We start from the raw sequence: 71486 nt of genomic DNA, 5'->3' as shown, positions 1-71486 counted from the left end.
CGAAATTATGTATGATTATATATGTAGTTTACAAGGATCTCCATCTAGTAAGAAATCATTGTAAGATTTTTCGAAGTATATATAGCAACCCTTTTGGTGTTGTCATAGTAATAAGACATCTCTGTAGTTGCACTTGTATATGTTACTAATTTTGCTCTCCAAATTTTGTGCCTCTATAACTAAATTCTACTGCAAATTTGTAAAAATGTACACAATGTGACACCATATCATTTATATATCAATATATAGTAGAGTTTTTTTGGAATAAAAGAGCAATACTATTCAATATGCATGATTGACGTTTAATACATCCTTTTGATAATCATAGGCCATTGGATCCGATAAAGTAGCTAGAGCATTTAGTCTATCAAGTTCATAGAAAATTAATACAATTCGGGGAGGGGTGCTCAAAATACATAATGTATGTGTTTGAACCATTGGTTTTCCCCTTAGCATTTTTGCTATACTATCTGCAAGCTTGTTCGCTCCTCTTCCTTCATAGTGTAGCCTAGTTCCTTCTTAATCTTGGAGCAACTCCCTCGCACAATTTTAATAGATCTGACTCATGTCAATTTAGATTTATATCATTCGAGATGACCAATTTTGCACGAAAGCACTCTATTTCAACTGTGACATTTGCACAATTTTCTTCTTTTATTCACTGCAAGGCCGTAAGAATGGCTTTGATTTCAGCTTCAAAAGCATTGTTTGCGTAGGTAAATAACGTAGGCAAAATTTGGTTATCACTAATCTCCTAAAATCAAACAAAACCTAAACAGCTAACCTAAGTAAAGTGACAAGCAAGGGTCATTCTTCCACAAGGACTAAGGAACATCACATGTGAATAAATCAACAAGCTAGGTCGAAAATGAGGTTGAAGGTATCAACTACCAACTAAAATCTATTATCTGACTATCAAATAACAAATAGGATTATGGAAAGGGATCCAACACCAATCAAATCATGATTTAAGCAATTAGAAGGGTGAAGCATGAAGGAAACAAAACCAAGTAACTAAATGAGATCATTAACTCTAATATCTTAATCTGCTCTAAACCCTCTCTTAAGGATGCATAAAACCACCTAAGTAACATAACTAAGCCACTCACATGGTCTCTAATATGCAAACAAGGGGATAAATACAATGTCAATCCACAAAACCCTCATAAAATATTCTGAGATTCAACATCCAGCAACCTCAACGCTTTCGCGGAGCAACACCAAGAGAGAATAAAGCGAACTAACGCGTCTTAAATACAAAAAATGAAAAACAACTAATTAACGACTAAATATTACATGATTGAGCGACCTCGCTTCGAAATACAAAATACTACTACTACTTGTACTTAAAGTAATCCAAAATCCTCAATGTTAGAGAACTCCAACTCTTGAACCTGCAACAAATAGGACGCTGCCACCCACCATGTGGAAGGCCACAAAAATGACAAAATAAAACGTACACACATCAACAAAGCTGAGTACTAACCTATCAAATAGATTTAAAACATGCTTTGGTGCTCCTTTACTTGAAAACCATTTAATTGCAATAACGACAAAGCAACAACAATAACAATGGTTATAACAATAGCAACATGAGCTACACATGCTTTAAACTTGTCAACCAATACCCTTGGTGACTTAACGGATCCTTAAGGAACAATCTTTACAGCAAACATGTTTTATAGTTGTCATCCAATACCCTTGGAGACTCCACAGTTCCTTATAGAACAATCACAATAGCATCACATGCTTTAGACTTGTCATCCAATACCCTTGGCACGGTTCTCGCGGAACATTCTTTATTCCTTTTGAATCAATTATGTACATACATTCATATTTTTTTCGTTTCTTTAAAACAATTATTTGGCAACAGGAAAGGGAACGACGCAGAGATAACAACACTAGATTGCAGACACATCGCTTATCGGGGAACGTCTTCCCACCAGATATAAGGCCTAGTGTAGTCTTTAGTGTATACACTCCTTAAAGCAACCCACCATAGGTAAGATTCCAAGGCAACTCTCATAACACCCCACCAGAGGGTTTCCCCTTAAGACACTCCACTAGAGAGTCATTCTTAAGGTCCTTTGCCACTTGTTCATAACCTATGAGGGGCCCATCCTCGTCGGCTCCTTCTAACCTTTGTCATTCTTTCACTTTACATGATTAGTTCTTTAATCACTTTTATTTCCATACAATTCAGATAATAACAACCAATATGACAGCAAGTCAACTTACGAATTGAACCATGAACCACAAAACAAATACGAGATCATATTTGATAAAACAAGTTTCATGCTATAACATAACTTGACTTCCAAATTAAAATTATCGATAACGAACTATTCACATATCAAACTCGTAATTACGTGGATCAACTCTACCTCATATCCAATTAGTAAACTACTCAATCAAATAGATGGGGCTTAGCCTCAACTTATACTTGCTTACATATTTAAACTCGTTACTATATTACTTTAGTGAAAACTAATCAACCCGTCAGACTTTATTATACTACTCCATTTAACGATATTAATTTGACATCCCTATTAGACACAACCCCAATAATCCAGCTCCTAATTAGTTAAACTATCTCCAATGCTCTTCATGTTATTGACAATGATTAGCTAATCCTGTTTCTGACTTCATGTGAGCAAACTGACCAAGTTGATTCACTCTTAGAGTCTTAGTCAAATAATTATTCCTCTTAACACCCCTAAACAATTCCATTAAGAATATATGGTCTTTTTAAAGAAAATTCTCAAGTTATCATTAGACCATCATCATATAATTTCCAAATTAATTCTCATATTACAATTATAAGGACTATCACAAAATAAACCACCATTATAAACATATAACTAGATTGCAGGAATCTAAGAAACAAAGATAGGAACTTGATCGCACTCCTACATTAACGTATTCGATATTGCTCTTATCTTTAATTACTAACAATCATCACTTAAACTATAAAGCAACAACACTCCAACTTTAGAGTTTCCATCAATAATTAACGCACCTTGACCTTCATACAAAGAACCAACAATTATCATCCAAACAATTAGTTTTTCGATCTCAAAAACAAGAAGTTAATTGATGGTTAGCACTCAGAGGCGGCTAAGGCCATATGCAGGGTGAGCAACTGCGCAGGGTCCCCGAAACATAATGGTCTAATTCTATTAGTTGTCTGTCCAAAAAAAAAAACCTAAATCTAATTACAAATATAAAGAGATTAATTTCTATTTGGTACTTTTCTTCTTCTTCCCTTATTCTCCAAAAAGCCTCATTTATAACTCTTTTGTCTCTTCTATTCACCAAAAAATTAATTTTAGCACAAACCTCTAATTTTATGAGAGGGCCCTATTACCAGTTACCACTAGCTGCACAAATACACAACTTTAGTGGAATTTATACATAACTACATATAACATATTTTATTCAACTTAGAGATTGAAACGCATATATTAACATAGTTTATTGAACATTAACCACTAATCCAAATTCATTATATTAACCTATTTAGGGACCATATGTCATTACGCCGACTAGAATCAATTTCCAAACATAATAACATTCCCTAATTTACAAATGAGTAATGACTACTTGAGTATAGATCTCCAAGATAAATAAAACTTGATTATATATCAACATTACCTCGAACTCTATAACTACTTTTCTAAAAATTACCCCAAATATAATATAACAAGAAAAAAATTAATATGAATCTGGTGGACACTAATTTAGTGTACAACTTATCCATCTCACGCGAGTTTTAATGATTACAACTTTCCATTTTTGCCTCGTTTAGTCTTCCGCTCTTTTCTCTCTCCTGATAATTTCTCTCTCCTCTGATAACTTCACTCTCCTGATAGTGTATTTTTAAAATAATATAGTGTATTCTGAAATAATATAGCGTATTTTAAAATGATATAGTGTATTTTAAAATCATAGTGTTTTGCTGAGTTTTTTGGCATGATAGCGTTGCATGTTATAGTGTATATTGACATGATATAGTGTATTTTGAAATGATATAGCGTATTTTGACATGATAGTGTTTTGCTGTGTTTTTGACATGACAGTGTTGCATGATATAGTGTGTTTTGACATAATATAGTGTATTTTGAAATGTTATAGTGTAGTTTATTTGTATATTACAAAAAATTATCATAATCGATCTTTATAGTGTTTGACATGATAGTGTAATTTGACATGATATAGTGTATTTTAAAATGATATAGTGTATGTTTGTTCTGAACAACTGTTTTTGTGAAAATTTTAGGGCGAGAGAATTTTATTGAAGAGAGAGAAAATCGCGCGGATCTTGGAAAGCGGGAGTGACTAGTTTGTAGTGGGGCACGTGTCTAGGCCTAGTCCACACTATTATTAATGTGAATCGGGTACACACAAGACGGATTGATACAACAATGATTAAGAGCTATTATTAAGAGTTATTATCGCTAACTATAGTTTCTTAGTTGGAGTGCTTCGATTAATCTCTATTATATAAAGGAAGGGAGGAGCAATGGTGTCTTCTTTTGAAACGCCTTTTTTGCCCCCCTTTCCTTTCTAAATTACAAAAGAAATGTCAAAATCAAAATGGGCACTCAAAAAAAAACTACCGAAAATAAATTTACAACACTCACTCACAAATCACTTAAAAGAAGAAATACAATTCACCCATACAATTGAGAAAATCACGTTATAAAAATCACGCAAATAATCAGAAAACTTTATTAAAACTTAAAATTAACATACAAACTAAAACTAGCTAATAACCTAGAACGTGAATACATACAAAAACATTTACAAAAATTTACTTACAAATCACTATTCTCAAGAATCATTCACAATTAATGGTGGGTCATGATAAAAAATAGAGGTGTACTTTTAGTCAAATCAGAATTTATAATTAGACAAGGAAAAAAATTATTAATTTTTATAGTGTTTCTATATATAATTGAAATTTTACATATATTTGGGCCTATTTGTTTCTATTACATAATAGCGATTAATTATCAAGGTAAAAAGGTTTATGTAAAATATCATTCAAGAATTAAAGTACAACATATCTCTATTATCTCTATTATATAAGGGAAGGGAGGAGCAATGGTGACCTCTTTTGAAACGCCTTTTTTGCCCCCCTTCCCTTTCTAAATTACAAAAGGAATGTCAAAATCAAAATGGGCACTCAAAAAAAAAAACTACTGAAAATAAATTACAACACTCACTCACAAATCACTTAAGAAGAAATACAATTCACCCATACAATTGAGAAAATCATGTTACAAAAATCACGTCAAATAATCAGAAAACTTTATTAAAACTTAAAATTAACATACAAACTAAATAGCTAATAACCTAGAACGTAATACATAAAAAACATTTACAAAAATTTACTTACAAATCACTATTCTCAAGAACATTCACAATTAATGGTGGGTCATGATAAAAAATAGAGGTGTATTTTGTAGTGAAATCAGAATTTAAAGTTAGACAAGGAAAAAAATTATTTATTTTTTATAGTGTTTCTATATATAATGAAATTTTACTATATTTGGACCTATTTTTTCTATTATAATAGCGATTAATTATCAAGGTAAAAAGGTTTATGTAAAATATCATTCAAGAATTAAAGTACAACATATCTCTATTATATAAGGGAAGGGGGAGCTATGGTGTCCCCGAATAAAGAGACCATGTTACCCTTCCCATTCTAAATTACAAATTCACTTACAAATCAAAGGGGGCTTCAAACAAAAAATATAAAAATATAACTATAACAATCACTCACAAGTCAACTAAAATCATAAAATTGCATAATTTACGTTATGCAAATCACTAAAATGAGGAAACTTTACAAAAACTTAAAAATTCACTTACAAACTACAACCTATGAAAAAATTGACTTGAAATCAAAGTGTCTACTTTCTTTACATTTATGAAGTACTGTACTTAATTCAAAAATCAACTAAAAATTATAATATTAGAAATCATAAATAAATTCAATAAAATTTCTATTTTGTTCATAGAATTTAACTTTAAAGTAAAATAAAAAAAAAAAAAAAAAAAGATGGTGAGAGACTTAAGTGACAGAAACTAAACAATCAATCAAATTTTGCAACTAAAAATATTATACTTGTATGTCTAATGTTCAAATTTTGACTCTTATGCCGAAGAAAATCGAATTTCTGTTTCGAAAAAAAAAATTCAAGCACGCATCGCGTGCAAAAAATTCTAGTCTCATATATTAAACGAACTAAACCACCAACTAAGTGAACTCATTAATCATTATAATGCCATTCGCGCAACGCAACAACAGCAGCAACAGGAAGAAAGAGAGAGATGCAAACAGGGGAGGGGAACCACGACGCGCAGCACACTGGCAAGTCACGGTGGCGAGCACCACGACCGGCACGGCAGAGGCGAGACAGAGTCGCAGGTGAGAGAGAAAATTGGATTTGGGTACTTTTGGGTCTTACTCTCCAATTGATTTAGAAAATCAGAAATTGTGATAGGGTTGGGTTTATTTTTGTAAAAGAGGTAGATGAAAACTTCTTGGCATCTTGGGATGAAGCCACGAAGAAAGAGACGATCAAGAAAGAGTTGTTTGGCTCTTGGTGAGGGAGCCATGAAGAAAACAAATGAGGGAAGGAGAGATAATTAAAATTGGTTTCCTCTTGAGTTATAACACCTACCCCAAATACACTCATTTAATTACAACTCAAAAAAAAAATTAACTTTCAAACAAGATAGTAAATCAACATCTAAAGATATTAGGAATCCAAATTACTCAAAAGGATATCAAAAATAAAATAGGATAATTAGCATCAATAAAATAATAGAAGATATTTAGTAAATATAATATTCATATTTCAATTCAAATAAGAGTATTTAATATAGCTTTGGCTAATAATTATAATTAACAATCAATAAGACCGTTTAGAAATTAGGCCTATTACATATGTAGATGGATAAGAGGTCCATCTTAGAACCAACCTTCGTAGCACTTGATTCGACGACTAGTCCATGATCTCTTGGCTCCACTATAGGTTCATCTCCAAAAAACCTGTGCCATCTTCTCTACCCATTTGGCTCTTTCATTTGTAATGAATGATCATTTATCTTCCTCTATGCCATGAAAGGCGAAACAATGATTAAAGCAATCATCATCAAACTCAGCCACCGAAATTGCATATGCCTCGTGATTCATCTTGACTTTTTAAAATGAAAACGTTCACGCTAGTATGACATGGTTATGCCTCCTTAAATAACCAGCCAAATGATTCAACAATTATTTTTGTACTAACTTCTGGGATCGGTTACTAGTTAAGTACGTTTGACCCCTCTCAAAGAAATGTTTTGACTTTTCTTTGATTATCATTTGTTTTAAAATTATCAGTTTATTGATAAATCTAAAACTTTATATATCGTTTTTTAGGTGTTTGTGCCTAAGATTAACTCCTTGAGCTTATTGTTCATTTTATGAACAATAATATTTAAAGTCAACTTTTTTAATGTGATATGGAGATATATTGAAAAAGTAATAATAGGATAAAAATTACTTCATAATGAAATATCTGTTCAAGAGATATTTCTTTAACAAAGTTCGACTAAATCAATAGATACATAGTTTCCTAGGCAGGATCTAAACTAGGTACTATCACTAGAATCACTAAGACATTTAAAATATTGCTTGATATATCAAGCACGGAGATTGGCGGAACTAATAATGATTTGTGGTTCCTCGTCTTCATCAACGTCAGGATCATCATCATCAGAATAATCTTCGCCTGGGAATATAGGGATGCCTCCTCCCAACAAACTCTCATGTCACAATAGGCAAGTACACTTATATTGTATGAGTTTTTTTAAACTCATATTTTCTTCCAATTGGACTACCTTATACTTTCTGTTGAATTCGCCCAAGCTTCCTTCGCAGATTATGGACTTGCAGTATTTCAACGTGAGTTCAGGCGGGGAAAGTACTATTTTACAATGAATTCTCCCCATGGTTTGCAGACGCTCATTAGCTTCAATAACCCACCTTTTTTCCATTTTTGGCTAAAGGTGCAATGCTAGGAAATCCACATCGCTTCCAATGTTAGTAGCATTGGACCCTTGTTCCTTAGCATCTCCAGATTGGACCTTTCGATCCCTTCCAAGGAGTCTTGTAATCTTAGACCGTCATTTCTTCATCTCCTCACCTTTGAATTCCTTCCAGTCCTCTTGTGTTATGTCATATTAAATCGATGCCTCCAACATTGCCTAGGAAATGGCAAAGGAGATATTTGTTGATTAGCCATATTCGAGGATTTTTGGGTTTTGATGGTAAAACAAAATGTTAGGAGTAAAAATCCTCAGAGTTAAAATGATGTATTTATAATACAACCATTATAACTATCATCCCTATTTTTTAGGATACGTGAGGCGTGGGCTGTTATATATCTAAATAATATATTGCATATCTTTTATATGTATTGCATATTTTTATAACTAACATCCACCATTTCAAGTTAAGGCCGTAGTGGGTAAAATGGGTCTGCCCATTAACCCCTCAATGTGTCATTTCACTTCTAGGATTGGCCATTAATGGCGTGTGGAATTTAAAGGTAATTATTAGTTTTTAAACTTTCTCTACCTCATTAATAAATTTTAATAGATTTAGTCTTCCAAGAAACACTCCATCTCTCTTCATTTTAATATAAACCTTTGAGTGTACATTATTTGATTTGAAGGTTTATTATGAAACAACATATTAATTTGAATAATTTTGATTGAACAAAATAATGCAAATGTGGGCTAAAATAATAAAAAAAAAATCGAACAGAGATAGAAAAGTAAATTTCATTCGATAGGAAATATTTTACAACCTAGAATTGAAATTTTTATATCTTACACCCTTAAAAAAGTTGGAAGTTGAGCACTATTCCTTTGAATAGTATTCTGAGTCACAAAAGCATGAAAAACACTATTCCTAAGCCTTGGCAAATCTCAGCCCTCCATCTTTCCTTCCATCTCAACCGCACATTCCTTCCTTTCTTTCCTCTTCTTCACGTTTCTCAGTCTCTCTCCTACCATCCATCCCGTTCCTCTTCGAAACTAAAAAAATCGATGAAACCCTAGGTCGTCACTCTCATTCCACCAATGGCGATTTATCTGTTTCTCTCAGTTTTCATTCGACTATCTAGGGTTTGCTATTATTCATCAATGGCGAAAATCAAAGATACGGTTGAGGGTTTTAATGGTGTTTTTCGCCGACTACAATTAGGTATTTTTTCTCTCTTCCTATTTTTTTTTAAAGATCGACACTCTCCTTCCATAAGCAGATTCTCTACAGTGTAAGACTGTTTCATTGACAATTGCTTCCTTCAGTGTGAATGTTATGAAACCGAATGCTCTACTAGGATGTAATTGGGCTTTGAAGAAACCTCACATAATTCTCATGGATTTCATAAATCGAAACTCGAAATTCCGAAAAATCGAAGGTATGTTTGCGAGTAATTCTTCATACAAGCTTTAAGATTGAATACTTGTATTTTTCACACTAATTTGAGTGAGAAATCGGAATTTAGAAGTTTAGCTTGAAAGGTTATGGAGTCCAACGACATTTTCATCTAATCCACTTTTTGTAAGGAATATTTAGTCTTCCAATTTTTGTTATGGACTCAGTAGTCTTCCAATTTTTGTTCTTTCAAAAATCAAAAACCAACCAAAAACAGGGAAAAGTAAGTGTCCAGAAAACCAAGTTTGAATCTTTAATGATGTATTTTAATTTTTTTCTGGGTGGGATATGATTATCATCTAAAAATCCTTACTCTAATTTCTCAACAAGGAACATGGTTGAAAGTTCAACTACACAATGTCTTAGTGGAAATAATGCTTGGTGGATACCTTGCCCAATAAAGATTTTTCATCGTGTCACTTAATTTTTGACATGGAGATTAAATGCCTATGTATTTATGATGTAAATGAGCCATGTTATGGTATGGTGTTATAAAGGATGATCCGAATTGCTCCCACATACACGATTATCAATTCTTTACATTATAAAGGATGGCTTGATACTCTGCTGCAATTTCAATGTGAATGTGAAAAGGTTGGTCTAGGGGAATAGTGTAGGCCTCTCAACAGTTAAGCACTATCAGGAGAGCAGCATCCAATAGGCTGGACATCAAGGAAGTAGCCTGCAGTCAAGTGCAAGCTTTAGCTATTGGTCTCCAGGAAACCAGATGAACTCTGCGATCTAATCTACTGAGTTAATTTTTTGAAAATTAATCAGCAATATTGATGCTGAGCAAGAGCAAAACAGTATAAGTGCACCTACAAGGCAGCACATCTGATTTTTGCAATAATCTTCTTTTCACAAATCAAAATTCAAAGAAATGTGGTTCTTGGGGGATATTGTTGGGGCCTTTTTGCTTATTTGAATAAATTATTTAGGCTGATATGAGATTTTTTTTTTATTCCCTTTTGACTCCTTAGTTGCATGGTCTGCAACACCTGCTCACATTTTTGTAACATTCTGGACAGTGCATCTGTTGTTGAAGATAGCTTTGAATATCTTGATGCACCTATTGAGAGGATTGCTGGGGCCAATGTACCAATGCCTTACGCATCGAACCTTGAGAAAATGGCTCTACCACAGGTTTGTTTCATCATGTGTCATGTTTCTGTAATTTCATATATACAAATGACTTTCAGCTTTTTTGTTTCTGTTAGTCATTTCAAAAGACATTTACTTAATTTCCTTAGACTATATGTTTCCGGGTATGGATATTGTTTGAGTTTTGACTTCTGTTTTATTTATTGGATTTATCAGATTGAAGACATTGTTCGTGTTGCAAAGCGTGCATGCTATAGAGCAGTACCAATGGTGGCAGCAGCATAAGCTTTATCATATGTTTTGTTTTACTTTGAGGTAGTTTTCTTTGTTTTTTCTTGTAAATCTTTTTTTTTCATAAGTATTTTCCATCCTATATTACGTGGAATCGGGTATATATCCAACTATTTAAGTATCTGACTTGGCCATTTTATATAATAAAGTTCCATGATTTTGGCCCCGAATGAAGTGTGAAGTGTCGGGGATCCCACACAGGTTCTTGAGGTAAGATGAAGAGTTCAAGTAATGTAGCTTCCACCACACCCAAAAATTAGGTGGTTTGGGGAATTTCAGATTATATATTACCTCTGCTTTGATGCAACATTTTATTTTTTTAATCCACTCACCTAATAGGAAAATGTTGCATTTAAAAAAAGATCAAAGTATTGGATATGCTGATTTACATTGAACTCGTTCGATATAGGGTATTGTAAGGAATAATCTGTCTCGGATTTTCTTTGGGACGAGAATACAAGATGAAGAGCCTCTAAATCGCAAGGGTTATGTTAACAGGCCATATACAAGGTGCTCTTTAGATGCTATGTAGTCTTAAATTGCAGAGATTTTGTTCTTTATCTTCTGCAATACTATGTCAGGATATCTTTTGTGGTGCTGGCACAAATATGGTTCAGTTTTAGATTCAGTTATTTCTTTGCTGATGCAATGAGAATTGCTCTTATGATATCTTAACTTGGTTGATCCCTTTGCCATACTTCATTTGCACATTTTAGATTCAGTTATGGTGCACATTTTGGACTCCATTTGCAGCAATTTCGAGCCTTTAATATTCAGGATTCAGGAATTAAAATAGTAGACCACGATTTGGACGAATTCCAGTTTCTAATTCATTTTTTTTTTTTGCAATTTGTGAGTTAGGCTCCTTCTTCTACAACAAGATGCAACAAGATCGACGTACTAAGGTTTTTGTTTCTCTCCTTTCTTTCCGTCTTCATTTCTTTTTTTTTTATTTTCTTTCTCTTCATTTTTGTGTGTCATCTTTTCTGAAATTTGAGTGTTTACGGAAGCTGTTTTTTCTCTCACTATTCTTTTTAGATCAACGCGGTAGTTGGTCAAATTGCCTTCTCCCAATTTCAGGAATATTTAGAGAAACGTTTTATGGGAGAATGAACTCTGTCGACGAGATTGGAACTCGAATTTCCAAAAAATCAAAGGTATGTTTACGAGTAAGTCTTCATACAAGCTTTTAAATTGTCACTTTCACACAAATTTGAGTGAGAAATCAGATTCTTCTTCATCCATTTCTTAAAAAATGTTTTCTAATCCTTCCCTAAAATGATGTAGAAGCGCTGTTCTATTCTTCTCGCAAGTCGCAGCTTTTTCTGCCATGATAGCATTATGCAGGTAAGAAAACCTTGTCGATTTAGATTTTTCAATGGCTTGATATTTCGTCATTAATGGTTCCTTTTCAATTTTAAATTTGATTAATTCCAAAGGCCTGATAATTCATGTTTTAGGGTTTCATTTAAGTTGAAAATGGGTAATTTCATTCTGTATACTTCAGCCTCTCGCACAGCAATCGAGAAAACACCTTCCTTTCATCAATTCATGTCTCCTCCCAAATTTTCACTTCAATGTCTATTGTCGCTTTTGCTTTGTGAACCTAGATAGGGACATCAATACAGAAATCTAACTATACAATCAACTAAGTCAAAAATTGGATTTAGGGTGTTTTATAAATTCATAACTACAAGAGTTAGTAGACATGTTTTGCTTGGATTGGCCTGTTCTTTGCTCCATATTATAATTTTTGCAATTTGGGCTTTACTACACCTCGAGTTTCTGCAGTAAACTGATATATAGTGAAATACAAACAATGTGCTTTGTCACGCAATATTTTTCTGCTCTGGGGCTTTTCTTATATAGTGAAATACAAACAATGTGCTTTGTCACGCAATATTTTTCTGCTCTGGGGCTTTTCTTAAAGGTCTTGAAAGTTTGAATTTTGTTTGAAGTATCATAGAAACCATGAGATATGTCTGGGATATTTGATCTAGACTTTCTATATTGACATGCTATGAAGTCTTGACCTTTCTATAGTGAAACGCTATGTAATATGTGATCAATAACGTAGATCAGGTTATTCTAGAGGAATCATAGGTGTGGCATGCAATATATGCTTGTTTGGCTAAATGGGACAGGAACAATATTTTGGACTCCATTTACTTTGTTATAGGTATTACGAAATGCTTATTTTGCAGTTAGTGATTTCATGGATTATCAAAAATCTGCTATGTTTGCTGTGATGGTGATTTTTTTGGTAAGGTTATGATTATATACTTCCTGCATTAGTTGCAATTGTGTTGGATTTTTGAATTCTTCAATATGAATTTTATGATTATGGTTGTTTCCTAAGGAATAGCATAAAGGAGTATTTGATTGATTGCTTGCGTTTCGGATGGATGCTAAGTTTCAAGGATGATAGGTGTCTAGCGATACCTAGAACTTAAAGTCCAAGGATTCGGAGTTTACTAGGCATGAATGTTTTGTTAATGTCTTTGTGTGCTTGAATTCGTTTTTCATTGCTGAAACTGGATAAGTGCGTGGCATAATTGTCCTCAAGATAAGCTTAGTTACCTTGAGTTTTAGTTCCCTAACTCGTGGCATTCTAACTTCCTTTTTTAGTTTCTGTAGTTCGTATACTTGATTGATCATTCACTTGTGTGTTTTCTTGGATTGTTATTGGAAAAGTTTGGTGCAATATATATGAATGATTTGTTTAGTAGTAGCGATGGAAGGCTGATGGTGAAGCATTTTTTGACTAATTTTGGGAATCATGACATCTTATATACATAGTGGTTCTTGTGCTAATGGTGATGTTCTATTTAGGTGTGTCATGAAGTAGATTCGACTTGCTCGACAAACTGACAGACTTCGCAGATGTGCTCACCAAGAGGTCGGTTTTAGATGTACTTAATTTTTAAATATATTATTTTTAGTTTGCATTTCATTTGGTTCTTTGCTTTCTGCTATTATTGTAAACTATGAAATTCAAGCTTCGCTTAGAAAGCTTTTTTGGATATGAAAAGGATGGATAGTAATCGTAGTATGTTTGGTATATCTATGCCTTCAAGACTGGTTATCTTTAACCTTGAAGAATAATAGGAAATAATTTATGGTAGAACATAGCATGACATTCGAACAATGACAATTACCTCCTCCGTTCCTAAACTACAAAGGTTGCATATGAATGATAGATTTAAAAACATACCACTTTACAAATTAATGCAAGGACTATATATTGTACTTCCCTCTTTCTATTATAAAAAAATCCATAACTAAATATATTAGTGCTTCCAGAATATGGCTGTAACACAAAAAAAATCGCAATTTTAGAAAAAAAACTAATCTGGCTGAAAGTGCTTATTAGAGTAACACACAAACTGAATCTAACCAGCTATCACTTATTATAGCATTAGCAAGTCTACTAGAACAATATATAAACTTAAGCAAATACACAATCACATTATGGATGCTTTATTGTATATATGTGCTTGCGGCTAGAAAATCAAGGACATAAACATGGCACATGAGTGGGCAGTGAGGCAGTCCCTTTAGATCACTAAGGTAGTGAGATGAGTGCCCACACCCCTGCTCACACCACAACAATGCACACACACTGCAGAGTGCAAACACAACCCTGCCCACCCCGTGCACATACAACCCTGCCCCCCACACCCTCCTCTACGTGAACCTGAAACTCCATATATATTTAGGCTTTCATGTGAACAGAATATGCTGATTATAGCCTCATTTGTGAAGCCTAATTTTGCAGGCTATATCCTAATTGATTTCCATACTCTAGATTTAATTGGTTTTCAGACACAAGCCTAATTTTTAGTTAAGATCCCTGAAAACATTTGTCGTGAGCTTCACTTTGAATCCAATGTGAAGCTATTTCCCCTGCAAACATCCTAATTGATTTCCAAATACAAGCCTAATTTTTACATCCTAATTTTACATGTCATGTTCACATGAAACTCTTTCAATGCCCTAATGGATATCTCTTGATTTAGGATGTGATATCCATATTTTACATGGTTATGCAAAACCTTAAATTACCATTACAATATTTTGGAATTACGAATACCACAAAACCACCCCTCCTACTTTCTCTACATTCCTCATTAGTGCAGCTCCTTTGAAATATATGATTGCAGACGAAAAAATTTCAAATCCGGGTAAGCTACCCATCTCTCCTTCAATGTATCTCTTGATTATCTACTTTAATTAATGTATGCTCGTATCTAAATTAAGACGTGATAGAAACTCATATCTAAATTAGAGAAGTTAGGATAAAACTAGGAAAAGTGAGCTAGGAAGGAAGGGGGAAACATGACAAAATAGGAATAGTTTGGCTTTCGTAAAATGTCTAAAACTAATTAGAGAAAAAGATAGGTATCGAGGGAGGATATGGTAGAAGGAAAGAGAATGAAGAAGTTGGAGGTCTAGAATTACAAGAAGTTAAGGATTGAGGTATTACATAACTTAATTGTCATATGGTAATAATTGGTGGAGACCAGGGAAAAATAATCACCTAATAGTTTTGCATGATTAATGGGAGGCGTAAGAGATGGTCAAGATGAAAGGAATTATATTGGACATAGTTTTTGACGAATAGGATCATTATTAGATAGGTCGAATGCAGGGCCAATAATTTTGTAAAAAAGGTCCAGTAAAAAAAAGCAACTTTTTGTTTTGCTTTTACATGTGATGTATTCTCTCTTCAAGATATTAAGGCCTTAATGATTGTGTTATGTTACAGTGCTAATGATCTTACCGTGCAATCTGACCTCCGAGGTGGATATCTTGCTTTCACAGGTAGTTTCCTTCAATTTTTGCTTATATGCTCTTAAAGTCTTTTTTTTGAACCTGCATGGATGGTTTCTCGTGTAGTCTACCTCAATTATGTACACAAATCCACATTTTTACGTGTGGAACCTGTAATGAATTGCAGTATGTTGAATTTTCCCCTAAAATTACTGCTTTTGAGCTAGATAGTCACTACGCTGAAAATAAATAAGAAAATCGAGATAAAGAAAAACCACCTGCCGTCAAGGTCTAAAGGAGAAAGCCACCAATAGAGAAAAGCAAATGTCCATAAATAATTAGTAGCAAACAGCGTTCGTATGCATAAAACATGATCTATGTCATGGTATTTATAAACAAACTTATCTTAGCTTGCAAGATATTATCAAACTTTATACTTATATAGTTATATATAGCATATTTGTTTGGGTTAAGAAGCAGCATTAAGCAGAAGTTGACCAACCCATATATGCCAGGGTGGTAATATATTTGATGCTCTGGAATTTGAGATGTACTTAACTTTTCTTGTAGATGTTAAGTTTATTGTAATTTAGTGTAGGATTGACAGGGGATATGAGTGACCTGAGTCTTAGGATTGGTTGACTTGTAAAGAGTTGGGAGGAGGTATTCCAGAGAGATTTGAGGAAGAAACTTTATTTGCAATATTCTTAAGTTATGATTTGTTTAGGTGTCTAACAAACGCTGAGTGGCGATAAGTCAAAGCGTCAAACTAAAAATACAAGTTGAGCTGAGATGGGCTATATCTAAGTACTTTTTTTGATGGATAGTCTACATCTAAGTAGACAGGAACAGGTACTGAAAATTTGGAAGCATATAGAAAGATCTTTAGCTTCATTTGAAAAAGTTATTTGCTGCTGGTCTTACTCGCGTGCATCTGCTACCAAGCTTCCACTTTGCTGAAGTTGATGATGACAAAAGAATTGGAAAGTCGTAGGTGAGTGTATTTCTGCCTTCTTCTCTACAATTCGATGTTAACTTATGTAGATCACAATGGGTTCCTATTTGTTCTGGAGCAAGCATTGCTGAAATTGTGTTAGTGGACTTCAGAATAATTTGGTTGCTTGATCAGGCCCTAGCTGAAGTTCCCGTATACATATATAAAATAATTTTGAAAATGCTATGCAGAAGCTTTTTAATCTAACATGTGAGAGCAAGCATCTTCACATGTTTGAATGCTTTTAGTTCTTATAACTTTCAATTTCTTTTAACTTTTGGATTACAGCATGTACATTCGACACACCTCCGCTGATATACTTCGTAGTTGGTATGTACCTTCCTGAGGTGTCGAATGTGATGTTGTACCTGCTCATTTAAGTCAGACCTCTATCTTGCATGCTTTGTAATGTATCTATATTTGTCAAGCTCAAATGATTGCGGACATTGTGTCAAAACTAAACTTCCCACAAGCCTTAGCTTGAGATAGAAATAACTTGGCATTTTCCCTTCCACGTGATTACACAAGATCCTCTTTGTCTGTCTCTTATTATAATTTACTGATTAGAACTGAATCTTACTGTTAAAGTGATTTTGCTTATGAAAACCGATCTTTGTTAATGAAAGCGAATATTTACTTATCATAAAAGTTAACAAGGCTTTGGTCATCAATTCTAGGCTTTGAGTCTTTGACCAAATAAATGCTTTCCAGGATGCCGGCTCCCTTTTTCTTGTCGATATTTTTGTTTTGTCGATATTTCTGTTAATAGATTTAATCACTAACATGCTCTTAATTTTGTCCCAGAGCATCGGTTTCAAGTTGTTCGTCCTTATTGATATCTGCAGAATTCAGGCCAAGAGTACCACTTGGTGGAGGACATAGTGTGAAGGAGTGCACTATTTAGCGTTTGCTCCTACTAAGGCGACGCATCCACTCAAGGTCTCTTGAGGCTGTCACTATCATTCAAGCGCCCACTACTTGCTCTAAACCGGCAATAATGGGCAGTGTGTTTGTCGGCTTTGTTACTTTATTTTTGCGATTAGTACAGTATAATTGTCTCAAATACATGTTGACCGATTATTTTGTACTATGCTTTTTTTGGGTTGAAAAATGGTATCTTGTCGTTAGTTTCTTATGTTGTCTAACACAAGTATATATGATTTTACGAAAGTTATGTTTCTTAAAGTCTATTAAAATCTCTAGCACTCATGTCCAATGCAAACAAATCACGAAAATTGTTGTTGGAAATTTCTTATGTAACGTAAATTATTACCTCATCATGACGTCGAATAATTTTGTAGTAACATCGTACTAGATTCACTAACCTGAAATACCATAGATATTGCTCCTGTATCATTGGTCTCGTGTTTGGTTATTTTAGAAGCTCTTAGTGTTGAATTTTATTTTGTTTTTTGAGATATATGTAATATCATAAAATCCGACCCAAAGCACTGAGAGCGAGACACTTTTGGCCGACAGACAAAAGTGGACAGCGGGTTCTAGCTCGTAGAGCGTATGCCCGATGCGCCCCGTAAATGGACTGTAAGGACATTGAAGGAGGATCGGTTTCCCAGACCCCGACGTTAGGCCAGTGCTTTCGGCATTTGAACAAGCTTCTCTCGTGGTGGAGTGCAGACGAAGTTAATTTAAAATGACTTGCATGATTATGAACCAAAATTATTGCCCGATCATGATGTAGAAGATAGTATAATTCTATTAAATATACCTTTCATTTACTAAGTTTTATTTTAGTATTATAATATTTGCTCTCTACTAGATACATAAACTTCATTTAACCGTTACCATTACGATATTTTGAGGGAGTATTAGATAAAAAATGAAGTTACCACAAGAAAAAATAATGTGCTCCTCGTGACAAAAATTGAGAATTCTTATAATAACAAGAAATTATAGGCCATTTGACCTGCATTAACGTCAATTTGGTTACTACTAGCCATGCGCGCGCGTAGCGCGCGGCCAAACCACTAGTTACAAGAAAAATTTGCAATTTCTTGTTTACAATTTCTGAATTCTAAACTCTAGGCCTAGATTTCTATCTTAGGAGATGGGGGTTTGTTTCCATCCGAGTGTTCCTCGGAGGCTGGCTCTTGAGGGAGTCCATCCTCATCATCATCTCCAGCAACAGCACTGTAGTCATCCCCATGACGGAGAGAACTACTTTCTCCGCTGGAGGTGTCCTCAGGGAAATCTATGTGCCTTATCCTCTTGGCGGCGGGTTCATCATCATCATCATTCTCATCTTCTTCATGATCATCAGACATAGGGTCTGATGATGGAGAGGCATCCTCCTCATCTTTTTTTTCTTCATTCTCTTCCTCTTTCTCCTTTTCCTCTGGTATCTCTGGAGGCGGAAGGAAGGGATGGCCAACCTCTAGTGGGTTGACCTCTTGGGGCCGAGTAATGCAAGTCTCCGTGGAAGGTTTGGGAGCATCCATTTTTGGAGAAGAAGGTTTTTTGAGAAGGTTTTGGAGATGAAAGGTTTAATTTGGGGGTGTTATTAATTAAGAGATGAATATTGTATAAATGTTATTACACTTACCCCTTTTTTATATAGAGATTTTTTTACTATGTCTCCTGAAAAATAAGAAGTTACACATACTTTGGAATGGACTTGTAAATAACACACCCTTTGGAATGGACTTCTAAATCACGCACCCTTTGAAATGAGCTTCTTTGATATGACTTCAGGACCTTGCATTTTAATTTATTAAAACTTTGGCTTCAATATGGCCCAATAAAACATGTCCCAGAATGAAACCTTACACACAAGTTTTACCCCTCACTCAAATCCTTCAACCCATCGAAACCTTAGCCTATATAATTCAAATTCATGATCCTACCTTAGCGCATCCAATTAAATCTTCATCAAACCTAAAACCTTTCAACCTTTCATTAACCCTAATTCCTTTTTCAAGGATGTCTAAACCCGCTAGGTTGAAAACCCGAAAGGGCAGCCTGGGCAAAGTTAAGGCACAAAAAAAAAAAAATCAGATCTGAAACTACGAATGGTCAGATTCGGCGAGGATACGTAGGAATCCTCATCTTGAGGTCCAACCGCTTCTATAAAATAAAATGAATCAAGTTCTAATGATTTGATTTTCTAGAGCTCAAGAGGATAATCTCTTTCTCGACACCGATATAGACTCGAGTCTGCACCTAGCCTCGTTAAAGACTTTTCCCACCTACATTTTTATGAGGGAAAAACTATAACCTTTTATTTTTCAATCCAAGCTCTCCTTTTCCCCGAAGGACTCTCGACAATTTTGTGCTTTCTGGCGATATTTGACTTTGCCTATATCAACATCCCAAAGAAGAATCCCTAGCAACAAGTTTTAGCGATTCAACTATACAGATCAACTACATTTCAATATTAGATCAAGTGCATTTCAATTAAGGCTCAAGCCTAATTCAAGGCAAGCTCACCCAAAGTGGGGAATTCCTATGTGTGGTGGTGCCTCCAATTCAAATTAAACTCCCGAAAAGTTGTAATTTACAGATCTCGTTTACGGACCCCAATTATTTACTAAAAATGATTTTCGAAAATCATTCTATCTATTTCTGGTCATTCTATCATTCCGCACATCTTCTAACATTGCAAAATCCTAACCTTGCATTGCAGCCTTATAAAACCCTGACCTTGCATTATATTACATACATTCTAGTCTTGCATAACCCTAACCTTTCATGACGTGTCAACCCTTAGCTTTGCATAACCTTAATCCTTACATTGCATCTCATGCATCCTTAGAGAGCCTAAGTTTGTATCTTTGCATCATTATGCGCTTATTTGAGTTGTTTGCACCTGTCTGCTAACATCTTCTTCTGTCGGTAATCAGATTGCCTGTAGTTATTGTCCTACATACTAACTTTGTTTTGCAAAGACCGACGTATATAGATCAGTTCTAAACTACGGAGCGTTCAGAATGGTTCTCTGTCTCGACACCGTATACTTTGACTTTCGGTTTCCTGAAACTCGGTCAAAGTGGGGGATTTCGTACACATAATCATGTCTCCCCATTTAAGGATCCAATTATGAAATATACCTTGGTCTTAATTGGTCTGACCCAAGGGCAGAGCAGTCAAAAGTCATTCAAAACCATTTCCCAAGGTGTTAAATTCTCATGCTAAAGCTCAATTACTTATTTATGATAATTAGTTGTATTTTGAGCTCAATCCTTTGAAATGTCCAATCAATTGTTTTAAAAAAATTATTTTCAGAAGATATTTTTTATAGTTGAAACCAAAATTTATACAGTGAAATTAGATTTTCGGAAATAAAGGATAAAAGAAAATCTTTAAAATGCGTTTTCAAAAAAGCTGGCAAAGGCGTGCCAAAAGCCAGGGTGGTGCGCCTGGCGCACCATCGTGCACTTGACGCACAGCATTGCGCCTAGGGCAGCTTTCCTAACAGGTGATGGTGTGCCACGCACTGTGCCACACTAATGGGTTTTAAAATATACCGCAAGTGCACGGTGTCTATTTAGCAGAAACTGGCAAATATACGGGTCGATCCACAGGGAGAGTAGTTCTACATATTTGTGCTCAATTATCTAACTACTTCAAGAGAGGAAATGATTGAAGAATTAATAACTAAACTAGAATAAACTAGAACACAGAAAGATGGGAATTTATCCAATAATTAAGAGCCTAGGGCAATCGATCGGTCCACCATGCTTATACCAATTTAATCACTACAATATAGTTCAACAATACTTGGATTGAGGTTCGAATAATAGGGTATTTCGTTAATCCTTGGTCAGGCATTAACAACTCTTAGGTTAACATATGCCAGTACGGTCGCTCAATATAATCAAATCTACCTATTGTAACAAGACTCTAACGAATACGATCTTTCGATTCTAATTCTTATTAGCTAAACATAACTCATGATATTGCGCAATTACATGAATTAAACAAGCATAACAAATCTATAGGAATTATTCTAATTCAATCCAAATATCAAAGAACATCAAACCACAATAAAAAAGATATAAACATGGCTTCCCTCTCTAAGCCCTAGAAATATACTACTCACTCATGATAATAATAAACTCAATAAACATGATCAAATTAAAAGAATTCATTAAATTAAAGAAAGTAAAGAGGAATACCGAATGATTGAAGAACAATGAAAAGGAAATCAACGATCTCTATAATCTTCAAATGTAAAAGTTCATACAAAACTAGAGAGAGAAAAACTAAGTGTTTAGCCCTAAAAACGTAGAAAATAAGATAGTCTAATTGAAAATATTAAAAACCTATTTATACTTTTTACAAAATCGGCTGAAAAAACCCCTCTCAAAAAATCGCCCGGTCGGGCGACGGTGATTCAGAACTTACGACAAAGAAGCAAGTCCGCCCGGTCGGGAGCTAAGCGAATTTCTCTCTTTGGTCGCCCGGTTGGCCGGGCGAAGTGAAGTTGGTGGCTTTGAGTTTCTTGATCCGCCCGGTTGACCGGGCGAGCCCGCCCAGTCGGGCGCGCAAACGATTTCCTTCCTTTGGTCACTCGGTTGGCCAGGCGAAATAAATATGCAGCAGCAGCTAAGTTTGGTGGTTCGCCCGGTAGGGCCACACAGCCCGGTCGACCGGGCGAATGTATTTTCTTGCCTTTCCTTCGTGCAATCCAACCGAATCGCTCGTGCAATCTTCCGGATACTCCTTGGACCTTGTGTGACTGTTTGACTTCCGTGTCGCGACTTATATAAAGAAAAAAAGTTCCTAATCTGTATTAAAACATGCAACACACGAAAACAGCTCCAAACACATCAAATCCACGAGAAACGAGCTCAGAAGAGCCCAAATCGACTATCAAAACTAAGGGGATTGGAGTAAATAATCGATGGATAATAAACACATCACACACACTATGCCATGTGTCTGGCGCACTACTCTGTGTCAAGCGTTGTTCTCTGCTTGACACGCGGAATTTCGTTCTTATCTGTTTCAAAACGCTTGCCAACTGTACACTATTAACAGGGCATGCCGCGTCATGCACTTGAAATGTCAGCTGTGCCAAGCGCAGCTGGCTTGTGAGGCGCAGTTATGTTTTTCTTACATATAGGCCTAATTTTCGTAATTACAAAACCCCCATATAAATACATTCAGCCTACGCATTTTCAGACATTCATATTTTCAGGCTTCCCGATTGCTTGTTCCGAAAGTTGTGAATCTCACAGACCCAAGCCATGGTATAATTTTGAGGGTCTTTAAATGAATTTTCTATTTTTATATTGAAGTTACTAACAGTTTTCTTTCCTGATGTAGATCTTTAACATAAAATCGCTCTACTGTATATTCTATACTTTATTTTATGTTCATATTATTCTTGTCTTTTATATCATATGCGTGTCTGATCATTCTATTCATATTATATGATTGTTCCTGCTTTATTGCTTTTATCACCCATATGTTATTTTTGCTAATCAAAGACCTAAAAAATTGTTCTAACATTAATCAGATTAATTTGGACAACATGTTAGGTTCCCTATAATATTGATTGCCTAAATAACATATTACTAAAATTAGGCTTTTTATGTATTTCCTGAACCAACCTAGACTAAATTATTTTTAGGGTGTACAAAAATATTATATGATTATTCTATGACATAAAATATGTAATGAATTGATATTTAGTAGAGGCCAGCAATGGGCAACATAATTCCTGACTGTGTTGTACCCTCACCCCCAAACTCAATCTTTGGTTTACTTTGACCATCTATGGAGTCATGACAGGGAAATCTACATTGGATAAGTCCTTAATTTGTCCTTACGATTTCCCATATCCAATTAGGTTTATGATTGTTTCTAAAAGGAATTGTTGGCGACTTCTTTCAAAACAATTTTCAATAAAACCTTAACAATGGGGGGTGAACTATAATACGCCATCACACCGTGTAAGCGAAATAAAAACACGCCTACACTTAACTGTTCTAAAGCCTTTTCAACTAGTGTTATAACATTAATTTGTACTCCCTCCATTCCTAAATAATAGGTCATGTACCATCTTTAAGCCATCCCAAAACAAGTACGACACTTCTTTGAACTAGCAAGAATAATCCAAGTATTTGTCCAATCAGGATTATCAATTTTGGATTAAAGCATAGCATAATGGAGGATTCTTGATCAAGACGATTCATGAAGGTGTTTACAACTTGTTTCATCGGAGATTATGTTTATGCTGAAAACATCATAATTGAGCCAGGTTTTGTTAATTCTAATCTTTGATTATGAGTAATACTATTTTTTTTCCAGCAAAATATGTGATGATGAGCATCTAGTTATCAAGTTTTTTTATGTCTGTTTCAAGCTCAATAATCCAACTGGGTAATCTTGTATACGAGCCACCTCGAAATAGGCCGACCTTTTGTGGCAAATTGGAATTCCAGACCGCACCGCGTTAGAGTTTTATGTTCCTGAGCTCAGTAGCTTATTTCTTCACAAACTCTACACTGATAATGATCACAACAAGTAAGATCATCTTCAATAATATCTGTATGTTTAGATCATCTAGTTTGTTAGTTCGCAAAATATTAATTACAAATGAAGAAGAGAGAAGTAGATCGAAGGAAAGAAAGAGGAAAGGCTTCAAAAGAGAGCGGGATTCAGTTGTGGAGGAAGAATCTCCGGCGTCGTACCACGAAAATTCTGTCAAACAAACTGCTTCTGTCAAACAACGAAAAGAGGATTTCTGTCAAACGAATTCGTCCATCAGATTTCGCCGCGCGCTGAGTTAGCATTCAATTCGTCACGCGTTGAGGAGTTCTCTCAGGTCGTTCCCCGCTTCAATCCTCCCTTCTCACCTCGCCGGTCAGATTTCGCCGGTCAAACGAGCATAACTCGAGCCTCTCTCTCAATTTTTTTTTATCTTAGATCTGAAATTTTTTTGGCGATTCATTATTACGATTTTTATTTCAGATTTGATTTATTTTTAGATCTGAAAATTTTGTTTGATTTTTGATGTATATATTTGTTGGAGATATACCTACAGCTAATACATAGGCTGCATCACACTGGATCAGCACTCTTGCATCACAGCTGATCATAGCTCCTATAACTAACTATTAGTTAGTTTGTTATACACTGCCAACTAGATTGATGTAATCATTTCTAGAATACTCTCCCTAGATATGTTGTCTATAAATACCAAGCCATATAGCTGCTGTAATCATTCATTCAATAATACAAATTCTCTCTTCTTCTTCTTTCTCTCTTTATATTCTATGAATTAAACTCAGTAGTTTGTTCTTGCATAATCATGAATGATCTGCACTTCTAACATGGTATCAGAGCAATGCAGCTCATTTTTTGCTCACAAAACTTCCGCATTTTTGATCAAAACCATTTGAGGTATCTCTATATTCTCTTCTTGCATTAATCTGAAGAAATCGTTGATCAGATTAAAGAAATTAAAATTGCTGTAAGTAATTCTGTTCTCATTCTTTGATTACTTTTCAAAATTTCATTCATCACTTCTGAAATTCTGTTCTGAGATATCAAAATTCTTGATAGAAAACTTGTATGTGATTGATTAGATTCATATTTCTAGTCTGAGATTATAAAATTTCATTTCAAAATGCCTGAAAACACCACAAACACTTCCAGAAACACCACAATTGATCCTTCTTTAGATCCTACATCACCTTTCTATATTCATCCTTCTGATAGTACTGGAATGCAGTTAGTTTCTGAAAGATTTAATGGTTCTGGTTATAATGACTGGAAAAGATCCATGCTAATCAGTCTATCTGCTAAAAACAAACTTCCTTTCATCACTAGTGCATTAAATAAATTTTTTCTGACATTGGATCATCTACATACAAAGCATGGATTAGATGTAATAGTATGTTGATCTCATGGATCTTGAAAGTATTGGATGTTACTATAGCACGAAGTGTGTTATACTTTGATACAGCAATGCAAGAGAAATTTGGTTAAATCTTGAGGAAAGGTTTGGTCAAGCCTCAGGAACTCAGTTGTTTTCTATTCAATAAGAGATAAGTAGCTTAGAACAAGGTGAGGATAGCATTGCTGAATTTTTTACAAAGATTAAAATGCTATGGGATGAATTGGATGCTTTGAATCCCCTACCTGTCTGTACATGTACTAACTGTACCTGTGATGTCACAAGAAGACTAGTTCAGGCTCAAGAAGAGGTCAGACTAGTTCAGTTCTTGATGAAACTCAACCATGGCTATACTATAGTCAGAGGAAACATACTTATGCAACAGCCTCTAGCTAAAGTCTCCTATGCATATAGGTTACTCATGCAAGAAGAGAAACATAAAGCAGCATTGCAGCATTCTCAATCTTCAGATGAACCTACATTAGCTTTTGTGGCTAATAAGAGAAGGTTCCAGGATTATACAGACAACAAGTTCAATTCAGATAACAAATTCAAGCCTTACAGCTCTCAAACTTTTCCTAGACACAATCAATTTCCTACTTCATCTAACAAAGATAAAATGAGAAGATCATCATCTTATTTTTGTGATCATTTAAGATACCAGGTCACACTGTTGAGAGATGCTGGAAAATTCATGGATATCCACCAGGATATAAAGATGGATCACAATTTAACAAAGGCAAAAGAGTGATGGCTGCTACAGCTCAATCTGATGAAACTGCTGATCTTAATCAAGGTGAATATCAGCAAGATCTTTCTTCACATCAATTGACTACTGAACAATACAACCAACTTATGCTTCTCTTGCACAAGAATACCTCTGATAATGATCCTCAACAATCATCTGCACTTTTGGCAGGTAAGTTCTGTCTATTTTCCAATCTTAAGTCCAAATGGATTCTTGACAGTGGTGCAACAGATCATATATGTTATGATATTAGTAAATTTGAGTCTACAATCTTATTAACCAATACCACTAATCAAATCACAATTCCTGATGGCACTAATCTCACTGTCACTCACAAAGGAACAATCAGATTATCTCCTAATCTTGTTTTACATGATGTCCTTTATGTTCCTAAATTTCATTTCAATCTCATTTCCATTACCAAATTATGTCACGATCTCAATTCCTATGTCATTTTTTCTAACAATACATGTTATCTTCAGGACCCTTCACTGAAAAAGCAATAGGTTCTTGGTAAACTCTTCAATGGCCTTTATTGCTTTGACCAAGACACTTCTCTTCCAGTTCAACAAGATACTTCTTATCCATCTGCTGTGTCATGTGCTTCACATCACAATCCAACTTCTACAGCAATTCATAATGCTAAACTTTGGCACTTAAGATTAGGCCATTTACCTTTTAGCCAATTTAAACATCTTTTGCCTCATTTAGATGTTTCTTCTTGTGTTAAGAGTTGTATTTGTCAAGTATGTCCTCTTGCAAAACAACCTAAGCTTTCTTTTCATCATAGTGAAATAAAGAGTGTTAAACCTTTTCAGCTTTTACACTTGGATGTATGGGGTCCTTATCATACTGCTACTCATGATGGATGTCATTTCTTTCTTACAATAGTTGATGATTTCACTAGATGTACTTGGATTCATCTTATGAAATATAAATCTGAAGTTGTTTCTATTTTCACTACTTTCTTACAATATATTCACACTCGGTTTCAAATGTTTGTGCAACATGTGAGGACTGATAATGCCAAGGAATTGTGTGATGGTGCTATGAAAATTTTATATCACTCTAAGGGTATACACCATCAAAGAAGCTGTCCTGATTCCCCACAACAGAATGGGGTAGTTGAACGCAAACACAGACACCTTCTTAATACTGCAAGGGCTCTTACATTTCAGTCTAACATTCCATTAAAATATTAGGGTGAAACTGTCCTATGTGCAGCTTACTTAATCAACAGGATGCCCCTTACCAGCCTCAACAACTCATCTCCTTATCAGCTTCTATATGGCTCTTCTCCTGATGTGTCTCACTTGAGAGTCTTTGGCTCTTTATGTTATGCTTCTACTCTCAAAGTTCACAGAACAAAATTCTCACCTAAATCTCATCCTTGTGTGATGATTATTGGTTACCCTATACATCATAAAGGCTACAAGCTTCTCAACCTCACCCCAAATAAAATTTTCTATTCTAGGGATGTTATCTTTCATGAGCAACACTTCCCTTTCCATCTTTCTTCTTCTCCATCTTCTCCACCTTTTCAAATATACCTTCCTTCCACTACCACTTCTCACATCTATACTGATGATCCTCCTCCACACCCTTCACCTACTCCAGATACTTCTTCACCAATCACTACACCTACTACACCAGCTTCTCCCTCCTCTTCTTCAGATTCTCCCTTAAATTATTCACCAATTTCTAATTATATTTCTTCTCCTTTTCCTCTCTCTAATCACACTTCCCTCACTCAAGATTTATCTACTCAACTTCCTGTTACAAGGAAATCTTCTAGAACCAGTGTGCCTCCTTCTTATCTCAATGAATATCATTGTTACACTGCTTCTTCTACACCTACTTCATCTTGGGCTAATCTTGTCACTTTTTCCCAATTTTCTTCCACTCATCAAGCTTTTCTTTCTCAAATCAGCAACATCACAGAACCTACTTCTTATCTTGAAGCATCTAAACACCCTGAGTGGCAAGCTGCTATGACAAAAGAGTTTCAGGCTCTTGAAGACAACAATACATGGGAACTTACTTCTCTTCCTTCAAACAAGAAAGCTATTGGATGCAAATGGGTTTATAAGATCAAACTCAAAGCTGATGGTTCAATTGAGAGATACAAGGCACGTTGGTTGCTAAAGGGTATAATCAGAAACATGGGATTGACTTTGATGAAACTTTTTCACCTGTTGTCAAGATGTCAACTGTCAGGTGTTTGATTGCTCTTGCAGCTTCTAATGGTTGGTCTCTCTCTCAGCTAGATGTAAACAATGCATTTCTTCATGGAGACCTCCATGAAGAAGTTTACATGGTTGTCCCACTTGGAAATCCTAACCCCTCACATCTTGTTTGCAAGCTGAGAAAGTCACTATATGGGTTTAAACAAGCAAGCAGGCAGTGGTTCCAAAAACTTGTTAGTGCTCTCACTTCAAGGGGTTTTGTCCAATCTAAAAATGACTATTCATTATTCATTCACAAAAATGGTCCTAAGATTACTATGGCAGCTGTATATGTTGATGATATCTTGCTCACTGGCAATGATCCTACAACTATCTCTTCTATCAAAGATCACCTTCACACTTCTTTTAGCATCAAAGATCTTGGTGATTTACATTACTTTCTTGGTCTGGAAGTTGGTTCTCTACCTACTGGCTTCACTCTCAGCCAACATAAGTTCACTAAAGAATTATTATCTTCATCTGGCATTACCTCCTTTAAACCTGTTGTCACACCACTTCCTCTCAACACCAAGCTCTCTTCATTTGAAGGTGATCTCTTTCCTGACCCTTCTTGGTACAGATGTATGGTAGGTAAGTTAAATTTTCTTACCCATACTCGTCCAGATTTGTCTTACACTGTCCAATTGCTTAGCCAGTTTATGCAAACCCCTAGTCAACCACACTATCAAGCTCTCTTACACACCTTAAACTATTTTTCTGCCACTTGTGGTCAAGGCATCTTGCTCAATGTTGCTGGTCGTATCCAACTTCAAGCATATTCTGACAGTGATTGGGGTTCTTGTCCTGATTCAAGACGCTCCGTTACAGGTTACTTAATGATGCTAGGTCAATCTCCTATCAGCTGGAAATCTAAGAAGCAACAAACAGTGTCCAAATCATCATCAGAAGCTGAATATAGAGCAATGGCTGCTGCCTCTTCAGAAGTTACATGGCTTGTTAGTCTTCTTACTGAACTTTGTATCCCTCACACTCAACCTGTTCAGTTGCATTGTGACAACCAATCAACCATTTACATTGCCAAAAACCCTGTTTTTCATGAGAGAACCAAACACATAGCCATTGATTGTCATTTCACCAGAGATAAAGTCTTAGAGGGCCTCATTCAGCTTACCTATCTGCCTACTAGGTCTCAACTTGCAGATGTTTTTACCAAAATATTACCTTCTGCTCAACATAGGCTTATCTTATCCAAGCTTGGCATGGTTTCACCCCCAAGCTTGAGGGAGGATGTTGGAGATATACCTACAGCTAATACATAGGCTGCATCACACTGGATCAGCACTCTTGCATCACAGCTGATCATAGCTCCTATAACTAACTATTAGTTAGTTTGTTATACACTGCCAACTAGATTGATGTAATCATTTCTAGAATACTCTCCCTAGATATGTTGTCTATAAATACCAAGCCATATAGCTGCTGTAATCATTCATTCAATAATACAAATTCTCTCTTCTTCTTTCTCTCTCTATATTCTATGAATTAAACTCAGTAGTTTGTTCTTGCATAATCATGAATGATCTGCACTTCTAACAATATTAGTTTAGGGTTTATTTTATTTTTCGGCGATTTATCATAGGAATTTTTATCACTCGCCGGTTAGATTTCGAGACCCCTCTCCATCTTTCTTAGTCAGTATGAGCATTATAGCCGATTTCATTTCATATTTGTTTTATTTTTAGATCTGAAAATTTTGTTTAATTTTTGGTTTATATATTAGTTTAGGGTTTCATTTATAGATGTATGAAATGTTTTGAATTTGGTTATATGTTACTATGACAAAAATCATGATGAAATAATCTTTTGGATATTGGAGTTCACTTACAGTAGTTAGAATTTTCACGAAAAGCCAATTTCTTTTACAGGCACCTATTGCTGCGGTTTTTACCCGAAATTGCAACAATAGGCTTCAACTTTTTTAATAAAAAAAATAAACCTATGTTGTGGTTTTAGGAACCCCATCAATAGCTTAGCCTATTGCTACGGCCAAAAACCATAACAATAGCCGCCCTTAATTGTTGTGGGGCCAAAACCGCCATAATAGGCCACTTAATGACCACCATAATAAGCAATTCTTTTACTAGTGAGCACTGTAACATGCACCGTGTTTCAACTGAAATTGAGATTTTGACATTGAGTTGAAACACACTACATAAGCGGATAATAAATAGCAATGGGGACACAAAAGAGTTTAACGTGGTTCAATCTCTAGTCCGAGATCTACGTCCGCCAAATCCACTCATAGTGAATTCCCCTAATACCTCAGCCAAGGTACAAGTCCCCACTACTAACTCTAGTAGTGCGAACACTTAATTATAAGTATTGTTAAGTTCAATCAAATACAAACTCATTATCTAACCCAACACTCTCTATAATTATGAAATTACAGAAATATTCTCCTCAAAAGAACGCTTCTTAATCAAACAGGTAGAAGATACAATTTTTCCTAAATAATTCACTTGGCAATGTATGTAACACTGTGCTATGCTCTATGTCCACTAATTTTTGGTTTTCTCCTATAAAGCTCCGATCTAAAAATATGAAAACCATATTTTTTTTTTCCAACTGATTATTATCCCTTCTATAGCTTACATTCTGAACAAAGATCACTCTAAAATATATGATAATCTTTTTCAATAATTTTTGTTCCTAAAATTAAAGGAAAAAAATGTTTTATTCTCAAAAACTGGAAATTATCTTTTCTTCAATAAAAACTGATTTTTGATCTTTTTAAAGATAAAATTCATCCTTATCCTTTTCCAACCAAACAACAGATTTTATAAACCAAGTTTTTTCGGAAAATCTTTTTATTAGAAACTTTTTATTTTGAACATTTTTCGAAAATCTTTTTCTTTTTTGTTAACTTTATTATTATAAAACATGTTTATTCTAATTATTTAGACTACTAACTCTAGAAGTCATAAATAACTCTAATAATCACATTTTTAGTAATATTTGACTAATAACACACACTAACATTTAACCAAGTTAATCATTGTTACATAGTTTGCCATATAGAAAAATCTAGCTACTCTTCAATCTTCATTCTTCAAACTTGAGCATCCAACTTTTCAAAAGCAAACACTTTATCATAAATAAATACACAACAACACATGATGCAAAATAGTTTAGGTTTGTCATCATCAAAACTCCTAAGGTCGTAACATAGTTTAATCCAACTTTTCTTTTCAGAAGAAAAAAAAAGAAAAATTAAGGTCCTTTTGTTTTGGAGGAAGATGTTTTTCGGGAAGTATATATTGATAACCTAGCTTCTTCTTAGTGCTGGATTTGGGAAAACTCCTTAAGTGAAATGATTACCATTGATCAATATTTATAGTGATACATCCTAGAATAGTCCTAATATGATTAGGAAACCTATCTAGAGTATAATTCTAGGAACATTATATATCCTAACTAAACAAAATATATCCTAACTAAATTTATATTCTATCACACCCCCACAGTCAGAGCAGAAGGAGGACGAACGTTGGGACTAGACTTAAAGTCCAAGAACAATTGTTGCGGAAGACCTTTAGTGAAAATGTCTGCAAACTGATATCTCGTGGGAACATGCAACACACGTACTTGACCCAACACAACCTTTTCCCGAACAAAATGAATATTCGTCTCAACATGTTTGGTGTGTTGGTGTTGTACAAGGTTGCGAGATAAATAAATAGCACTGATATTATCACAATAAACAATAGTAGCCTGTCAGAGAGGACAATGTAACTCCAAAAGAAGATTTTGTAACCAACAAGCTTCGCGACAAGATTTGCAACGCCTCGGTATTCTGCCTCAGCACTTGATCTAGAAAGAGTAGGCTGACGCTTAGACTGTTAAGAAATCAGGTTATCACCGAGAAAACAACAGTAACCAGAAGTAAAACGCGAAAGTTATCCTAACTATATTTATATTCTATCACTCAACTTCTACAATCTCTTTAATTCACTTGTGAATGATAACTTCCGATTTAACAGATTCAGGCAATATGGACTTTGGGAACGTTACGCTGAATTGTATCCTGAGAACAATCTTGTTTACATCGTTGGTGAAAGTGATTATCATACAGACTGGTTTTTCGCCCATGTCACTAGGTAAAATAGTACAATATAATCAGTTAATTCAAATTTCTCATCTTTGTTGTTTTGGTTTAAAATTGATCAGTTTTCTTCAAATTGCAGAAAGAGAGAAAATAATACGTATCTACCAACTACCTGGCAGATTATATTTACTGTCAATGATTTGATCCCATCTTCAAATTATACTCTAGGGATTGCCTTGGCTTCTGCCACTAGGTCTGATTTGCAAGTAAGAGAACAATTAGCATGCCTCTTTTTTGCTTATGATAATGTTACCATGAGTTAATTAATATTCTTATCATGCATGAGTTTGTTGATGTTAGTATGAGATTTAATAAACACTTTTGGTAAATCTGAATTTAAACATGGTCTGGAATTGGGTGAAATTAGTCTCAGTCAATTTGTGGATGAAATGCAAAAGGTGTTGTCAAAACTGTAACAAGTCAGAGATCTTTAAAAACTTATAGAACATTAGATTGGTGAGTGGTGACAACACCCTAATTAATAAGAACCTGCTGAAAACACGTCACTCAGTTTTGAGTTGAACCAAAAGGTCTCGACTCAACCCAATATTTATATGATTGAATTCTGATTGGTTTTTGTTGTAAAGATAAAAAAAAGGTTATAAATCTGAATAAGATGTCCCGATACTCAAATACAACCTGAATCCAACCTAAACTAGAAAACTTGTTTCTATAATATCTAACAAGTCATATAAAAACACATCATAACTATAATCATAAGAAGTCCTCTTTAATGATTTAGCAAGTCACATACACCATGACCAATAAGTACGATCGGACATATTTGTTTTGATGAGACGGTCTCGTTTATGTTTTTGTAATGTAATTTGAAGTTTTGCTAACGTGTTTTTTAGGTGCGATTCAACCATGAAGAGCTGATGATTCCCAACTTTAGTACCAAGATGATAGGTTCAGACAATGCAATTGCGTGACATGGTATTCATGGACTATACATTTTGTTTAATATTGATGTTCCTAGTGAGTGGCTTTATGATGGGAATAATACCATATATCTCAAACAAACAAGACATGATTCTCCTTTCTATGGTGTCATGTATGATTATATTCGTTTCAAAGCTCCCCTCGAACAAGATGATTTTAGATTTAATTAGGTCACAAGAGACTAGAGAGAGTGAACATGATCAAAATACTCATTGACACCATGTTCGACATATTATAATAGAAGAATTGTATAATTAATTTCCTTTCTAGTTCTGTATTAATTAGAACATCAAAGTTGTGAAGTGTGACTTGCGCGAGAGAAGAATGGCTCGGCACGAGTGGTGCGCCTGCACCAAATGAAGGTGCGCCCGCACCAAGATGTGGTGCTCCCGCACGTCGCTACGACGAATTTCTTCGAGTTGAGGCAGAACACTTTGGTGCTCCCGCACTCGAGGCATGTGCGCCCGCACATCGGTCTGGTGCTCCCGCACCAGATGATGGTGCTCCCGCACCTATCGGGGGATGCGAAATTTTCGGGTGTTTTTTTTATCTTACGACTTAGGGCTTGTATCTTAGACTTCATATAAATATGTTTTGTCATATTTAGGGCTTTTAACCACAAAATACTAGAGAGAGAGATTAGAGAAAACATAATAGAGAAGATTAGAGAGTCTTTGAGATTCAATTGGAAATCCATTCAATTGAATCTTGCCTATTGTACTTGTAATCATCTCGTTCATAGTAAAACAATCTTTTCCCCTGCCTTGAGGACGTAGCTATCACGTTGATAGTGAACCTTGTTAAATCTGTGTGTCTTTTATTCGCTTTCTTGTTTTCTTGTGTGTGTGCTTGGTTGTTGTGAATTCTTGTTGGTTTAATTAAACGCTTCCGCATAACAAGTGGTATCAAGAGCTACAGGTTAACACCAGGGTTAATCGCTTTTGGGACATGGCAACAACAACCTTAAAGATCGACAAGTTTACGGGAAGGAATAGTTTTGGGCTATGGCAGATAAAGATGAGAGCTTTATTGAAACAACAAGGTATCTGGAAATCATTGATTAAGGGTTTCACAACGACATCAAAAGAGGGAAATCTGACTGGTCTAACTGAGGCTGAGTTGGAATCTATGGAGGAAAGAGCACACTCCACTATCTTGCTATGCTTGGCGGACGATGTCATCACAGAGGTTGCAGATGAAATCACGGCTGCAGGTTTGTGGTTGAAACTGGAGAGTTTGTACATGACAAAGTCGCTCACAAACAAATTGTTATTGAAGCAAAGGTTGTTTGGCCTACGCATGAGAGAAGGTATGTCCCTAAAAGATCACCTCGATCGTTTAAATTCTATTTTACTGGACTTGCGTAATTTAGATGTTAAGATTGAGGATGAGGATGCTGCATTGATATTGTTGGTTTCATTGTCAAGTAGCTATGAACATTTTGTAGAGTCTTTTGTGGTTGGAAAAGACACTGTGTCCCTAGAGGAGGTAAAGTCGGCACTTTATACTAGGGAATTGCGTCATAAAGCAACTGGTGATATGGTAGAGGATCGTGATTATTCTGCAGGTTTGGTAGCAAATGCTGAGAAAAATAAGGGAGATTCGAGTAGGGATAGGAGAAAACCTAGGTCGAAGGGCCCAAAAGTAGTGAACTTTGCCATTATTGTAAAGAACCGGGTCATTGGAAATGAATGTCCTAAGAAGGATGGTTCGGCTTCTTTTGCAAAACAAATAAGGTTGACTACGATTCTGAGGAGGATTTAGCTCTAATTGTCCATGAGGAGAAACGCTTAGAAGATAAGTGGGTTCTAGATAGTGGATGTTCTTCACATATGTGTTCTGACAAGGAGATGTTTTCGACCTATAGCTTATGCAAGAGTAGTGTTACTTTGGGTGACAATACGGTGTGTGAGGTGGTTGGAGTAGGCTCTGTGAGGTTTAAATGCATGATGGGAGAGTTAAGGATCTTAGAGGCGTGAGGCATGTTCCACAACTTAAGAGAAATCTTATATCTCTTGGGATGTTAGACCGTAAGGGTTTTCGATTCCAAGGAGGGGATGGAGTTTTGCGTGTGGTGAAGGGTTCTTGTGAGTTACTTCGTGGCGTGAAGTCAGGTGTGGGTAACTTGTATGATTTGCAGGGTACGACACTAGCTAGAGATGATTCTGAGTTGAAGCTGCATTCTGAGTTAACAAGTGATGGTCTTGAGTGTGAGGTGGAGCTTATGGGGGCTTCTTCACAGGTTGAGAGGTCAGAGTCAACGGGAATGAGTTCAACAACCGAGTTTGAGAGTACTACTTGGGTTGAGGATGTGAGTGTCAACAATGAGGTAGAGTTTGTGGGAACTTCTACACAACTGGTTGAAACTAAGGGTCATCAAGAAGAACAACCAAGGGTCTCTCAGCAGCAGATTGGTATGATAAGGTTCGGTTCTATCGATACTTGTGTGCCAACTTATAGCTATGGGATCTCAAGCGACATGTCTTTGCCAGGGAGTGTTGAGTTGAGAGGTGATTCTGGGAGAAGTCACTAAGAGGTAGCTAGATTGGAACTTCAGGAGGAGTTACCTACGTTCCAGTGAGGACGGGGTGGAGTGCTCCGGCGCGAGCATAGAAGAACTTCGACGGAAGTTCCCCTGCGCCAAGGGTGATTTGTTTTGGGTACTTAGACGTAAGTGCAAATGGCTCTAGTTGGAGCAACTGGTAGGGTACTGGCTCGTCTTGATTAAGGTGGAGCTAGTGTGTTTGCGGTTCAATGAAGGCGATTTGATTTCCGACGGGTAATAAATTGGGTTTCAGATGAATGCGCAACATGGGTCTCATAGGTTGTGAGACCGGGTCGTTAATGATGAGTGGTCAGCGATCTTAGCGAGATTGGGTGAGACTCATATGAGGGCAACCCTGGCATCGGGTGAAAGATGCATGAGCAGGAAGGGAAAGGAGTATCTCGCGTACTGTTGCAGAGATACATGTTGTGTTGATGGTTTCGAGGTGGAGTTGTGTGGTAGATGCAAGTCAAGGTGGAGATTTGTGAAGTGTGACTTGCGCGAGAGAAGAATGGCTCGGCACGAGTGGTGCGCCCGCACCAAATGAAGGTGCGCCCGCACCGTGTCAGGTGCGCCCGCACCAAGATGTGGTGCTCCCGCACGTCGCTACGACGGATTTCTTCGAGTTGAGGCAGAACACTTTGGTGCTCCCGCACTCGAGGCATGTGCGCCCGCACCAGATGATGGTGCCCCCGCACCTATCGGGGGATGCGAAATTTTCAGGAGTTTTTTTTATCTTACGACTTAGGGCTTGTATCTTAGACTTCATATAAATATGTTTTGTCATATTTAGGGCTTTTAACCACAAAATACTAGAGAGAGAGATTAGAGAAAACACAATAAAGAAGATTAGAGAGTCTTTGAGATTCAATTGGAAATCCATTCAATTGAATCTTGCCTATTGAACTTGTAATCATCTCGTTCATAGTGAAACAATCTTTTCCCCTGCCTTGAGGATGTAGCTATCACGTTGATAGTGAACCTCGTTAAATCTGTGTGTCTTTTATTCGCTTTCTTGTTTTCTTGTGTGTGTGCTTGGTTGTTGTGAATTCTTGTTGGTTTAATTAAACGCTTCCGCATAACAAAAGTATTTATCTTAAATTACGTGTATAGGGTTATGTATGTTGATAGCAATGGCATTGGTATATTGCAAGACTTATTAGAATGTGTATATATTTGTTGTAATTAGTTTCTTAACTAGTAAAGATATGAATTATGCTTACAATAAGATGCCTCTTTGCAGGATTACTGTGGCTACCGGCTGGTATGGTTTGTCACACTTTCTTTGATACCGTAAATGCTTGGTCTAGGATGGTCCTTAAGAGAAGGGCTCAGCCTCTAACCATTGAACTCCAATTGTGGACTCTGAAAGGGTTAAAAACTAACTTAGGTAGAATTAGAAAAACATATCCTAAATAAAATATAATACTAAAAGAAATTATCTCTAATTAAACACTTTTAGATATGTCAGGATCAACACGCTAGATATATAGATTTAAGAAATACTCTTAAATCTATCATAACAGATTATGTAGTCTATCGCAAGAGATCTAATATCATTAGAGCACTTTTGGTAATACGAAATAATATTGGTACACTTTCTCGTATCAAATTAACAAATTCTAGTATCATTAGACACTAACTAGTACATAAATGTATTATTATTATTGCTATAATTATTATCAAATAAATATTATTATTACTAAAATTATTTATTATTATTAGTGTTATTTATTATTATATTTTATTATTACTATTATTATTACTATTATTATTACAATTGTCGTTTTTATTATTATTATTATTATTATTATTATTATTATTATTATTATTATTATTATTATTATTTTATAATATGGGCCATATTTCTCCTAATAATTGAAAAGGAAATATTAATAATTGATGGGTTCGTATTTAGGAAGTTTAATTAATTATTTCTTAGAGTAAGTGAATTCCCTGCCAATAGAAACAAGTGAAAGAGATCTTCCTCGAAATTTTTTGTCCTAAATCTTCGCCTAAGGAAATGAGTATATCCATCAAAAGAAGGGAAATGTTTTTATTAGATTTTCAATATGTGCCAATAGAATTATGCAAGATTTTCTACCCTCAATCTCCCTATTTAAAGCTTTGAACATGATTCCTTTATTTTATATTTTTCATTATATCTATATATATAGAGACAATTATCTTTTCTTCCAAGTACACTAAATATCTATTACATCGAGATTTCAGGTAAGAGTACAAATCATATCTTCGTTTTTTAGAGATATATATCTAGCTCATACTATTTGGTGCTTTACATATGCATGCATAAGATTCTATTAACCAAACAAGTTATGAAATGTATAGATTATGCTCTCTCATGAAAGAATACGATTTTTCCCCTATCTCTTCATCCTCCTTGCTTTATTATAACTTCTTGATAAATGAAGCCAATGGAAAATTGTTAGTCTCCCATAGAATTGCACGACTCATTTTGTGCAACTCTATAAATTTCAATCAATTAAGAAAAAATTCACATTATTAGTTAACACTGATTTTAACGATGATGCATATCTAGCTAGTTCATTGGCTTGTTTAGCAACCGATTTGCTAACGATGATGCATGTCTAGCTAGGTCATTGATTTGTTTATTAGTTGGTAATAAAAGCTATTGAATTGCTTCATTTAGCTAATTAGTTGTTTGCATTATTTGTTTCAATATATGTTTGGTAAACTTAATTACTAGATGAGAGCTAACAATGTGTTAAATGACTCTTATTATTTTTGGTCAAAAAAAGTTGGCCAATAGTCTTCTTTAATAAAACTCTACATATAGGTTGATAAAACAAAATAATTAAAAAGCTACTTCTAAAATTTAGACGCCAGTAAAATAGGTTGGCCAATAGCCATTTTGATAATATTGGTTGAAATTTCAAATTACAAGATCAAGTCCAATGCTTAGGTCCTAATTAGAGCAATTATCTGACCTAAAATTACTCATAGCTTATTGTGACTTGATGGCCAAGTTATTCAAGATTGTGATAATGTGTTTCCGCTTTCTCAAGATCATGCATTGTCAAATTGCTTTCTTTCTAACTTACTTCTCCGAGCTGGAAAACTCTCAAATCATACCACCTCGAATTTTGTAGATGCAATATTTGATTAATTTAATCAATTACTCACCAAAACAGTAAACGTTGCAATCAAAAGAAATAGAAAAAGTATTATAATAGTATTATGACCGCACTTGTTGTACAAGATTCTTCTTTGATTTCTAATCAATTCCCTCGCTTCGGTGATACCTGGCTTATCCTACTAATCACGATGATTAGTATATAATTTCCCTACTAATTAGCCATCTTTATATACTTGCATGGCTTAATCTATGTATGATTTATGTCTGATGGTCTGAATAGAATGCATCAATGTTGTATATACTATGCATTTACAATGAAATCATCATTCAAGTAATAAAGTATAGAGGAAATGAACAAGGAAACTTTGAAGCAATTATTGATTTGAAACCTTATAGAAGTTATTTCTGAATAAGGAAAATGCTTGCAAATTTTGCATGGTTCTTTATTACTTTCATTGAGGACCTATTTTTTATTAGGTTTGATTGGGACGTAAATTTGGAGAATACCACACTTCGTTATCACCCAAGATTTTGACTATCTACCTTATTATATGATCATGTAGATTCTCATAGAAACTAAACAAAACAAGATGAAATCAAACAAAGGAGGATTACCCAAAATATATATTTAGTTTCTTTATATAAAAAAATTGGTTTCTAAGGATTCATTGAACTTAATGTGATGCGGAAATTATGTTCACAACCTTTCCTCCTAAAGGAGCTTTTCATCTAAATAATTCAATATATAAGTTCTTGTTCTTTGAGAATTTCCAGGCATAAAATTTCAAAAATGAAGATTGACAAAGTCAGCAAATGGAAGGGGCTACTTTGGATATTATTTTTTGTCCAATTATTAATTGCAGGAGATTGTAGAGGGAAAATGTAAGTTAGTTACATTTTGTGCCTTGTTAATTCATATTTTGATCACCTATGCTGTACTTTACATACATGTTAATGAGTTAATGAATTCATGGCTCCATATTTATTGGTCGTTCATTCCCAATCAAGATTACATAGGGTATATTTTTCGTTTGCTCTTATTATAATAACTCGCATATGTGAGGGGACTATTGAATTCCTTAATTATCATGTGCATATGTGACTTATCCCATATTTTTAAAGAATATAAAAAAATAACTTTTTGTAAGAAGCTACTTTCTATCTCCCTCCATTATCAATTAGTTTTTTTTTTTTTTTTTTTTATTTATTTTATAGATCCTCCTTTAAACTTGCTAGTTGTGTAATAAGCGTCTCTATTGTTCACGCTATAGAAATGAGATTAGTGGAAAGATTACTTAACTTTTAATTGCAATAAGCGGGAACACGAAAATATTGTAAGTTTGTAACAGAAAATGTAGCATGCACGATGCAATTAACATATATTATATAGATTTATTATCAATCATTAGATAGCAATCATATTAATTAATAAGTCTCTTTCTCCTCAAAAAAAAAAATATTAACTAATAAGTATTTATTAATGAATAAGTTTTTTCCCTAAGCTACTTCTATTTTGATACTAGTAGTACATGCTTTTCAAGTTCCTAAAAAAAATATGGCATATACTTTCTAAAGAAACTATTACAGATTAAATAAATCTATACAAATATATTAAAAGGCGTGCGAAAACAAGAAACTGTGCCACGTGGCGCTTTTAATTTCCTAGCAGGGAATTTTAGTTCATGTAATCCATGTACAATAAAAAAATTAAGAAATTGCATAGTATAGGGTTTGATCTTGAGACCTCAAGTACATATACTAAAGTTTTAACCACTAGGCTAAGTTGTATTTAGTGTTATTATCATATAGTATTATATTAATAAATGAAATTGTTTTCTTACCCGGAGTATAGCCCAGACCTAATAACTAGTTATAAATGCAAATATTGAGAAAACTAAAGATCTTGTAACAGCATAAGTAATCTTCAATATGCAATCACTATCTTCGTTTCAGAATATAAGACATGTGCTATATTTGAGGTCGAATTTTGACAATTAATTATATTACTTTTAATCCATATTAATATTATTTGTAATAAATAATATATTAAATATTTTTCAAGACAAAACTAATAATATATTTTCTATAATCTATCTATACAAATATATTAAAAGGCGTGCGTGACAATGTATACACGCCACATGACACCTCTGTTACTCCACTAGAATTGTCCAATGTGTACATAAGTCATGTCAATTAACAAAAGTATATGCTTGCCACAAGATTTGAACCCGTGTCCTCTTACTATTATACATGACACAATTACCATCTCAACCAACTTTTAATCATGCTTTAAATATCCACACTATTATATTTGTACCTTTTAAATGTTGAGTTTTTCTTAATACTATATTTTAGTGGGAATGGAAAAACAATATCAAGTTCGAAACACAATACCGATTCAGGGCAACGTTCGGGCCGAAATACTAGTTTTTATTTGTAATATGATAAGAGATGTATATGGTACGGTCAAACTAAATTTTCATAAATTGTGAATATATTGTATTTGAAACAAAGGGAATAGTAGCTGCACCAAAAATATGAAAATAATATTTTATATCACTCTTAAATTAGTAGCCACATTATTAATATATTGAAGCTAATTTCTTTCTTAAAAGAAAGGAAAAGAATTTAGAAGTGGAAGACTTGGGTGAATGGAAGGAAATCAAATTTTAATTCCCATCTATGAATACAATGCAGGCTAAGTAATTAATGTTCGATCGAATTGTAATTAAACTCGACCCAAATCCAGAAGGAGCGTGTCTTATGCGGAGAGTTCTTGATATAAAACACTTTTGTCAAAAAAAAGTTGCAAAAAGCAGAAAAAGAAACGAAATTCGATATAATTTTTTAGTATTATTTCTAACCAGTTCATAAAGGATTAACTTAGGTGACAAATTGGGCTTCTTTAATTCAACCTCTTAAAGAACTATTCCAAGCCTATTGGGATTGTGCTATGCGCCATTTAATTAGCCTTCCACTGTGAGATATAAGGCCTACTTGGCCCGTCAAATTATGGGCAATATTTTTCAACCTTCTAGTAAAAAGGCTAGGCCCAACAATGATAAGCTATTGCTAAAAAACCTATCGTTAATGGTATTAGTAGAATTGTATAAAAAAAGAATTCAACAATACTCCAAAAGAAATTAAATAAAATGACTAAATGATGGATATTCAACAACAATCTGATTTCGTTTGTTATTTATTGAAATTAGTATTTTCTCAGATTTTCTATATATTTATTAGTCAGTTAAACTAATGACCAAGTCACCAAGATTAGCCTACAAAATTAAAGGGTTAAAATTCCATTAATTATAGTGGCTACAATATAATTGTAGCCATGGAATAATCATCCAAAATTGATCCTCTTGTCTATATAATTTGTAGTGATGCACCAGCGGGAGGCAAACCAAATGCACAACCAACAGCAAATCCAAATGGTGGTGTTCGGGTTAATGCAACTGCCAAGCAAGTAAGAATAACTTTTCGATTTTAAGACACTAGTTTTATATGCACACGATGTGTGCGAAAATACGTAGAATTTTTTTTGGAACGTAGAAAACTAAAATAATTGTATAGGGATTTTGAAATTGTTGACGGTTTTTTTTGTAATGCTTTTTTTTTTATCGTTTTTTACTTTTTTAATTAATTAGGTAGTTCTCTTTTCTTTTTTAATTAAAGTAAGCAGTTACTCATTTTCTTTTTCTTTTTCTATTTTTCTGTGTCCTACCCCTCCTGACATATAGAATAGAGATACATGAGTTTCAATACTGAACTGCAATTCAATAATACCTGCAACATAATCATGTAGGTTGTGTTGGACAATGGCATTGTTCAAGTCACCTTACAAGTTCCAGAGGGCTACGTCACCGCAATACGATATGGTGGTCTAGAAAATATACTTGATATTACGAATCGAGTATCTGATAGAGGGTATATTTTCTTGTTTATGTACTTTATAATACGAGTTTTTTTTTTCAAATTAATTAATACTCTCTAAAGTAAAGTTTAACTAAAATTTTGTATCTATATTATAGTATTTTGAATTTTAGAAATATAATAATTTGAGTCACATATTTAGCTCATCTAATTAATGGTTAATTTGTCAGATACTGGGATATAGCATCAGCTACTACCGGAGACAACGATGGCTCAGATGAAATACGGTATATTTCGGTATACATAATTACATTCAATGTTGCTACTATTTTTCGAATCTTTATCATATTGCCACTAGTTTAACTAAAATTACGTACACTAATGTGACAATTAATTCCGAACATATTTAATATAATATAATATAATATATGTTATTTGCTTTGCAGACTTGCAGGAACAAGTTTTAAAATTATAAAACAAACTGAGGATCAGGCAGAGATTTCATTTCTCTGTCCGAAGACTTCATCGCTTCCACTACAAATAGATTATAGGTATATATAGCCCTGCAAACACCTCATAACAAGGGTATATGACACATATATAAGTGAAAATTGAAGCTAAGATTATAATTGTTTGTTATTATATGATTATGTAGGTATATATTGCTTCGTGGTCGCTCTGGATTCTACTCTTATGCTATATTCGGGCGTGATAAAGGAATGGCTCCTATGGATGTGGATCAAATAAGAACTGTTTATAAGCTTCACACTGAAAAGTAAGGTCATTTTAGGTTTTTTATTGCCACAAATCTTAAATTGCGAACTTGTAATGGCCCTGTTTGGTAAATAGAGGTATGAGGCAAAATCAGAGGTTTCATCTTACATTAGAAGATTTGACTAGTCAATAATCCTCTAATTAGGTTGTTTTGTAAAAAGAGGTTTGAAATAACTTTTTGGTCTTAAAAAACATTGTTTAGAAAAATTGGGTGGAGAAACTTTTTGATATAAGAAGTTTGAAAATGAGTGGAGAAATTAGTCAGGGCTTCCCCTAAATAAATTACTAATCGACCTGTTTGCCATTTAGGGTTTTTTTCTAGATATATTTAAGTTTGTTAAACTAAAACATAATTTATTTTTTTCTTAGGTTCCGTTATATGGCAGTTTCGGACAAGTTACAAAGAGAAATGCCAATGATGCGAGACCGTGAGACTGGACAGCCTTTAGCCTATAAAGAAGCTGTTCATTTGACAAATCCAACCAATCCAAAAATAAAAGGACAGGTATTCTCAAATTAATATTTTTTGGACTTATTGCTTTGAACAAATAACTAATGTTTTAACATAATCCAAGTGTTCAATAAATTGAATCCACCCAATAAATTTCAGTGAGGTTGAGACTCTTTTCCTCGATGTCTTTTGGAAAAAATAATTAGTAGAATGAGTTTTGATATAAAGATAATTTATGCTAGCAGATAACAGAGTCAATTAGTAAAATAATAAGTTTTTCTTAAATTTGTTTAATCACGATAATCCCATTTGACTAATCAAGTGAAATGAAGCATGAGTAGTACATATTTGTACCTCGTATTAACCAAAATTAGTCAAATATGCAATTGGTGAATTGATAGTTTGTACTCGACTTGGTCAAGTCAATTTTATATGTTATTTGGTTTAGATTGGGTAAGTCTGAATTTGTTAGAGTCATGTCATAATCTGTTGATTACTAACTAACTTATTATAACAGATCTATTATATTGCTATATTTATTTCATTTCAAGTAGGATCAAATTCAGTTCAATTCAAATCATGAATTTCGAACAAGTTCTTCTGCATGACACATAACAGATAGGCATTAACCCTGTCGACCTCAAATTTGTAACTTTTTTTACTCTAACATGTTGTAGGTTGACGACAAGTACCAATATGCATGTGAAGACAAAGATAACAAGTTACATGGCTGGGTTTGCACCGATCCTTCAGTTGGAATTTGGGTCATAACACCAAGTGATGAATTCCGCATGGGAGGGCCTCATAAACAAGATCTTACATCTCATGTTGGCCCAAATATGCTTTCTGTATGTACTCAAGCTATGAACTTCAACTATTTATTCCTTATATCATCAAAGCTTTTTGTGCAACTTTTTATGATCCTTGCTACCATTTTTCATAGATGTTTCATAGTACTCATTATACTGGAACCGAGTTGGTGATGAAGTTCGCAAATGGTGAGCCATGGAAAAAGGTATTTGGACCATATTTGGTGCATTTGAATTCTGGGAAAGGAGATCCTCGTGCACTATGGCAAGAAGCAAAGAATCAGGTATATAAATATGACCATATAGTGTTCAATTGCTTTGAAACCATATTATAAAAGAAAAAAAATTAGATACATAATTATATATATATGCTCAGTCTTCTTATAACTATACAAATTGTAGTCACCATCAATAACAATATCCAAATTATGTACTTTTATATCATAGTGGGGATGTGGTCTCAAAATAATTCAACAACTCTGATTCGCTAGGTATAGAGGGCAAGATAAATAGATAAACAAATGAAACAAAATAACCAATTTAACAAGTTATCACTCATTTGGTATCAAGGCATTTTTTCATAGTCAGAATTATTCAAATATTATTCATGGTTGAGAACTTGAGATTAATCTTCTGAGATCTAGACGTATATCACTTTGATTAGATATGTGTGTCCGCTTAAATTAAGTTTCGTCATTTCAGCTGCAAGAGGAACTTAAGAGTTGGCCTTACGAATTCCCAGTATCCGAAGATTTTCCAAAGGCAAATCAGCGTGGATCAGTTGTGGGTAAATTGCTCGTCAAAGATGGGTATTTCCTTGACTCATTTTTTATTTCTTACACGACTTATTTGGTTATGGATAACAAATAACATCAAGAGCAATATACTTTTACACAAAATCATTAAAATTACAGTTGTTTATTACTGTATAGCTATTAATCGAACTACCAAAGTTTATATGGAACTTAATTGATGCATAGTTAAGTAATTGAATTTTTTTATGAATGATAGATCTAAACCACCTGTACCAGCGAATTTAGGGTGGGTTGGTTTGGCACAACCTGGAGAAGCGGGCTCATGGCAAAGGGAAATGAAAGTAAGGAAGAGATAACATCAATAGTTCAATATCGTGAAATTTAGAGTATTATCGTTTTTTTAAGAGGATTCAAGAGTTAATTATAACGTGAAACATAGAGCTAATTATCTTTAAGTGCAACAGGGATATCAATTTTGGGTTCAGACTGATGGTGAAGGAAAGTTTACGATACCAAATGTTCATGTTGGCAAGTACAATCTTTATGCATGGGCACCAGGGTTCATAGGAGATTACAAATCTACATCTGTAATCGACATTGCACCAGGTATTGATAATCAAACATGCTTATTTTGCATGATTTTGTGCTATATTTCCTCTATCTCGATATATATTGCACATAACACCTTGATTTTGACACTATTTTTGTATCAAAATTGCCATCCCTTTCCTTATTTACTACTACAAACATGTCTACATTACATTTATTTACCTTCAAATGCAGGGAAGCAAATTAACTTGGGTGATCAAGTCTACACACCCCCACGAAGTGGAGAGACACTATGGGAAATCGGCTTCCCGGACCGCAGTGCAGCTGAGTTCTTTGTGCCAGACCCAAGTCCAGACCTTGCCAACCCAGTGTTAAATGATCAGGAAAACAAGTTAGCTTTTCCACACTTCTTTTCTTTATTTCTTATCTTGACTTTAGGATTCATCATATTAAAGCCCATTTTTATTTAACCAACAGGTACAGACAATATGGTCTATGGGATCGTTACTCAGAGATTTACCCTAAGGAAGATCTTACTTACACTATTGGTGTCAGTAATCATACCAAGGATTGGTTTTATGCTCAGGTGCTAAGGTACGTACTACCTCCATTTCACAATAAGTGAAACACTTTCCTTATTTGAAATATTAACAATAAGTGCAACCAAGTTTTACATGGTAAAAAAAGTTCATTTTTATTACAAATATGGCACCAAAAAAGCAAGTGGGGACCACAACTTTTTTGTTTTATCACTCTACTTTATTGTGATCCCAACTTTCTCTTTTCTACATTCCTTGGTAACTCCCTACTTTTTCTACGTTTCATTTGTTGTGAAACGGAGGAAGTATTTCGTAGTTCATGCCAGCTGACTAACCATCTAGAAATTTTGAATCATGGACATTGTTTTATCAGAGTTTCCGTAATAATCTCAATTATGGAGGATGCCTTGTCGAAATTCTTATGAAAAATTTAGTTTTAAGTGGAACACTTCTCGTGAATTTTTCTTATTTAGTAAGGTTAATTCTCTGATTATAGGAAGACAGGAGACACATATCAGCCAACCGTATGGCAGGTTGTATTCCCCTTAAAGGATGTTGTGCCCAATGGTAACTATACATTACAAATCGCGCTAGCAGCTGCAAATCAAGCTGAACTACAGGTAGAGAAATCATTCATTTTCCTTTCGTCCAATCAACCACTTGATATTTTTAATGTTTTTCTTTCGTTGCAATATTTTGACTTTTACACTATAATTTTCAGGTTAGGGTCAACAACCCTGACTCGAAAGTCCTTTTCTCAACATTGCTGATAGGAAAGGACAATGCAATCGCAAGACATGGGATTCACGGATTGTATCGACTATATAGCGTTGGTATACCGGGTAATTTGCTTAAGAGTGGACAAAACACCATCTTTTTCAGGCAATCTAGGAATAATGAAAAGTTCCGCGGAGTTATGTATGATTATGTACGTTTAGAAGGACCTGCATCTCCTAAGTAATTGTTATCAGAATTTTCAAAGTATACTGGACAAATTGCTTAAGAGTGAACACAAAATCATCTTTCTTAGGCAATATAAGAATATAGCAAAAAGTTGTTATGTGAACTTATGTATGATTATATATGTAGTTTAGAAGGATCTCCATCTATTAAGAAATCATTGTAAGAATTTTCGAAGTAGATGAAGGAATGAAGCAACCCTTTTGGTGTTGTCATAGTAATAAGACATCTCTGTAGTTGCACTTGTATATGTTATTAATTTTGCTCTCCAAATTTTGTACCTCTATAACTAAATTCTACTGCAAATTTGTAAAAATGTACACAATGTGATACCATTTCATTTATATACAAAATTTATCACTATACAAAGGAGGATTTTTTTGGAATAAAGGAGCAATACTATTCAATACGATTAACTTTTAATGCATCCTTTTGATGGTCATAAGCCATCGGATTCGATAAAGTAGCTAGAGCATTTAGTCTGTCAATTTGATAGAAAATAATACAATCCGAGGAGGGGTGCTCAAAATACATAATGTAGCCTAGTTCCTTCTTGATCTTGGAGCAACTCCCAGCATAATTTGAACAGATTTGATTCATGTCAATTTAAATTCATATCATTCAAGATGGCCATTTTTGCATGAAGGCACTCTGTTTCAACTGTGACATTTGCGCAATTTTTTTCTTTTTATCCACTGCAAGGCCGTAAGAATGGCTTTGGTTTCAACTTCAAAAGCATTGTTTCCGTAGGCAAATAACGTAGGGGAAATTAGGTCATCACTAATCTCCTAAAATCAAAGAAAACCTAAACCGCTAACCTAAGTAAAGTTCGTGGCAAGCAAGGGTCTTCTTCCACAAGGACTAAGGAACATCACGTGTTAATAGATCAACAAGCAAGGTCGAAAATGAGTTGGAAGGTATTAACTACCAACTAAAATATATTATCTAACTATCAAATAACAAATAGGATTATGGAAAGGGATCCAACACCAACCAAATCATGATTTAAGTAATTAGAAGGGTGAAACATGAAGGAAAGAAAACTAAGTAACTAATTGAGGTCATTGACTCTTAATTAGCTCTAAACCCTCTCTCAAGGGTGCATAAAACTACCTAATTAAGTAACATAACTAAGCCACTCTCATGGTCTCAAATATGCAACCAAGGGGATAAATACAATGCCAATCCACAAAACCCTCATAAAATATTCTCAAATTCAACATCTAGTAACCTCAACGCTTTCACGGAGCAACACCAAGAGAGAATCAAGCGAACTAACGCATCTTAAATACAAAAATGGAAAACAACTAATTAACGACTAACTATTACATGATTGAGCGATCTCGCTTCGAAATATAAAATAATACTACTACTCATATTTCCAGTAATTTAAAACCCTCAACTAATTTGATTGTGAGACTAACTTGTTTGTTCCAAGTCTCTCCACCAGTGCAATGGTGTAGTAACGAGTTTCTCTCTCTAGATTTGAACTTCCCTCCAAATTTTCTCTCGGCACACGTCTAGTGTGTCGTCGCCATGGCCAGAAAATCTGTAGGTCGAGGCAAGAATCTTGTGAAGCCTAGAGGTCCTTTGGAATCTCAAATGCTCAAAACTCGATCATTGGATGAATTAATTGGTGTTGAAGCATTGCAATTTGGTGATGGAATTGGTGAAGTTTTTACCCCTAAATCATCAATTCAACAATTACAGCAACAATCTGAAGTTCGTACCACGTTCAATCAATGGCTAGAAATGATTCATCGTCAGTCTAGTGCATTAGCTCATCCAATTTTGGATTTGAATGTCGAGGTAAGTCCTAGACCTATGCCTATATTGCAAGAAATTGACAATGATGTGGATGATGTGAGTGAATCGCATAAGTTGAATATTAATCCTGCTGAAATGAATAATGATTGTGAATCTGTAATTCAAATAGACTTTGATGACATTAAGGAGGAAGTTGAATTTTGGAACTCTGCTATAGTTTGCTATGTAGTAGGAGCAAATCCTCCGAGTCATGTAATGGATGGATTTGTTCATAGAATCTGGAAGAATTACAGAGTAGATAAGATGCCATTGGTAAATAAAGGAGTGTTATAGTGAGATTTGCCACTATGGAGAGTTGCGATAAGGTGTTAGCAGAACATTTCTTCTTTGATAATAAGCCATTGATTCTCAAGCCTTGGGAACCTGATATGGATATTGTTAAGGAGGACATTAGAGTTGTGCCAGTATGGATTCAATTGAAATTGAATCTTAAGTACTGGGGTAAGAAGGCTCTATTTAAGATTGTAGAGAAAATTGGTAAACCTGTGCAGAGGGATGAGGCTACTAAAAAGCGTGATAAGGTTCAGTTTACTCGAGTGCTAGTTGAAGTGCAATTATCTAAGAACCTACCTGATCATGCTAAATTTGTCAATGAATATGGTGATAAAGTTGTAGTTTATGTAGTTTATGAATGACGACCTGTGATATGTAACGTTTGTCATCAATTAGGACATGAAACAACTAATTGTAGAGCTAAAAAGAAGCAGATATGGAGGATATATTAAGGCTCCAGCTACTAAGGAAAATGTGCCAGCTGAGAAGTCTAATGTGGGGACAAAGGTGATTGAGATGGGTGCTGGTGGATTTCAGAAGGCATTAAAACCAATCAAGGTGAAAGTTTCGCAGGTTAAAGCAACAAGTACTGATAATAATTTTCAGGTGTTGAATGTGGAAGAGACACATGAAAATGAGGAGAATGATTTGATAGTTGATAAAGGAAGGGGGGGACCCTTCCACCAGTCATGGATAGAATCCTCAGTTGGAATGTCCGATAGCTCAACAGTGCAAGAAAGCAGAAGGATGTGTATAGATTCATTGAGAAGCATAATATTGGACTGGTGGGCCTCTTGGAAACCAAGATAAAGGCATGTCATCTTGGCAACCTTTATCAAAATGTCTTTAAGTCTCGGTGTTTCACCTCTAACAGCAGTTATCATCCAGGAGGTAGAGTTGTGGTGGCTTGGAAGCCTGGGGTTTTCTATGTTAGAATTCTCATGGGTACTGAGCAATTAATTCACTGCTATATTCAGCCTGTTAGTAGGAGTGCTAATTTTTATTGCACTTTCATCTATGCATACAATGAAAGGGTAAGAGGGGAGCAACTTTGGGAAGATCTGAGACATATAAAGACTTCGAAGCCTTGGAATATCATGGGGGATCTTAATTGTGTTAGATAGAATGATGAGAGAATTGGAGCTCCACTCAGGCGTATAGAGATGGAAGCAATTAACATATGTAAGCTGGATTGTGGACTTGATGATGTGAGAAGTACATGGTGTTTTTTTTACTTGGAATAACAAACAACAAGGTAATGCAAGAGTGTACTAAAGCTAGATAGAATCATGGCAAATGAGGCATGTAGAAAGTTATGAGAATGTAGAGGGGTGTTTTATGCAGGAAGAAGAGTATGACCACTCCCCAGCTCTTCTAACTGTTTACCCAAGGTTGAATGAAGGCAAAAAAACCTTTCAAATATTACACAATGTGGAGGCTTTCTCCTGAATTCATCACAAGAGTGAGGAGGTGCTGGAATACAACAATTATGGGGTCTAAAACGTTTGTTGTCTGTAGAAAGTTGAAGCTGATCAAGAGAGAGATGTAGGAGCTGAATAAAGCTGACTTTAATGAAATTCAGGTAGTTGAGTTAAAAGCTCATAATGATATGATTAATGCTCAAACATTAATGCATGAAAATCCTGGAAATCAGAATCTAGCAGATGCAGAACATGAAGCTACAAATGAGTATAAACTGAAACATAAAGCTTACTTAGAATTTTTGCAACAGAAATCTAAGTTAAGCTGGGTTAACGATGGAGATGAAAATACATCTTTATTTCATCAGATTATTAAAGCTAGAGGCTTCACAATAATGCCTATGCAATAAAAGACATAAATGGAGTTTGGAGAGATAAGCCTGATTATGTAAATGAAGCATTTCTTTCATATAACCTGCAGCTTCTAGGATCTACACAGAGAGAGAGGAAGCATGTTATAGCTCAGCTTGTGCACAAAGGGCCTTTGCTAACTGAAGATCATAAGCAAATGTTGATTGCTCCTTATACAGCTGAAGAAGTTAAAAAAGCATTGTTTTCTATCCCTTGAAATAAGGCTCCAGTGCCTGATGGATTTAGAGGGCAATTTTTTAGGGATGCTTGGGACATTATAGGAGCTGATATTATTGAAGTTGTGTTAGATGTGCTCAGGGGAAGGAAATTTCTCAAGGAGCTCAATGCCACTGTGGTGACCTTGATACCTAAAACCAAATGTCCTAGCAGTGTGAGTGATTTCAGGCCTATTTCATGTTGCAATACCATATACAAGTGCATCACCAAGGTTATTTGTGGAAGACTTAGAAATGTCCTACCTGGCATAAAAGCTGAGAACCAAGGAGGTTTTGTGCAAGGGAGATATCTTGTTCATAATATAATGGTGGTTCAAGATTTAGTTAAAGTTTATGGGAGAAAAAATTCTAAGCCAAGTTGTATGATAAAACTGGATCTGCAAAAAGCCTATGACACAGTTGACTGGAGTTTTTTAAAGGAAATGTTAGAGCACTTGGGTTTCCCTCTGCAGTTCATTGAATTGGTAATGGAGTGTGTTACTACCCCTAAATTCTCTTTGATGATTAATGGAAATATGCATGGCTTTTTTAGTTCAGCTAGAGGTCTAAGGCAGGGTGATCTTATGTCCCCTCTACTTTTTGTGGTGTGAATAGAGTACCTCTCTAGAGTCTTGAAAGGGGTGAGCGAGATGCCACAATTCTAGTTTCACCATAGATGTAAGCCAATGAAGCTTACTCAACCTTTATTTTGCAGATGATTTAATTTTATGCTGCAAAGGTGAGTTCACTTCAGTGTATCTATTGCTCCAAGCTTTTAAGCTATTTTCTGAGTCTTCTGGCTTAAAAGCTAATATGGTTAAGTCATCGTTATTCTACTGTGGCATGACTGAGGGTGATGTTCAAAGAATAGTTGATGTTTCTAGGTTCTCTAAAAGTACTTTAACTTTTAAGTACTTAGGAGTACCCATATGCTCTAAAAGGATTTTAGTGGCACAATATGATGTGTTGGTAGACAAAATGAGTGCCAGAATTAGAATGTGGAGTTCAAGAAATCTTTCATACACTGTAAGAGCTTTGTTAATCAATACAGTGTTGATGATCTTACATATGTATTGGGCACAAATCTATATTTTGCCTAAATATGTTTTACACAACATTGAGAAAATTTGTAGAGCATTTTTATGTAGTGGAAATGCCTTTTGTAATAGACCTGAAAATAAATTTTGGTTCAGATCAACTGTGTTGTGACAAGACTGCAGGAGGTTTGGGTTTCAGAAATGTTATCAAGTGGAATAATGTCGTATGGGGAAATATGTGTGGGTTATAGCAACAAAGCAAGATAATCTTTGGGTTAAATGGGTTCACTCAGTGTACATCAAGGAGAATGATTGGTGGGATTACAATCCTGGAAATGGTGTCAGCTGGTATTGGGAAAAAATTTGTGATATGAAGAACCAACTTAAAACTCACTTTACTAAGGATGAGTTCTATATTAACTCATTACAAAGTTGGGAAAATTTATGATAAGCTGATGGGGGAGAATAGACAGGTGAACTGGTGTACTATGGTCTGGAATAGGTTGAGTGTTCCAAGACACAAATTCATTAACAGGCTGGCAGTGCAGCATAGATTGCAGACTACAGACAAGCTTGCTAGAATTGGAGTTATCTCTTCCCCTGAATGTTTAATCTGTGCACAAGGCAATGAAACACATGAACATTTATTCTTTGAATGTTCATATAGCAAGATATGTTTAGCATAGATGAAGAGCTAGATGGGCATTACAGCAGTGACTCAAAGTCTCCATAGATTGATTATATGGATAGACAGAAGCAACAATTCCAAGTTCAAGAGAAGTGTGTGGCATGCCAGTATTGCTGCATTGGTATATAGCTTATGAAGATGCAGAAATAATGCCTATTGGCAACAACTTGTTACAAGGCCTCTTCTTCTTACTGATAAATGTAAGAAGGAAGTGAAGGATAGAATTAAAGCAGTGCTTCCAGCAAAGATTTCAAGACAGTATTATAGTTGGTTTTTGGCTTTATAATACATAGCATTGTATAGGTCGTTATTCTTACTTGCATTAAGTAAGAGTGGTGTTTAGGTTGTAAATGAGTTTTGAGTTGATATATACATATACTTACTTGCTGAGAAAAAAAAACTCTTGAACCTGCAACAAATAGGACGATGCCACCCACCAAGTGACAGACCACAGAAATGACAAAACAAAACGTACACACATCAGCAAAGCTGGGTACTAACCCATCAAATAGATTCAAACATGCTTTGGTGCTCCTTTACTTGAAAACCATTTAATTACAATAACGACAAAGCAACAACAATAACAATGGTTATAATAACAATAGCAACATGAAATACACATGCTTTAAACTTGTCAACCAATACCGTTGGTGACTTAGCGAATCCTTACGAAACAATGTTTATAGCAAACATGCTTTATAGTTGTCATCCAATACCCTTCGAGACTTCACAGTTCCTTAGAGAACAATCACAATAGCATCAAATGCTTTAAACTTGTCATCCAATACCCTTGGTACGGTTCCTGTGGAACATTCTTTATTCCTTTTGAATCAATTATGTACATACATTCATATACTTTTCGTTTCTTTAACATAATTAGTTAGCAACAGGAAAGGAACGATGCGAAGGTAGCAACACTAGATTGCAGACACATCGCTTATCGAGGAATTGTCTTCCCACCAGATATAAGGCCTATAGTAGTCATTAGTGTATACACTCCTTAAAGCAACCCACCAGAGGTAACACTTCCAAGGCGACTCTCATAATACCCCACCAGAGGGTTTCCCCTTAAGACACTCCACCAGAGAGTCATTCTTAAGATCCATTGTCACTTGTTCGTAACCTATGAGGGGCCCACCAGAAGCGATCCTCGTCAGCTCCTTCCCACCTTTGTCATTCTTTCACTTTACATGATTAATTCTTTAATCACTTTCGTTTCCATACAATTCAGATAATAACAACCAATATGACAACAAGTCAACTTATTATGAATTGAACCATGAACCATAAAACAAATATGTGATCATATCAATCAAAACAAGGTTCATGCTATAACATAATTTGACTTCCAAATTATAATTATCGATAACGAACTATTCACATATCAAACTTGTAATTACGTGGATCGACTCTACCTTATATCCAATTAGTAAACTACTCAATCAAATAGTTGAGGCTTAGCCTCAACTTATACTTGCTTACATATTTAAACTCGTTACTATATTACTTTAGTGAAAACTAATCAAACCGTCAGACTTTATTATACTACTCCATTTAACGATATTAATTTGAATCCCTTTTAGACACAATCCCAACAATCCAGCTCCTAATTAGTTAAACTATCTCTAATGCTCTTCATGTTATTGACAATGATTAGCTAATCCTTTTTCTACCTTCATGTGAGGAAACTAACCAAGTTAATTCACTCTTAGAGTCTTAGTCAAATAATTATTCCTCATAACACCACTAAACAATTCCATTCAGAATATATGCTCTTTTTTTTAAGAAACTACTCAAGTTATCATTAGACCATCATCATATATTTTCCAAATTAATTCTCATATTACAATTATAAGGACTTTCACAAAATAACAAGTCCTAGTTCTACTTCTTACTTTATAGTACATAACTTAACTTTCAAAACTCAATAAACCACCATTATAAATATATAACTAGATTGCAGGGATCTAAGAAACAAAGATAGGAACTTGATCGCATTCCTACATTAACGTATACGATATTTCTCTTATCTTTAATTACTAACAATCATCACTTAAACTATAAAGCAAAAACACTCCAACTTAGAGTTTCCGTCGATAATTAATCCAAACAATTAGTTTTTCTATCTCAAAAACAAGAAGTTAATTGATGGTTAGCACTCAGTGGCGACTAAGGCCATGTGTAGGGTGAGCAACTACACAGCGCCACTGAAATATAAGGGTACAATTCTATTAGTTATTCGTCCAAAGAAAAAAAAGAAAAGAAAACCTAAATATAATTACAAATATAAAGAGATTAATTTCTATTTTGTATTTTTCTTTTTCTTCTCCTATTCTCCAAAAATCCCCATTCATGACTCTTTTGTTTCTTCTATTTCACCAAAAAATTTAACATTTATAATTTATTTTAGCACAAACCTCTAATTTTATGAGAGGGCCCTATTACCAGTTACCACTAGCTGCACAAATACACAACTTGAGTAGAATTTCATATTCATAACTACATATAACATATTTTATTCAACTTAGAGATTGAAACGCATATATTAACATATTTTATTGAACATTAAACACTAATCCAAATTCATTATATTAACCTATTTAGGGACCATATGTCATTACGCTGACTAGAATCAATTTCCAAACATAATAACATTCCTTAATTTACGAATGACTACTTGAGTATAGATCTCCAAGATAAATAAAACTTGATTATCAACATTACCTCGAACTCTATTAACTACTTTTCTTAAAAGTACCCCAAATATAATACAACAACGGTTTTTTCATCGAATACCCCCGACAAATCAAGAAATTCACAATATACCCTCAATGTTTCAACAATTCACCATATACCCCTGAAATTTCATTTTTGCGCACCAAATACCCTTTTTTTAACGTCCGTTATTTCTCCGTTAGCTTTATTTACGATTTTGCCATTATTAATCCTAAACCCTAATTCTAATCTAACCCTAACACTAATCTAACCCTTAAACCTAAACCCTCACCCCAAACCCTAACCTACCCAGCCCACCACCCTCCACCCCCAGGCCCAACCCCCACCACAACCGCACTCCCTCCCCCTCCCCCACCGCCGATGTGTGTGTCGGCCTCCCCAACCCCCACCGCGGCTACTTTTGCCGGCCTCCCCCTCCCCCACCGACGCATCGTCGATCACCCCCTACGCGTCCGACCCTAATCAGATTTCAACCACGAACAGAGGAGAGAGAAAGCGAGTGCGACGCGCAGCTCCGGCGAGCGCGTGGTTGCGGCAGAGGGAGGGGGAGAGGGTGGGGTTGCGGTAGAGGGAGGGGGAAAGGGTGGGGTTGCGGTAGAGGGAGGGGGAGGGGTGGAGGTTGCGGCAGAGGGAGGGGGAGGGGGTGGGGGCTGCGGCGGGGGGAGGGAGGGGGAGTGGTGGGGTTTTGTGTTCGAAAGGGAGGGTGAGGGGTGGCGAACAGACGCGCAGGGATGGGAGGGGGTGTCCGGCACGCGCAGCGTCGGTGCGGTGGGGGTGGGGGAGGCCGGCCAAACATCGACGGTGGGGGAGAGGGAGGGGTAGAGGCTGGGGTGGTGGAGGGGAGGGGGTGGGGGTGGGGGCTGCCAAGGGGTAGGGTTAGGGTAAGGGGGGGGTTTAGGGGTAGGATGAGGGTTAGATTAGGTTAGGTTTAATTAGGATTAGGGTTAATAATGATGGCAAAATTGTAAATAAAGCTAACTATGGGTTCACGACAATTAGGCAAAAGGGTATTTGGTGCACATTTTCGAAAACTCAAGGGTATACGGTGCATTTCTGAAACATTGAGGGTATATTGTGAATTTCTTGATTTGTCGGGGGTATTTGGTGAAATAACCGATACAACAATTATTAAGAACTATTATCACTAACTTTCAATATAGAGAGACTTATGTAATGATAGAATTTGTGGCGCACACCGAAGTTTTGATGGACCCGAATTGTATCATAAAATTGCATTTTCATTGATAATTGATTATACAAGTGTGTTTGTGAGAGCTCATGTCTCTCATTCACCTTGGTAGAACCCTTTGTTTCTACCTTTCCTAACATCTTGTGTGGAGCTCACTTGTTTGGTTCTCTCTTCAACTTATGCACATATTACATATTTATAGTTGTTGTATCCTAGCTTCTAGATTTTTCTTTCGAATACAAATATCTTAGATTTTTGACAAGATAATTCTAGATACACATTAGATATTTTTCTCACATTTTTCATCGAACATTTAGAATTTTCTAGATTAATCTCTAACACTCCCCCTTAATCTTTAAAATTCTTGTACTTCATCATGCTTCTTCCAAAGGTCTCTTCAAAGTCTTGTTGATGCACTTGTCATCAACTATCTCCAAACTTGATTCTTAAAATTTTCTTCTCGTCCTCGTCGGTGCCTACGTCACCAACCACCTTGATCTTCCATTTTCTTCTTTCCATATTGTTGATTATCACTTCTTTGTGGTGGTACCCTTGTTACCAACCATCTCACTTTTGTTTCTTCATCACATTTTCTTGCATGTTACCAACTTACTCCCCCTAATCTGAACTTTTTTGTTTTTCTTCTTCACATATCTTTATCCAATTTCATTCTTTCATTGATGCTCATATCACCAATCATCTCTGCTGATGTCCATTTCATTAGTAAACTCCAAAATCTTTCTCTTGAACTTTTTTTTTCTTCTCCTTTTTCTTTTCATTTTGTTTCTTTTTTCTTCTTCTTCACAACTATTGGTGCTCTTGTCACCAATATTCTCTCATTTTTTTTCATTCCTTCCTTTTCTTCCAATGTTAATTTCATTTGTTGATGTTCATGTCATCAACCATCCAACTTATCCTACATTTTAATATTCAACATTTCTCATCCTTTTTTTCTCCATCATCATATTTTTAATTTCCAAATATATCTTCCATTTTTGTCTTCTCCTAAAACTCTTTTATTTCATCTCCATACCGTTTGAATTATCTTCTTTGCAATTTTGTATTAGATACTTACCTTGATTGTGCACTCCAAGTCTCTTCTTACAAACTTGTTCTTTGATTATCATTTGTTTTAAAATTATCAAATTTATTGATAAATCTAAAACTTTATATATCATTTTTTAGTTGTTTATGCCTAAGATTAATTCCTTGAGTTTATTGTTCATTTTATGAACAATAATATTTAAAGTTAATTTTTTTTAATGTGATATGGAGATATATTGAAAAAGGAATAATAGGATAAAAATTACTTCATAATGAAATATCATTTCAAGAGATATTTCTTTAACAAAGTTCGACTAAGTCAATAGATACATAGTTTCCTAGGCGGGATCTAAACTAGGTACTATCACTAGAATCACTAAGACATTTAAAATTTTGCTTGATATATCAAGCACGAAGATGGGCGGAACTGATGATGATCTGTGGTTCCTCATCTGCATCAGCGTTAGGATCAGGATCATCATTATTAGAATGATCTTCGCCTGGGAATATAGGGATGCCTCCTCCCAACAAACTCTCATGCCACAATAGGCAAGTACACTTATATTGTATGAGTTTTTGAAACTCATATTTTCTTCCAATTAGACTACTTATACTTTCTGTTGAATTCGCCCTTCGCAGATTATGAACTTGCGGTTTTTCAACGTGAGTTCAGGGGGGAAAGTATTGTTTTACAATGCAATCTCCCCATGCTTTGCAGACGCTCATTAGCTTCAATAACCTAACTTTTTTCCATTTTTTGCCAAAGGTTCAATGCTAGGAAATCCACATCGCTTCCAATCTTAGTAGCATTGGACCCTTGTTCCTTAGCATCTCCAAATCGGACCTTTGGATCCCGTCCAAAGATTCTTGTAATCTTAGACCGCCATTTCTTTATCTCCTCACCTTTGAATTCCTTCCAGTCCTCTTGTGTTATGTCTATATTAAATCGATGCCTCCAACATTGCCCACGAAATGGCAAGGGGGATATTTGTTGATTAACCATATTCGAGGACTTTTGGGTTTTGATGGTAAAACAAAATTAGGAGTGAAAATCCTCAGAGTTAAAATGATGTACTTAATACAACCATTATAATTACCGTCCCTATTTTTTAGGATATGTGAGGCGTGGGCTGTTATATATCTAAATAATGTATTGCAAATCTTTTATAAGTAACCTCCACCATTTCAAGTTAAGGCCCTAGTGGGTAAAATGAGTGTGCCCATTAACCCATCAATGTGTCATTTCACTTTTAGGATTATTGGACATTAATGGCGTGTGTAATTGAAAGGTAATTATGGCTTTTTAAAGTAACTTTTTCTACCTCATTAATAAATTTTAATAGATTTAGTCTTCCAAGAGAAACTCCATCTCTCTTCATTTTAATATAGATCGTTGAGTGTAGATTATTTGATTTGACGGTTTATTATGAAACAACATATTAATTTGAATAATTTTGATTGAACAAAATAATGCAAATATGGGCTAAAATACTAAAAAAATTCGAACAGAGATAGAAAAGTAAATTTCGTTAGATAATAATTTTTTTACAACCTAGAATTGAAACTTTTATATTAGAAAAAAAATTTACAATTTCTTCTTTAGAATTTCTAAATTCTAAACTCTCAACCTAGATTTCTACTATGCTCTCAGGAGATGGGGGTTTGTTGCAATCCGAGTCTTCCTCGGAGGCTGGCTCTTGAGGGAGTCCATCTTAATCATCATCTCCAACAGCATCACTACAGTCATTCCCAGAAGGGAGAAAACCACTTTCTTCGCTGGAGGTGTCCTCAGGGAAATCTATGAGCCTTCTCCTCTTGGCGGCGGGTTCGTCATCATCATCATCCTGATCTTTATCATGATCATCAGACTTAGTGTCTGATGATGGAGAGGCATCCTCCTCATCTTCTTCTTCTTCATTCTCTTCCTCTTCCTCCCTTTTCTCCAGTATCTCTAAAGGAGGAAGGAATGGCTGGTCAACCTCTTGTGGGATGCCTCCTGGGGCGCAGTAATGCAAGTCTCCGCGGATGGTTTGGGAACATCCATTTTTGGAGAATAAGGTTTTTTGAGAAGGTTTTGGGAGATGAAAGGTTTGGGGGTGTTGATTAAGAGATGAATAGTGTATCAATGTTATTACACTTACCCTTTTTTATAAAGAGATATTTACTGTCTCCTGGAAAATAAGAAGTTACACATCCTTTTGAATGAACTTCTAAATAACACACCCTTTGGAATGGGCTTCTAAATCACGCACCCTTTGAAATAGGCTTCTTTAATTTGACTTTGTATTTTAATTTATTAAAACTTTGGCTTCAATATGGCCCAATAAAACATGTCTCAGGGAGGATTTGATCCCCTTTGGTCGCCCGTTCAATTTTCGTAAGGAAATTAAATGAGGGCATTCCTATTAATCGGCGAAAATTTTGAAAATTTTCTTTTCTTCTCCTGGGATTTCGTTGATACCTTTGGAGCCACCGTCGTGAGCAGTATAGCATGTGAAGGGGTCTCAAGCTTATAGGAGGTCACAACTCTCGGTCTTGAGTCTTTTCACGTCATAGTATAAAAACCCGAAAAACGAGTAGGTCTCATCACAAGCCTATCCCAAACTGATAAGCCCTCATGAGTTCCGGGTGGTCTTAGTAATTTTCTACCGCGACAACTAATGACGTCTTGTCTTACTGAGCTAACGGATATCGTATTCGAGATCGTGAAAATGCGATTTCTTCATTGCACTTCAAGCAAGAGAATAGCAGCTAATTAGCTAAAATCATAAGTGATATCCGAAATCACTGATAGGATATCAAAGTAAAGTATCAAGAAAATGTCTGGAACCTCTGGCAACATACCTTTAACCATACTACCATGCGCTATGCACGTGCTTTCTTCTTTTATTGTTTCATTTTATTATTTTTCCTCATTAAAACCTTTTTCAAGGATTTTAGGAAAATTTAAGACTCTTCAGACAATTTTATTACCTTTCTTTACAAATTTACAATCATCACCAGATTTTAATTTGTCATATCAACTGAATGAATTCGTGAAGATGAGATTCGTGAAGCACTTGTTAAAAACGTGATGCCATGTAATCTGAGGCACGCAGTTCGTCAATTGTGCAACACCATTAAAGTGAACCTTGCGACTTATAAATCCCAAGTGTTCAGGTATGTGAACAAAAACACTGGCTCCATCACTCCTTTAGAGGATAGAATTGCAATTGTTGGTCCTTATTTTCCTTTCAAGATTCAAAAACTAAAGCACCAAATAGTCTTAGAGAAGCAATGTTACCGTTCTTGGACCATATTATCTTGGAGATAGTAAGCTCATAATACTTCCATTTGCCCCAAAAAACCCTCCCAAACTTGAATTGGCCTTTATCCAGGAAGCCATTTAAAGGTTGGATTTCAGGGGTGGATGCAAGAGCATGGTTTCTGCGGATGAAATCTTTTCCTGACAAATGGTCCAATAATAAAATATTGTCTTTCTTGAGAATAGCTTCTTATGAAACCATGCCCTTTGATGGGGCCATGTCCACGCATTACTAGCTTGTTTGGATCCTGCCATCAATTGCTTTTTGTTCCGATGGGGGGCCAATGACTGTAACATTAGCTGATATTGCCTTTATTAACGGGGGCTCCTCCAACAGGTAAATATTGAAATTGACCATCCTATCTTTCACCATGTTAAAGAATACAATTAGTTGAATAGTCAATGTTTATCAACCTTTCGCCAGATTGTTAGTGCCACTACTAATGCCAACAAATGTGGTTTTCAGAAATTTGTTAACTTCTTCATTAATAAGGACGCCAATGAGGAAGTTACTGCTCAAGAGGAAGTACTTTTTCTTAATTTTGCATTTTCCACATTAATGATGTCTAGAGCTAGAGGAGTAGTAACATTATGGTATCGCTAACTGTTAACACTTCCTCTACTTCTGAAGAAGTAGCTTTGGCTATTGTTCTATTAGGATAACTTTATAGATGTCTTTTCAGGAGTAGAGAGTCTTTTAAAAGTTTTGGAATTCATACCTATGTGTCCCCTATGTTCTCTACTAAGAAGGGATTTGAACCCCTCTGACTTTTGACTTGCTGGGGCCACATGTATTTACCTTGTTTGGTGGTTCTCATCCCCCCTTGTGCTTTTGAAGCTTCTAAAGGTTCAAAGGAGAAAGATCTTTCTTTTGATCCCCTTCTATTTATTTCTAGCCTTGATGATTGTAGCTGTTAGGGTGAGGTCAACTTCAATCTTGTATCTCCATATGAGGTTTGGCATCCAATCTTGATTTTCTTATCTTCTTAGTTTTTAAGTCCAATCCTGGTAATTGAAACATCTTTCCAGGAAAAATGGTATTTTCTGTTGAAAACGAAATCTGGCGCCATCAAGCAATGCCTGCTTGGTTATAATCTCTTAACATCCTTAGTTCCTTAGGAAGTGGAAATTTTGATCTTGAATGTACATGTTATGAATCCATTTAACCCATAAGTTATCAGATTTTATAGCACAATCCAGAGATATGATCTACATATTGCATTTACTTGCTTCAACACTTTCTGAGGTAGAAGAAAGATTTGGGACTAGTAAACACTACTTTGTCATCCGACCAATGAAAGAAAAAAGTATCCCCTCGTGCCAGCCGAAAAAAATGATGCAATAAGTGTGTACTCTCAAAACAATTATTGAACAATGTGTGTACACCCCAAAATAATTACTAAATGCGTATGCACCAAAAAAAACTATAATAAATCACTCAATTTGGAGAAAAAACAATGAAAAAAGATTCAATCGTGCTAGATATCCATAATGCCTTCGGGTGAAGTATTGGAGGAGTGATAAAATGCTAATAATAAGTAGCTTGTCCACTAAGGCTAATATTGTTATTTCAAGATTTGTACATCACAAACATGAGTTGGTCTAACAAAAACATGGATTTTTGTTTTGATGATCAACACAATCGAAATTATATTATCATATTAAAAATATCCTTACATTCCGCATCATAAAAATACTTACAACAATTAATTAGGGGATAGGGAAACATCCTAATTATATTACTATTACAATTCGTAATCCTTCCATGCTTAGATGAGGCATCCACCACTCTACTGTACACCCAACCATAATGCTCAATCTTCACTTCTGGCACCTGTTTCTAAAGCTTTCTGCAGTGACAAATAATGCTTGAATATTTGTTAGCAATGTCATCCGTGGATCTAAGCATATCAATCACGGTACGACAACCAGAATAAATTGAAGCCAAGATCCACCGGTGAGAGCATAACACATAACCATTATAAATAGTTAAGATTTTGGACATAAGAACATCCATCACAAAGCATTTCCTCTCCTAACCTAGGGTCCATCTCCCACTAGGACTTCGGACGACTCCCCAAGGCCAATCGGGGACATGTAACTAGAAAAGGGGGCATCAACATGGATGAGGATATGATCCTGACGGGGATGGAAACTATCTGTTGAGGAGATTGGATTTTTGAAATTAGCCTATTTTAGTGATTGGTCTATTCCGTGGCAAGGGTAGTAGCTCTTTGGAGGATACATGTCAGAGTAGGTTTCGATATTAGAAATGAGACATTAATTCTATCTTTCCACAGTTCCTGACAAATGTAAGGGAATACTAACCCCCCCCCCCCCCTCTAACCATTTATATTGCTCATCAATCCTCAAATTCTCTTTTAGCCAGCTATGGAAACTACTATGAGGATTTGGACCAAGATTTGCTTCTTCCTAACTTTTTGGAAGTCTTTACAATCCCTAACATGGCTAGAATTTTCAAACGGGTGGCTGCACCTAGGGCAGGAAAAGTCCAGGACAATGTGACAGAAGGCAAGCATGTTTTTGTGGGGGAGGCGATCCCACCAGATCGAGGAGCCATAAAAAGAATTTGAGTTTGGCTTCATATTGTGTTTCCAAATCCAATCCACTTCGACGACCATTGGCCTATGTATAAGGGATTTATAGGCTTGTCTTAAGGAGAACCCTTTATGGGAAACAAAGTTGGAAATTAGAAGATCCTCCTGGTTTCTCTTGGGAGCTGCTAAGGATCTAGTCTAGAATATGCTACTAAGATCCTATTTTCCCTCCATTGTCACATCCTTTACAATTAGGTCAAGTTCATTTTCTCGGAGAGGTCCTAGGATCGAATCTCTAATGGTCCTAATCCCTAATTAACTAGTTATCAGTCGAGAACTTAAATCCTACTACCATTACCTAGAGACCATGTACTATTTTCCCTACAGATATCCCAACCTCGGCTGAAACGTTTTCAAGTATGGGAGCCATATTTGAACTTAGATAGGTTGATTTAACAATAATCATGGTTTCAAACACACCAACAGGGATTCTTATTAAAATCAATTGTACTTTTTTGGGGAAAAGCTGACAGGATACGCAAATCAATGTAACTTTTTGCTTTACCACGGAGATCACATATTTACTTTTTGACAAAAAGTAGATTTCAAACTTTTTTTACATACACAAACAAGGGTTAGTTAACAAAAACACGGGTTTCAAACACAGGAACAATGGTTGATATAACAATAACATGGGTTTCAAACACACAAACAAGGGTTCCTATCAATAACTAATTGTACTTTTTGGGAAAAAAGCTAAACAAGGAACGCAAATCACTGCAACCTTTTGCTTTATGACTGAGATCACGTGTTATTTTTTGACAAACAGTAGTTTTTTATATATTTTTGTTTAAACAAAAAAATAATTTTTTTAAAAAAAATTAGTTAGTGGGCAAGCTGCCCACCAACTATTAGTGTTTTTATCATAACTCGAAGTATTGACCCAATGAATGAATATGCACAAAAAACAATAATAAATCACTCAATTTGGCAAAAACAATGAAAAAGTATTCACTAGTGCTAAGTATCCATGACTCCATGTGAAATAATTTCTCAATGAGTATGCAACGAAAAAGTAGTAATAAATCCCTCAATTTGGCAAAAACAATGAAAAAGTATTCATTAGTGCTATCCATAAATAATGATTCAATGTGAAAGAACATTCCATCACACTGGAATTGGGAAAGAGTGAAAGAACATTACGTTAAAATGTTAGTTGGAGTCTCCTTTCAGAAGAAAAAAAAAACACGTTTTCAAAGAAACAAGGGGGAAAAAACATGCTGAAATTGACCTATAATACTACAGTAGTACTTAAGGGCGAAGGAAACGCTTCAAATGGAAGAAATTGTGGTAGTAATTGGCACAAGAGAGAAGTGAGAGAAGCATCGGAAAACCGAAAATGGCACTTATTTCTGCATTTCTAAGCTCATGGTATGTGAAGGGAATCACTATGTTCCTATCATCATGGTATGTGAAGGGAATCATTACAATCCTAGCATCATGGTGTGTGAAGGAAATAATTAAAGTCCTACCATCATGGTGGAGCTGGGCAAAAGAAAAGCTGTCCAAGTTGATTCAGGCAAACTTTTGGTTGATTTTTTATCTCCCAAAAGAAATGAAGGAGATTGAGATAAGGCAAGAGAAAATTGTTGAAGACTTACACAAAGCCGGCGATATTACAGCAGACGAAGATGAAGGTAACATCATTTATGTCAAAGAGAGGAGTGGAATCAATTCCCGCATTGAGGATGTTATCGAGAGCTACGACCTCCTTAGGCAGCGCAATCATTTAGTTGAGCTTTATCCTAACTATCTAAGGAGGTATTTAATGGTAGCCCTGCTATTTGTGAAGCAATTATGGCCAAAGCTTAAGATAGCCAACGCTATTGTGGAGATAAAGAAGGACATGAATCTGTTAAGCCAAGTGCTCCATCAGCCGGTGGAGGCGGCCAATGATCCTCGGAGCTGGTTTCGTTTTATGGATCAGTCCCTCTTTGTCGATATCGATCGTCGTAAGGAGGAGATAATCATGGAGTTGGATTTGCAAAAGAGAAGGCATTTGAACAGGTTTTTTTTAGCTGTAAGGGGTGAGGCTGGTATTGGCAAGACCACAGTTGTGAACCAAGTGTACGAGGAGGTCAAATCTCAATTCGGATTGAGTGCTTGGGTCACTGTTTCCCAATCTTATAAACCAGCAGATATACTACTCAAAATTCTTCAGGAGTTTAGAGTGCCTGAAAATGTGCAAGATGATGTGAAGACAGCATCACAAGACATATTGTCAGCATCGGAAGTGTTTAGGAACTACATGGTGCAAAACAACAACTTAAGGTACTTATCTAGTTGTGAGTTATTTCGTTTGTTTTAGTAGATCTCGAATTTATATGTTGGGGAGTAACTATTTAACTAACATAGGCACAATCATATACTTCTCCAAAGAAGGATGAGGAGCTAGCTCATGTGGTAGAGCACTCCCCTCTGATCTCTGAGGTCAGGAGTTCAATCCTTACCCCCAGCATTATGTTGGGGTATTTCCTTAGCATGCTTTGCATGCATTACCAGCCAATGTGCTGGTAGTTCCTAGTTCCTACAAGGCTAGTAGCCTTGGTAGGAGTTAGCCCTTGGGCTGACTTAATCTCCCAATCAAATATATATATATATATATATATATATATATAGGAATGAGATCTCGTGAAAACTATCTTTAGGCTGAAAACTGAAAACAAGGGTAACTTTTAACCCCTTTAGGGTAACTTTTAACACTTTTAGGATAACTTTTGCCAGTTTTGGGGTAACTTTATTATATTAAGGGTAGTTGTATATTTGAAGGATAACTTTATTTATTATAAGACTAAATATTACCACTTTTAGGATAATTTTTACCGTTTTTAGGCTAATTTTTAGCAATTTTAGGGTAATTTCATATATATTTCAAGGGTAACTTTATGCACTTTTAGGGTAACTTTATATTGCGTGTTTATGAAATCTTATGGTTACATTACTTGGATGTTGTTGCTTTATCTGATGTAAAACTGATAATTTTAATTTTCCTAATCTTTCGTTTCATGTGGTATTGTCTACTTTTTACTTTTGGTGTTCTCTCTGTTATTTTTATCTTGTTCATTATGGTGTAGCATACTCTGTTTTTATTAGTTTCCAAAAATTGTTATTAGTTGCTGTATTAAAGCTCTTTGTTACCCCCTCTCACTAACATATATTTGGCGAAATTCATACAACCTATTAGCTCAATTGGCAAAACATTGTGTAAGACACAACGATGTAGGTTCGAATCCTTCATAGGTTTAACTATAATCAAAGTTAAATAAGTTACCCTTAAAATCTAAAAAGTTGTCTTAAAAATGGTAAAAGTTACCCTAAAAGTGGTAATAGTTACTCTTATAATAAATAAAGTTACCCTTGAAATATATAGAACTACAAATATAATAAAGTTACCCTAAAACTGACAAAAGTTACCCTAAAAGTGTTAAAAGTTACCCCAAAGGGCTTAAAAGTTACCTTGTTTTCAGTTTTCAGATTAAGAGCTGTTTTCAGCGGATCCTACCTCTATAATTAATATATATATATATATATATATATATATATATATATATATATATATATATATATATATATATATATATATATATATACTTCTCCAAAGAATACGCGAATAAAATATGGTGGCCTAATTATACGACGGATGCACAATTCTGGATTTATATCCATTATTATTTGGGCTTTTCAATTTTACTTCAAAATTTAATTTATTCTAGTAAAATCCTATCTTAATTAACAAATTATACTTTTCCAACACAAAATGGTAGACATGAAAGCGGTTAACTTCACATTTGAAAAACTAATCTAAACCATCGTACCTTAAATCCAGATCCGGGTTGGATCTAAATCTGGAAAGATCAAAAATTTGGATCGGGTTTAATATGAACTGTCAACACCTTAGAATTGGAGGAATTTGTTTAGGTTTTAACCCACATGTATGTGAGCTTGTCCAATTTCGAAAAACAAGAGAGTGGATCTAATTACCAATATGTTTTATGATGGAACCTCATTTGAGATTGTTTGTAGTCACTCTCTCCTCCGGTGCGGGCCTATGTGTGCAGGCCTAATAATATTTTTTCAGACTTGGTTAAATTCTTGTGATCTATATGGTTTGTTTAGTGTTTACCTTAATTGGGCTCTTTTTCATTTTGCAGTTATATTGTTGTTCTTGATGATGTTTGGGACTGTGATTTATTAAAATGCATAGATGTTGCCTTACCTTCTAACCAAGAAGGAAGTAGGATATTGATGACAACTCGTAATAAAAAGGTTGCAAAATACTGGAAAAATTCCTTGTATGGCAATGACTATGTTGCCAAGCGCTTGTCTGAAGAAGATGCATGGGAGCTATTTTGTAAGAGGTTATTTAACAATAATAATTACCCTGATCGAGCATTGGAGGAGGTATCTCGCGAAATCTTGGCAAAATGTGCAGGTTTACCACTGGTAATTTTGGCAGTCGCTGGACTTCTTGCCACCAAAAAGAAAAGTATATCTGTATGGAAGACAGTACGTGATAATCTTGGTCATGAATACAAAAAGTCTCATTCTTCTTCTTATGAAGACACTAAAAAGATAATGTTGTACAGTTATCATGATTTGCCATATAATTTGAAGGCTTGTTTCTTGTACTTTGGCATGTTTCCTGAAGATCATGATATAGAGATTAGTAAGTTAGTTCGGTCATGGGTCGCAGAGGCGTTAGCAAAGAGCGAAGGGGCTTATACACCTGAAGAAGTTGCCGAAGATTATATGAAGGATCTCATTGAAAGAGGATTAGTGATGAAAATAAGTCACAACATGAAGAATAATACCATGTATTTACCAACAGAAAGCGAGTTATTTGAAACTTCAGTTAGGATTCATGATGTCCTCCATGAGATAATAAGGGAAAAATCAAAGGAACTAGACTTTTGTGAATTTATACTTGAGAACTCGCAAGAGATTGATAAAAATGGAAAACCACGGCGGCTTTCGATTAACAACATTAGTAATTCTCTCAACCTGCAAGACATAAGGACTCGGAATAATGCTTGTAGCATCCGCAATTTGTTGCTTAATAACTGTACAAATTGTCTTGATTTACTGGCAAAGTTACTCCCCGAATTCGCCGATTGTCTGAGAGTACTACATCTGGAGGAAAGTGAAATTGATGGTCATATTCCTCAAGTGGTGGCAAATCTGCACAACTTGCGTCTTTTGAGGCTGCGTATATGTAACATACATAACTTCCCAGAGTTGGTATGTCAACTTATCAATCTGGAAACATTGGATATTTATAATCGATCCATAAGTAAACCAGTTGTACTTAATATCAAGCGTCTTCAAAAGCTAAAACATCTCATTATAAATAGTGAAGTCATAATTCCTCTAGGGGTTTTGACGAGCTTGACTGAGTTGCAAACCTTAGTAGATGTGAATGTAAGTGAATCTGGCTTAGTAAAGGAGCTAAAAACTTTGAAACGTATGAGGACATTGCATGTATTTAAACTGGATGGAAAGGATCTACCAGCATTTTGCGACGCGTTAGAGGGAATGACCGAGCTTCGGTCACTCGATGTGTCCGTTATCAGTCCATCTGAGCTTTCCGCATGTGACTTTGAGCAGGAACACCTGATAAAATCCCCCCCTCAGAAGCTGGAGGAGCTTGTATTCTCATTCGTTCTAAGAGACAGGTTGCCAAGATGGATTCCAGAGCTACATAGCTTAGTTTGTTTGTCATTTGAAATATGTATCGGCATGGATTATTTGGGTACACTACAAGTGCTCCAAGATCTTCCTAGTCTCAAAAAACTTCGGTTACGGGTTCAGCCCTATATAAGTCTTGATTTTGGTACAAAGGATAAATTCAAAAATCTCAGGTTTTTGGTAATTCGGGCTCGTGGTCGCCTGATTAGCATATCGGGGGTTCTACCATGTCTTCAGAGATTACACTTATCATGTGTAAATGAGGATTTGGGTTTACCGGATCACATTCGTCAAGTGACTGACTTTTACTAAGAAAGCCTCTTCTTTTTTTGGGTAAACAAGCAATACTTCCAAGTTATTTTATTTGCTTTTGTAGTTCACATGGTTTGTACTTCTCCATTAGGGAGTAGGAGTTTACGTGTGGAAAAAAAATGTCATCTATATTTTCTATGTAATTTATCTATGGAAAAGAGAAAGAAATTTAGTGTTTTTGCCAAATTGAGATTCAAATCATGGAAATAATCAAATTTTTGTATGAAACAGGTATATAAATTTTTATGCTAAAGATTCGCTTGATATTGTGTAAAATATTTTTCTTGAAAATTTTTTTTCTCTCTTTTTAATTTTACATTGTTTGGTTTGCAAAGGAGTGTAAACAATTTTTCCTAGAAGTAAAATTGATTTTCCAATGATGGAAAACCATCTTCCCTTCAAAATAAAGGGAAAACTATTTTCATTCCTTTTCCTTCTCTCTCTTGTAACTCTCTCACTACCTCCTTACTTTCCCTTTCATTTTCCTTTTGTTTCATCATTTTTTTTTTACATAGAACCAAACAACGAAAAACTAATTTTAGAATTGTGTTTTCCACTATAAATTATTTCCAAGAAAATTATTTTACACTGAAAATATTTTAAACCCAACAAAATGGAGCCTAAGTGAGTCATTTTATAAAAGTCACCACTTTAAGATAGAAGTGATAACATGTTGGATGGGAGTAACATTCCTAAATGGATCACTTTTTACTTATATTAAAACGATTCATTAAAGGTTAAAAGTTACCCTTTGTTTTAAAGTGCCTCCTTTTGATTTGGAA

The 71486-nt window shown here is 35.2% G+C and overlaps 4 protein-coding genes across 4 annotated transcripts in view; all 4 read left to right on the top strand.

Annotated features, from left to right (window-relative positions):
• Positions 1-178, top strand: part of LOC104898063 (probable rhamnogalacturonate lyase B) — a 6619-nt gene extending 6441 nt beyond the window's left edge. Inside the window, exon 16 of the mRNA XM_057395865.1 lies at positions 1-178. This exon is cut by the window's left edge and continues 338 nt beyond it. The gene's annotated coding sequence lies outside the window, so the exon portion shown is untranslated.
• A 10224-nt stretch (positions 179-10402) lies between these two features.
• Positions 10403-11291, top strand: LOC130591719 (pyruvate dehydrogenase E1 component subunit beta-1, mitochondrial-like). The gene is made up of 2 exons (XM_057395485.1): positions 10403-10645; positions 10820-11291. The coding sequence occupies exons 1-2, from the start codon at positions 10487-10489 to the stop codon at positions 10886-10888; spliced, it is 228 nt and encodes a 75-aa protein (XP_057251468.1). The 5' UTR covers positions 10403-10486; the 3' UTR covers positions 10889-11291.
• A 28727-nt stretch (positions 11292-40018) lies between these two features.
• On the top strand, positions 40019-47964 carry LOC104897796 (probable rhamnogalacturonate lyase B). The gene is made up of 16 exons (XM_057395864.1): positions 40019-40110; positions 42616-42700; positions 43040-43212; positions 43338-43394; positions 43554-43658; positions 43763-43882; positions 44251-44386; positions 45010-45180; positions 45276-45425; positions 45844-45950; positions 46153-46237; positions 46361-46502; positions 46680-46836; positions 46923-47039; positions 47481-47604; positions 47706-47964. Exons 1-16 carry the CDS (start codon positions 40019-40021, stop codon positions 47943-47945), a joined length of 2061 nt encoding a protein of 686 aa, XP_057251847.1. The 3' UTR covers positions 47946-47964.
• A 17586-nt stretch (positions 47965-65550) lies between these two features.
• On the top strand, positions 65551-70915 carry LOC104898062 (disease resistance protein RPM1). Its single transcript, XM_010685069.4, has 2 exons — positions 65551-66978; positions 68859-70915. The coding sequence occupies exons 1-2, from the start codon at positions 66047-66049 to the stop codon at positions 70702-70704; spliced, it is 2778 nt and encodes a 925-aa protein (XP_010683371.2). The 5' UTR covers positions 65551-66046; the 3' UTR covers positions 70705-70915.
• The last annotated feature ends 571 nt before the right edge of the window (positions 70916-71486 follow it).

The sequence above is a fragment of the Beta vulgaris genome, chromosome 6 (assembly GCF_026745355.1).
Source record: "Beta vulgaris subsp. vulgaris cultivar EL10 chromosome 6, EL10.2, whole genome shotgun sequence".
Classification (NCBI taxonomy): domain Eukaryota; kingdom Viridiplantae; phylum Streptophyta; class Magnoliopsida; order Caryophyllales; family Amaranthaceae; genus Beta; species Beta vulgaris.
This window is presented reverse-complemented; position numbering and strand designations above follow the sequence as displayed.

Excerpts from the sequence above, each read along its gene's own strand:
- LOC104897796 (XM_057395864.1), top strand. The coding sequence starts at position 40,019 with ATGAAGATTGACAAAGTCAGCAAATGGAAGGGGCTACTTTGGATATTA. Across the intron at positions 42,701-43,039 it reads TTAATGCAACTGCCAAGCAA|GTTGTGTTGGACAATGGCAT; the intron begins GTAAGAATAACT and ends ATAATCATGTAG. Across the intron at positions 47,040-47,480 it reads TTTTATGCTCAGGTGCTAAG|GAAGACAGGAGACACATATC; the intron begins GTACGTACTACC and ends CTCTGATTATAG.
- LOC104898062 (XM_010685069.4), top strand. The coding sequence starts at position 66,047 with ATGGCACTTATTTCTGCATTTCTAAGCTCATGGTATGTGAAGGGAATC. Across the intron at positions 66,979-68,858 it reads GTGCAAAACAACAACTTAAG|TTATATTGTTGTTCTTGATG; the intron begins GTACTTATCTAG and ends TTCATTTTGCAG.
- LOC130591719 (XM_057395485.1), top strand. The coding sequence starts at position 10,487 with ATGGTCTGCAACACCTGCTCACATTTTTGTAACATTCTGGACAGTGCA. Across the intron at positions 10,646-10,819 it reads AGAAAATGGCTCTACCACAG|ATTGAAGACATTGTTCGTGT; the intron begins GTTTGTTTCATC and ends TGGATTTATCAG.